We start from the raw sequence: 72,089 nt of genomic DNA, 5'->3' as shown, positions 1-72,089 counted from the left end.
ACTACACTATACACTACACTATACACTAACACTACTACACTACACTATACACTACACTATACACTACACTATACACTACACTATACACTACACTATACACTACACTATACACTACACTATACACTGACACTATACACTAGCACTATACACTACACTATACACTACACTACACTATACACTACACTATACACTACACTACACTTCACTATACACTACACTATACACTACACTATACACTGCACTATACACTACACTATACACTACACTATACACTACACTATACACTACACTATACACTACACTATACACTACACTATACACTGCACTATACACTACACTATACACTACACTATACACTACACTATACACTACACTATACACTGCACTATACACTACACTATACACTACACTATACACTACACTATACACTACACTACACACTACACTATACACTACACTATACACTACACTATACACTACACTATACACTACACTATACACTGCACTATACACTACACTATACACTACACTATACACTACACTATACACTACACTATACACTACACTATACACTACACTATACACTACACTATACACTGACACTATACACTACACTATACACTACACTATACACTACACTATACACTACACTATACACTACACTATACACTACACTATACACTACACTATACACTACACTACCTACACTAACACTACACTATACACTACACTATACACTACACTATACACTACACTATACACTACACTATACACTACACTATACACTACACTATACACTACACTATACACTACACTATACACTACACTATACACTGCACTATACACTACACTATACACTACACTATACACTACACTATACACTACACTATACCTACTACACTATACACTACACTATACACTACACTATACACTACACTATACACTACACTACACTACACTATACACTACACTATACACTACACTATACACTACACTATACACTACACTATACACTACACTATACACTACACTATACACTACACTATACACTACACTATACACTACTACACTATACACTACACTATACACTACACTATACACTACACTATACACTACACTATACACTACACTATACACTACACTATACACTACACTATACACTACACTATACACTACACTATACACTACACTATACACTACACTATACACTACACTATACACTGCACTATACACTACACTATACACTACACTATACACTACACTATACACTACACTATACACTACACTATACACTACACTATACACTACACTATACACTACACTATACACTACACTATACACTACACTATACACTACACTATACACTACACTATACACTGCACTATACACTACACTATACACTACACTATACACTACACTATACACTACACTATACACTACACTATACACTACACTATACACTGCACTATACACTGCACTATACACTACACTATACACTACACTATACACTACACTATACACTACACTATACACTACACTATACACTACACTATACACTACACTATACACTACACTATACACTACACTATACACTCACTATACACTACACTATACACTACACTATACACTACACTATACACTACACTATACACTACACTATACACTACACTATACACTACACTATACACTACACTATACACTACACTATACACTACACTATACACTACACTATACACTGCACTATACACTACACTATACACTACACTATACACTACACTATACACTACACTATACACTGCACTATACACTACACTATACACTACACTATACACTACACTATACACTACACTATACACTACACTATACACTACACTATACACTGCACTATACACTACACTATACACTACACTATACACTACACTATACACTACACTATACACTACACTATACACTGCACTATACACTACACTATACACTACACTATACACTACACTATACACTACACTATACACTACACTATACACTCACTATACACTCACTATACACTACACTATACACTACACTATACACTACACTATACACTACACTATACACTACACTATACACTACACTATACACTACACTATACACTACACTATACACTGCACTATACACTACACTATACACTACACTATACACTACACTATACACTACACTATACACTACACTATACACTGCACTATACACTGCACTATACACTACACTACACACTACACTATACACTACTATACACTACACTATACACTACACTATACACTACACTATACACTGCACTATACACTACACTATACACTACACTATACACTACACTATACACTACACTATACACTACACTATACACTACACTATACACTACACTATACACTACACTATACACTGCACTATACACTACACTATACACTACACTATACACTACACTATACACTACACTATACACTGCACTATACACTACACTATACACTACACTATACACTACACTATACACTACACTATACACTACACTATACACTACACTATACACTGCACTATACACTACACTATACACTACACTATACACTACACTATACACTACACTATACACTACACTATACACTGCACTATACACTACACTATACACTACACTATACACTGCACTATACACTACACTATACACTACACTATACACTGCACTATACACTACACTATACACTACACTATACACTACACTATACACTACACTATACACTACACTACTACACTGCACTATACACTACACTATACACTACACTATACACTGCACTATACACTACACTATACACTGCACTATACACTGCACTATACACTACACTATACACTACACTATACACTACACTATACACACTACACTATACACTACACTATACACTACACTACACACTACACTACACTATACACTGCACTATACACTACACTATACACTACACTATACACTGCACTATACACTACACTATACACTACACTATACACTACACTACACACTACACTATACACTACACTATACACTACACTACACACTACACTATACACTGCACTATACACTACACTATACACTGCACTATACACTACACTATACACTACACTATACACTGCACTATACACTACACTATACACTACACTACACACTACACTATACACTACACTATACACTACACTATACACTACACTATACACTGCACTATACACTACACTACTACACTACACTATACACTACACTATACACTGCACTATACACTACACTATACACTACACTATACACTACACTATACACTACACTACTACACTACACTACACACTACACTATACACTACACTATACACTACACTATACACTGCACTATACACTGCACTATACACTACACTATACACTACACTACACACTACACTATACACTACACTATACACTACACTATACACTACACTATACACTGCACTATACACTACACTACGCACTACACTATACACTACACTATACACTACACTATACACTGCACTATACACTACACTATACACTACACTATACACTACACTATACACTACACTACACACTACACTATACACTGCACTATACACTACACTATACACTACACTATACACTACACTATACACTGCACTATACACTACACTACACACTACACTATACACTACACTACTATACACTACACTATACACTACACTATACACTACACTATACACTACACTATACACTACACTATACACTACACTATACACTGCACTATACACTGCACTATACACTACACTATACACTACACTACACACTACACTATACACTGCACTATACACTACACTATACACTACACTATACACTACACTATATACTGCACTATACACTGCACTATACACTACACTACACACTACACTATACACTGCACTATACACTACACTATACACTGCACTATACACTGCACTATACACTGCACTATACACTACACTATACACTGCACTATACACTACACTATACACTACACTATACACTGCACTATACACTACACTATACACTGCACTATACACTGCACTATACACTACACTATACACTGCACTATACACTACACTATACACTGCACTATACACTACACTACACACTACACTATACACTGCACTATACACTACACTATACACTACACTATACACTGCACTATACACTGCACTATACACTACACTATACACTGCACTATACACTACACTATACACTGCACTATACACTACACTACACACTACACTATACACTGCACTATACACTACACTATACACTGCACTATACACTGCACTATACACTACACTATACACTACACTATACACTACACTATACACTGCACTATACACTGCACTATACACTACACTATACACTGCACTATACACTACACTATACACTACACTATACACTACACTATACACTGCACTATACACTACACTATACACTGCACTATACACTACACTATACACTACACTATACACTACACTATACACTGCACTATACACTACACTATACACTACACTATACACTGCACTATACACTACACTATACACTGCACTATACACTACACTATACACTACACTATACACTACACTATACACTACACTATACACTGCACTATACACTACACTACGCACTACACTATACACTGCACTATACACTACACTACGCACTACACTATACACTGCACTATACACTACACTATACACTACACTACGCACTACACTATACACTACACTATACACTACACTACGCACTACACTATACACTACACTATACACTACACTACGCACTACACTATACACTGCACTATACACTACACTATACACTACACTACGCACTACACTATACACTACACTATACACTACACTACGCACTACACTATACACTGCACTATACACTACACTATACACTACACTACGCACTACACTATACACTGCACTATACACTACACTACGCACTACACTATACACTGCACTATACACTGCACTATACACTACACTACGCACTACACTATACACTACACTATACACTGCACTATACACTGCACTATACACTACACTACGCACTACACTATACACTACACTATACACTGCACTATACACTACACTATACACTACACTACACACTGCACTATACACTACACTACACACTACACTACACTACACTACACTATACACTGCACTATACACTGCACTATACACTGCACTATACACTACACTATACACTACACTATACACTACACTACACACTACACTACACACTACACTATACACTACACTACACACTGCACTATACACTACACTACGCACTACACTATACACTACACTATACACTACACTATACACTACACTACACACTGCACTATACACTACACTATACACTGCACTATACACTGCACTATACACTACACTACACACTACACTACACACTACACTACACACTACACTATACACTGCACTATACACTGCACTATACACTGCACTATACACTACACTATACACTACACTATACACTGCACTATACACTGCACTATACACTGCACTATACACTACACTATACACTACACTATACACTACACTATACACTACACTACTATACACTACACTATACACTACACTATACACTGCACTATACACTACACTATACACTACACTACTATACACTGCACTATACACTGCACTATACACTACACTATACACTACACTACTATACACTACACTATACACTACACTACTATACACTACACTATACACTACACTATACACTACACTATACACTGCACTATACACTACACTATACACTACACTACTATACACTACACTATACACTACACTATACACTACTATACACTGCACTATACATTGCACTATACACTACACTATACACTACACTACTATACACTACACTATACACTACACTATACACTACACTATACACTACACTATACACTACACTATACACTGCACTATACACTACACTATACACTACACTACACACTACACTATACACTACACTACACACTACACTATACACTACACTATACACTACACTATACACTACACTATACACTACACTATACACTACACTACTATACACTACACTATACACTACACTATACACTACACTATACACTACACTATACACTACACTATACACTGCACTATACACTACACTATACACTACACTACTATACACTGCACTATACACTGCACTATACACTACACTATACACTACACTACTATACACTACACTATACACTACACTATACACTACACTATACACTACACTATACACTACACTATACACTGCACTATACACTACACTATACACTACACTATACACTACACTACTATACACTACACTATACACTGCACTATACACTACACTATACACTACACTATACACTACACTATACACTACTATACACTACACTATACACTGCACTATACACTGCACTATACACTGCACTATACACTACACTATACACTACACTACTATACACTACACTATACACTACACTATACACTGCACTATACACTGCACTATACACTACACTATACACTACACTATACACTACACTATACACTACTATACACTACACTATACACTGCACTATACACTGCACTATACACTACACTATACACTACACTACTATACACTACACTATACACTACACTATACACTGCACTATACACTACACTATACACTACACTATACACTACACTATACACTACACTATACACTACACTACACACTACACTATACACTACACTATACACTGCACTATACACTGCACTATACACTACACTATACACTACACTATACACTACACTACTATACACTACACTATACACTACACTATACACTACACTATACACTACACTACTATACACTACACTATACACTACACTATACACTACACTATACACTACACTATACACTACACTATACACTGCACTATACACTACACTATACACTACACTATACACTACACTACTATACACTACACTATACACTACACTATACACTACACTATACACTACACTATACACTACACTGCTATACACTACACTATACACTACACTATACACTACACACTACACTATACACTACACTATACACTACACTATACACTACACTATACACTACACACTACACTACACACTGCACTACTATACACTACACTATACACTACACTACTATACACTACACTATACACTGCACTATACACTACACTATACACTACACTACTATACACTACACTACTATACACTACACTATACACTACACTATACACTACACTGCTATACACTACACTATACACTGCACTATACACTACACTATACACTACACTACTATACACTGCACTATACACTACACTATACACTACACTGCTATACACTACACTATACACTGCACTATACACTACACTATACACTACACTACTATACACTACACTATACACTACACTATACACTACACACTACACTACACACTACACTACACACTGCACTACTATACACTACACTACACACTACACTATACACTGCACTATACACTACACTATACACTACACTACTATACACTACACTATACACTACACTATACACTGCACTATACACTACACTATACACTACACTACTATACACTACACTATACACTACACTACTATACACTACACTATACACTACACTATACACTACACTATACACTGCACTATACACTGCACTATACACTGCACTATACACTACATTATACACTACACTATACACTACACTATACACTACACTATACACTGCACTATACACTACACTATACACTACACTATACACTGCACTATACACTACACTATACACTACACTATACACTACACTATACACTGCACTATACACTACACTATACACTACACTATACACTACACTACTATACACTACACTATACACTACACTATACACTGCACTATACACTGCACTATACACTACACTATACACTACACTACTATACACTACACTATACACTACACTATACACTACACTATACACTACACTATACACTGCACTATACACTGCACTATACACTGCACTATACACTGCACTATACACTACACTACTATACACTACACTATACACTGCACTATACACTACACTATACACTACACTACACACTACACTAACACACTGCACTACTATACACTACACTATACACTGCACTATACACTACACTATACACTACACTATACACTACACTACACACTGCACTACTATACACTACACTATACACTGCACTATACACTACACTATACACTACACTATACACTACACTACACACTGCACTACTATACACTACACTATACACTGCACTATACACTACACTATACACTACACTACACACTACACTACACACTGCACTACTATACACTACACTATACACTGCACTATACACTACACTACACACTACACTACACACTACACTACACACTGCACTACTATACACTACACTATACACTACAATATACACTACACTATACACTGCACTACTATACACTACACTATACACTACACACTACACTATACACTACACTATACACTACACTATACACTACACTACACACTACACTACACACTACACTACACACTGCACTACTATACACTACACTATACACTACACTATACACTGCACTATACACTGCACTATACACTACACTATACACTACACTATACACTACACTATACACTACACTATACACTGCACAATACACTACACTATACACTACACTACACACTACACTACACACTGCACTACTATACACTACACTATACACTGCACTATACACTACACTATACACTACACTACACACTACACTACACACTACACTACACACTGCACTACTATACACTACACTATACACTACACTATACACTGCACTACTATACACTACTATACACTACTATACACTACACTATACACTACACTATACACTGCACTACTATACACTACTATACACTACACTATACACTACACTATACACTGCACTATACACTACACGACTATACACTACACTATACACTACACGACTATACACTACACTACTATACACTACACTACTATACACTACACTATACACTACACTATACACTGCACTATACACTACACTACTATACACTACACTATACACTACACTACTATACACTGCACTATACACTACACTATACACTGCACTATACACTACACTACACACTACACTACTATACACTACACTATACACTACACTATACACTACACTATACACTACACTATACACTACACTATACACTACACTATACACTGCACTACTATACACTACACTATACACTACACTATACACTGCACTATACACTACACTACTATACACTACACTATACACTACACTACTATACACTGCACTATACACTACACTATACACTGCACTATACACTACACTATACACTACACTATACACTACACGACTATACACTACACTACTATACACTACACTATACACTACACTATACACTGCACTATACACTACACTATACACTACACTATACACTACACTATACACTACACTATACACTACACTATACACTACACTATACACTACACTATACACTGCACTATACACTACACTATACACTACACTATACACTACACTATACACTGCACTATAAACTACACTACTATACACTACACTATACACTGCACGACTATACACTACACTATACACTGCACTATACACTACACTATACACTGCACGACTATACACTACACTATACACTACACTATACACTGCACTATACACTACACTATACACTGCACGACTATACACTACACTATACACTGCACTATACACTACACTATACACTACACTATACACTACACTATACACTACACTATACACTACACTATACACTGCACTATACACTGCACTATACACTACACTATACACTACACTATACACTACACTATACACTACACTATACACTACACTATACACTACACTACTATACACTACACTATACACTACACTATACACTACACTACTATACACTACACTATACACTGCACTATACACTGCACTATACACTACACTATACACTACACTATACACTACACTATACACTGCACTACTATACACTACACTATACACTACACTATACACTACACTATACACTACACTATACACTACACTATACACTGCACTATACACTACACTATACACTACACTATACACTACACTACTATACACTACACTATACACTGCACTATACACTACACTATACACTACACTATACACTACACTATACACTACACTATACACTACACTATACACTACACTATACACTACATTACTATACACTACACTATACACTACACTATACACTACACTATACACTACACTATACACTACACTATACACTACACTACTATACACTACACTATACACTGCACTATACACTACACTATACACTACACTATACACTACACTACTATACACTACACTATACACTACACTACACACTACACTATACACTGCACTATACACTACACACTACACTATACACTACACTATACACTACACTACACACTACACTACACACTACACTATACACTACACTATACACTACACTATACACTACACTATACACTACACTATACACTACACTACACACTACACTATACACTGCACTATACACTACACTACTATACACTACACTACTGTAAAGGAGAGCCGACACAAGGTTGCAGGGGGCTCGTCTTTGAATCCTCTTCTCCCATCCACACCTGTCCCCAGCCGTCTCAATCTCGTTCCCGCCAAAGCTTCCGTTCTTCCCGCCCGTTCTCCCCTTTTATATCCTCGCTTACCCCTCCCCCTTCTCCTGTCACCATCCCACTAACCCTCCTATTGGTGGGAATCCTTCCTCTGACACCCCTACACTACTATACACGACACTTCTATACACAACACTATACACGACACTACTATACACTACACTATACACGACACTACTATACACTACACTATACACGACACTTCTATACACAACACTATACACGACACTACTATACACTACACTGCACTACTATACACTACACTACTATACACTGCACTACTATACACTACACTACACTATACACCACACTACTATACACTACACTATACACTAAACTTCTATACACTACACTATACACCACACTACTATACACTACACTTCTATACACTACACTATACACTACGCTACTATACACTACAATAAACTACACTACTATACACAACACTATACACTGCCCTACCGTACACTACACTACTATACACTGTACTACTATACACCACACTACTATACACTACACTATACACTACACTACTATAGACTACTATACACTACACTACGATACACTACTTTACACTACACTACACACCACTATACACTACTACTATACACTAACATAGAATACACTATACACTAATGATGGTGATTATGATCGTGGTAATAATGATGGTGGTGATGATGATGATGGTTGTGTTGATGATGGTGGTGATAAATGACGGTGATGATGATGTCCACGATGTGTGTTTGTGATCTTACTTCACCATAGACATTTTTCACGATCGCTTCTTCGTCACCTCCTCCTCTCTCCAAGCCATCGTGTGTCTCAAGACCACCTTATATATTGTCCTCCCTCCACCCCCCCCCCCTCTCTCTAACAATACGTTTTACTTCATTTTTCCGAAGACGAATTGACATTATTTTCTGCTGACGATACCGCTTCTGCTAACTGCGGTGGTTGATGCAAAGTGTTCGCGCCTTGGCTACTTGGGTGGTGGATGGTGGGTGGGTTGCGGTGGGGGTGGGTGGTGGGTGGTGGTGGGTGGGTGGTGGTGGGTGGGTGGTGGTGGGTGGGTGGTGGTACTCACGCCAAAGGAACGAGGAAGCTTAGTTGAAGACGAGGACCCCTCCCCTCCCTCCCTTCCCTCCCTCCCTTCTCTAAATCACGAGTCGAGGTGTGACCCAACTCAGAGGTGAGAAGTCGATGTGGACGGTAGCGGCGAACGACCTTCCATCATTTTCATTCTCCCATAGGCTCACCCACCCCGTCACTCTCCTTCCTACCACTTCCTCCCCCAAGGCCCCCCTTTGATCTCCCCACAGTCTCTAAACAGACCCCCCCCACTCCCCACTATTCACACACACACACAAACACACAACCTTCAACCATGGCTGCTACCTATGGAACCCGATCAACCCCTGCACCTTTGCTGGTCGTGGCGAAGGCGGTAGTGATGCTGACGCTGGTGACGGTGAGACGATGGGGTTCGTGGATTAGGGGGTTTCGGGATCTGTGGTTCAGGTTTTGGGGGTGTGTGTGGGTATGTTTGTTGAATTTCCTTCGCACCGTACGTAGCGGTGGTGGTAGCGGTCAGTGCTGCGCTGCGCTACGAACCCGGCTATGACCCGTGTTCGATTCCCGCTCGCAGACAACACCCGGTGACGATTATCTGAACTGGTCCTGGGTCTCCCCTAGGTCAACTCGGCCTCAAATGAGTACCCGGGCGGTGTTTAAACATCGCCACTGGTGAGACAAAGGCGGCCGAGCGTTGTGTTGGTCACCCACCCCCTCGTGTGCCACAGTGCCGGCCTCGATAGGTGCTCGCTGACAGCACTTGCCCCAACAGTCTGTTAAGGCTACACGGGGGATCTTTGTCTCTGTTGAACATCTTTCGCGCCGTACGTAGCCAGCGGGCGCTCATCGAAGACGTGGGGACACGGGTCTGGAGGTCGGGATTTTGACAGTTGTGATTTAGGATTACAGATTCGGGGATCGGGGGGGGGGGGGGGTTAATTGATTAAATATTTCAGGTTCGGAGATGAGGCTCCAGGGATGGGGTTAGCGGTTCGACGATATGAGTTCTGGGTTATGGGTTGGGGATAAGCAATAAGGATTCAGGGTTATGGGTTCCATATTAGGGATTGAGCGATAATGGCTGAAAGATTGATGGGTTCAGAGATAGTGGTTCAGAGTTAGGGGATGAGTGGTTGAGAGTTCACGGATAGCGGCTCATGTATAGGCGTTCAATGTTTTAGGCATTCAAACATAACAGGCTAAAGGGACAAATGTTATGGAAAGGCGTTCTGGGCGCCACGGTGGTTATTGTTTTAGGCATTCAAACATAACAGGCTAAAGGGACAAATGTTATGGAAAGGCGTTCTGGGCGCCACGGTGGTTATGAGATTGTTAGGGCTGCTGCCCCCCGACTCCTCTCCCCCTTCCTCCTCTTCTTCCTCCCTCCTCCTTGCTTCCGCTCATAGCTTTGGCCTCGCTACCTCCGCGTCTCCCCTGTGAGACATGACTCTTGGCTGGCTCTCGGCCACCTCGGGTCATTCACACACACTCCCCGCGGGCAATCCCCCCAAATGTTCGGAGAAGACTCCTGGCACACGCGCGTGCCCGTGCACGCCGCTGCCCACACTCGGGCACGCGCAGCCACCCGCGCCTATTGGCCCTCCACGTGAACGCGCTAAAAAATAGCGCGGCAGCTGCCTGCGCGTCGCTCACCTTGTCCGCTACGACTCGCGCTAAAAACACGTTCCTTCGCAGTGGGCAGGTAGGAACTTGGTTGTACAGCGCATTCGTGCACGGCAGACAGACAAATAATCCCTGGTGGGCAGTGTGGAACCTGTTGTTGCTACCTGTGTAAAAGATAACTTGACTTGAGGTAGCCAGGTAGCCAGCCAGGTAGCCAGCCCCCTTAACTATAGGCCCCTCCCCCTTGCTTAGGCTCCTCCCCTTACCCTTCCTCCCTTAGACCCTCCCCTGACCCTCCTCCCTTAGGCACCTCCCCTCTCCGTACCCGGCAGTAGGTCTCCACCAATCAAAGAGCTGTTTATGTCATATATATATTTATGCACGACAGACAGACAGACAAAAAATCCCTGGTGGGCAGTGTGGAACATATTGTTCCTACCTGTATCAGCAAAATAAAGATGCGCGGCCGCGGCGCAGTACGAGCCCCACTAGCCGTACCACCAACCACAATGCCCACCACCACCACCACAATAACCGCTACCACACCTACCACTGAGACAACTGCAACGACCGCTGTATGGTTTTAAAGCTTTCGTGACTGCAGGGATTCATCTTCTTGGTTCTTTCGGTAAAGTCACGTAGAAGGGAAGTAATAAAATAAAAAAACACAATAAAATAATTCTCACGACGTTTCGGCCACAACGCAAGCAGCCGTCCTCAGGTGAAGAACAGGTCTGTCGGGGAGACAGAGACTCTGTCTTCTATTGTTTTATTTTTATTATTTTATTATTTCCATTCTACGTGACTTTACCGAAAGAACCAAGAAGATGAACCGCTGTATGAATATGCCCGTGTGTACTCGCGTACCTCGCGGCGCAGCTCTACACACGCGGCAACCACCGCCAGCAGCACCACGTGCTTGAATTGCGGTATATTGTTTTATTGGCCGTCGCAGCCGTTCGGAATCAATTAGTTAATCGGCGCTCTTTATTGGCAGGACTTTAAACCGTTGCGTCAGCACTTCGTGGTTACTGATGACCTCACCGCTGCGGCTCGGAACTCATTAATCAAGCTACGGCTGCGGAATACACACTTCCCAATTTATCTCTATTTAGAATTACTCTCTTCAGGGATTCTCACGCTGTTCACTATCTCTCTCACGTACTCATGGTTCGATTCGTACGGAGCTCCTGCGGCCCAGTCCTCGAGTGGCTGGAGAGTCGACCGATCGCTGGCTTGTGAAGGACACAAACTCACTCTGCGCTCTCTCTATTCCCCTTTTATTATCCTCTCCATCAAAGGGCCCGATCAGTTAATCCCGCGGCCTTCCCGGCCAATCTGGGGGCTTGCTGGTGAGGTCACATTATTTGAATCGGCGCTTTCACCGACGTCCGTGTCCCGGTTACCATATCAAAAGGAGCTTCTATTCAATCAGTTTGGTTTTGCTCCTCCCGCCGAGCACTATAACGTGGGCTTATCTCTTTCCATATCAAAAGAGGGTTCGCCGCTAAGCTCCTGCGTTGTTGGTGACCCCCGAACACGTTCGCGTTCGTCTCATATATTATGTCCCCGCCCCTTTGCTTGCCGTGCTGTGTGTGTCCTAACCGCGGTGGCTGAGTGGCCCCGCCGTGACCATGTAATTTCAAGTCAAATCATGGCGCCGTGGTACTATACACTACACTATACACTACACCACTATACACTACACTATACACTACTCTGCTATACACTGCACTACTATACACTACACTACTATACACTACACTATACACTACACTACTATACACTACACTATACACTACACTACTATATACTACACCACTATACACTACACTACTATACACTATACACTACTCTACTATACACTACACCACTATACACTACACTACTATACACTACGCCACTATACACTACACCACTATACACTACACCACTATACACTACACTACTATACACTACACCACTATACACTACACCACTATACACTACACCACTATACACTACACCACTATACACTACACTACTATACACTACACCACTATACACTACACTACTATACACTACACCACTATACACTACACCACTATACACTACACTACTATACACTACACTACTATACACTACACCACTATACACTACGCCACTATACACTACACCACTATACACTACACTACTATACACTACACCACTATACACTACACTACTATACACTACACCACTATACACGACACCACTATACACTACACCACTATACACTACACCATTATACACTACACTATTATACAATACACTACTAAACACTACACCACTAAACTGCATTGAGAACTAATTTCTTTAGAAGTGCTTTTTGCGTTTCGTTTTTTGTCCGTCCCCCGCACCTCCAGTCAGCGCAGTCGGCTGCGTACGGAGCGATATAAATTCAACACACAGCGCACAGACGATCAACCTCACGACAATTGAGAGCCCGGTGTAGATCATAGCTTAGTTATACAAACGGCCGCACGCACACAAACAGAAAAAAAATCCCATCGCATTCAACTTTGGTTCCGACGTAGTGTTCCTATGGGACCTTCCATAAATGACGTCACGCGATTTTCGACGATTTTTTACCCCCCCCCCTCCTCGTCACACGGCGTCACAAAGAGTCAGACCCGCCCCCCCCCTCAAATATGACGTCACAAAGCTCTTCCCCCCCACCCTAAAAAAGAACATGGCTCAAATCGCTTTAAACTATTGTCATTGTAGTGCGCATTTAATGTGGCGCTGCACTCTGATGTTGTAGGAGAAAACATTTATTAAAAGTCTATTTAATTCAGTAGAACGTGTTGTCTATATTTATTTAAAGTTGCGCATTTTGATGTGACGTCACATTTCTAAAACCACCCCCCCTCTCGTCACACATCGTCACCAATGTCTGACCGCCCCCCCCCCCAGGTGCGTGACGTCATTTATGGACGGCCGCTTGAGTAAAAAAGCAGACTTGTTTGAAGCACGGAAATCCCCACTTTTACCACAAATTCTGTGATGTCAAGGCTCGCGCTACACAAATATTTGGCGTTGGCAGGGCCATATTTGCATGATAAATAGTATCACACCTATCAACAAGGAAATGCATGTCATTGATATATACATGTCATTGATATATAATTTGATATACAGGGTGCTTACAAATGTTTTAGCACTTATTTGGGACTATCGTTTTTAATGGAAAAAGAACGGATAACACGACACTATAACACGATAATAAATGTAATGTTAATAGCTTGAAAAAGTCAAAGAGTCTCCGTTGTTGTTCGACATCATTGTCAACGCGTGGCCTGGAATCTTGTCCAGGTGGTCTGCAGAGCCCGGACGCACATTTCTCGTGGTGGTGGTGTTGTTGCAAATTCTCAGAAGTGTACACATTTTTCTCTGAAGCACCCTGCATATATCAATGGCATGTGCTTTTGTGTTTAGTTTGTTGTCCTTCCCCGCACCTCCGATTAGCAGGGTTGGCCACGTACGGTGCGAAAGATCAACATTCATACGCACGCAATTTTATTTGCATAATATATATACAAATTATGAAACCCCATCTGCAGTGAAATTGCAATAGAAAAATGTATTACAATATGTATTTAAAATATGTCAAACAAGAGCCGTCTAACAAGTTTGGCGTTGGACAAGCCCTCTCTGACCACTGCGAACAAGGCACTGGTATATGACGAAAATAAACCCATTCTACCGGTGTGTCAAGTACAGGGAAATTGTTAGTGAAGGGCTTACAAGTAGCCGTGGTGGCTAGGAGATGTTGACTACCTCGTCTGGTGTGCAGGAGGTCGCAGGGTCGATCCCGACCCTCACGACGCCTGCTGCTGCTGCTGTATATTTGAAGTCTGCGTCTCTCTCTCTCTCTCATCATCATCACAGTGGCTAGGAAATGTTCACTACCTTACCTGGTATACGGGAGGTTGTGGGTTCGATTCTGACCATGACACCTGCTGTATATTTATAATTTTCTCTCTCCCCGTGGTGGTGTGGATATTTGTTCCGGTTTTTCACCTCCACATTTAGAATCAACATCACCACGCGTTCAGAGTATTCTGAGCACCGTGCCGTTTCGCCAGTAATTACAATCAGCTTCATCAAGCAGACAGACAGATTTGTGGAGAAACCCTCCTCTCTCGTTCCTTAAATAGGGGGGGGGGGGGAGGGGGTTAGATGTGATGACGTCACGTGTGACTCCTCGTGACGTTTGTCGGGGTTTTATTTAATGCCGACTCTGCCACGTGCCCTACTCTCAACCCACGTGATAACCCGATTCGCTTGGGCGAATCATTTATGAGAGCCAGGTTGCTCGTCTGAACAAGAACCACATAGAAGGGAAATAATAAAATAATAAAAATAAAACATAATAAAATGCAATTCTCACGACGTTTAGTCGTGAGAATTGTATAATAATAAATAGTATAAAAGTGTAATGTTTAATATAATGTATAAGGTAATATCGTGATTGTATAGTGAATATACAGCAGTGTGGTATACAGTAGGGTGGGTAGAATAATACATAGTGTAATATTACAATGTATAGTCTAAGGTGGTGTATAGTAATGCAGTATATAATTTAATGTTGGGTTTGTCTATGGCAGTGTATAGTACGGGGCAGATCCGTGTGATGTAAGGAAAAAGTTTAGCTGGAGGCATATTATATTTTTTGCGACATAGAATTGTAATGTATGACTTACTGTTAGTAGCTCAGCTTATTGGAGAGTATATTTAGTATATTCATGATATTGATGTAAAATTTCGATGTAAAGCTTTCGTGACTGCAGGGATTCATCTTCTTGGTTCTTTCGGTAAAGTCACGTAGAAGGGAAGTAATAAAATAATAAAAATAAAACACAATAAAACAATTCTCACGACGTTTCGGCCGACACGTCGTGAGAATTGTTTTATTATGTTTTATTTTTATTATTTTATTACTTCCCTTCTACGTGACTTTACCGAAAGAACCAAGAAGATGTTGATGTAGTTTATATTTTAGTTTTTCACGTGGTGGTTTGGGCTGCTGCAGCTCCTTACTATTATTACTGCTAACCCTACTTCCTCCATTTTGTTGCTGCTAATCCTACATAATGCAGGGGCATAATATGACTTTGAGACCCCCCCCCCACCTCCTACGCATTCCACAAGTAGTGACTAATCCCATATCTGCATTTTCCATAAATATGCTAAATTCCTGTTGATTTGCAAATTCATTTGTCAAGGCGCCCTTCCCCCTCTAACCCAGCTTAAATATACGCTGCCAAGCTTGGTGGTGTTCTTTCAGACGCTGTCTTTCCGACAGACCTGTTCTTCACCTGAGGACGGCTGCTTGCGTTGTGGCCGAAACGTCGTGAGAATTGTATTTTATTATGTTATATTTTTATATTATTTCCTTTCTACGTGACTTTACCGAAAGAACCAAGAAGATTAATCCCTGCAGTCACGAAATCTTTAAATCGAAAAAGAACCACATAGCTCAGTGATGTGCCTTACCTGGTAAAATAAAAGATAATAGTTCATAGTTTATACCATGGCCGACATCCTCTGCTACTACACTCACCACACTGCACCGCTAATCAGATTGCGCTTTGAGAGTGCGCTATTTCCTTTCAGTTACTCAGCATCTTACATTCGGTGTTATATCGTTTAATCCCCATTGTGCTACCTCACGCGATTCGTCTCGTGTCATAAGACAAAGCATCCAATCAACGGGGTCTCTCTCACGCACACGCATCCCTTTGTGTTCCAAGGGCAACCCATCCCATTTAAGTGGACATTAGGGAGCTGCCTCTTGAGACCAATTCAAGTGAACTCTGCTTCACGCAGTAAGGGTGGCTGCACTTTCCCCACTTGGTAAAGATAATGTTATTGCTAGGCTATGAGTACACAAAAAAAAGGATAAGTGGTATGTATGTATGTTGAACTTGATTCGCGCCGTACGTAGCCAACCATGCCGGGGGTAGGACAACAAACTAAACACAAAAGGCATTTGCGTGACGGCCGAAGGCATGAATGATGGGATGTTATTGATGCTCTATGCGTTGGACTGTCTTGTGTCATACTTGCGGTAAAGCATTGGTTCTTATAAACCCGTGTATTCCCTGCAGGTTCCAAGAGTTGCAGATTGCTGCGGACAAATAAGTGAGTCATACATTATTTTAGCAAGCCTCGTTTTGTGGCCCAGTGACTGCGTTGCAATACCACCAAACTCACCATTGCAAGGATTAAATAGTTAATCTTTTGATCAATCAATCCCTTGATCGGGGATTGCATTTTCTCGCCTGGTGAGTCATTATGCTATACCTGGTGCCGGTAAACCTCGATTCATAAAAAGGGATGCGGTTCTTCAAGAAGACACGCGGAAAAGGACATTTTTGAAATCGGAAAATGCCTTTTCCCCGTTCTGGAAATTCGACAGGAGTTGTGTTAATAAGAATGCAATTTATTACGCGCGCAAATTTGCCGACGTAACGGCCGCAACTCAGAGGCGCGGAGCAAAGTTCAGAGTCGCTCGAAAGCGCGTGGTTATAGAGGTGAGTTTAAAAGTGTCTCTTGAGGGAGGCGATTGAGGTGATGCTGAGAATGTGCAGAGGGATGATATCGTTCCAGACTGTTGGGGCTGCCACCGAGAAGCGGCGCATAGACATGACCATCCTGGATCCTGGTATCAAACCTTTTTCAAGGAACCAAGTCTCTGCATTAACCACACACAGTACCTTTGGTGAACATGCAAGCAATTATTTTTTCATACTTTGATGCCGGCAAAAAAGGTCCCATTTTGGCTTCTTCCACCATTAACATATGCAAACAAAACGAGGGATGTGTCTCGGAGATTCATTCCAACTCGACTGCGAGCCCAGAAATAACAAACACCACACCCATATCGTTTTTGACAAATACACAAATTATAATGAAGAACATGAACGGTTGTTAATCCTTTCAGGGAGCTCGCAAAAAAGAAGATCCACCGCACGTTGGAATGCCATGGAAAGGCTGTCCAGGAGCGCTTTTGCTCATTCGAAAAAAGTATAACCCGTAAAAACAAAGTTTTTCACTATAAATCCTTTATATGCGTGGCAGCGAACTTAATATAAAGGATTTAAAAATATATTCGCCTGTGGAGGACGCGGGGATCGATCCCGCGACCTTTGGCATGGGAAGCAAGGGCGCTACCAACTGCGCTACTCCACCACGGCCTGTGGAGGGGTTACGCTCTGGGCTCTTACACTCTGACGTTCAACCAAAGCCATGAATGCGTTCTATTTGAATATATGTAAAATACATTTTTTTGCCTAAAACGTGTAACATTTTGGGAATTTTTTTTCACGAACAATAATTGTCTGGCACAACGAGTCTGTGTGGAAAATGTCAGCTCGATTGGATCATGGGAAGTGGGTTAAAAAACGACCGAAAGATTTGCACGGTCCTAAGCAAGCAAGCAAACACGCAAGCACGCGAACTTAATATAAAGGATTTAAAAAGGGCGATTTTTAAAATGGCAATTGTGGCCTCATTGGCGGTAGCAGAAAAAGACATGGGGGTGGGGGGGGGGAGGTCACCGGGACAATGTAATCGGTCTATTTACATTGAAACAAACGCTCTTCAGAAAAAAAGAGGCTGTGTATATTTGTGTGTATATATATTTATGTATGGACCCTTTTGTGCACGTTGTTTTAGCATCATTCGAAAATGTGAATGTCACGTGGAATGACACGGCGATCAACATCACGTGGGCGAAGCCTGCTGCCGCCATTAACCAAACGGTCATGCTGAACGACACCAAGGAGGCTGCAAACAGCTGGAACGCCCCAAAACCGGTGGCTGGCTCGACGTTCACGTTCGCGGGGCTGGTGCCTGGCAGGAGCTATTTAATTTCCCTGTTTGTCGACTGCAATTCTACCAACAGCTCCATCAATGGAACGTACCGAACGCGTAAGTGACGACACCTCGTGCGCTGTTTGAGGATTTTGATGCCTGGAAATAGCTGTAGCCATTTGGTGTTTGGACATGTTAACATGTTAACATCTTTCTGTTCTATTACCGGAAAGGGTGAAGGCTTTTCTTATTTTGTCATCATTTTGACACTGACAATGAGGGCCCATAGACGTGAAGTTATCAAATATCCGACGGATTAGCACAGTTGGCTTGGTGCGGTACGAACAGAAAGTCAACATACATACGAGGACATTTGTGTAGAGATGGAATTCCAGGTGTTCCGTTTGGGGACATTGACAAAATCAGAATCTAAATCTAGACTGGAGGAATCCGATGAGCTATGAAGTGCTTGTTCACAGATGTCCAGTAACGGGAAATGGGGGAGTACGGGTGGACCTGCGTTGTACGATGCCATCGATGTAACGATATTTCGATTGACGATCCGTCTCCCATAGGGTCTCCCACCCCCCCCCCCCCCCCACATTCTTCCTCTTTGCGAGAGAGTTTCGATTAACGATGTGTTCACGATGTGACGGGGAACCAGCCAGACACGGCAGCAGACCTTGGCCAATGAGCGACGTCCCTTTAATGAGCTTTTTGAGAGCAAGTGGCTGCTCGCTTTTCAATGTTTGAATGCTTTTAGTTTTTTTACTAAAAAGTTATATAATATCAATAATAATGGCCACTTTAAAATGAATTTGAAGATTGAAATATTGAAAAGCACCACAGAGGTGTTAAAACAAGTGTTTTTAACATCTTCCTTGAACATTCATTAAAATTGCCTTTTTAAATATTATAAACTACTAGCGGAAGTACCCGGCTTTGCCCGGGTGAAAAATATATTTCTTAAAAACCTGACATATATATACACAGATACTAAGGTATTGTCAAAGCCCGGTGGGCTGTTTGTACATTTCTCCACCAACAAATATATAAGAGGCTTTCACAAGTCCAAAAAGTTGTAGAAAGTGTGGGGTAAATAGTTGATGTCAAAAGGTTTCCGAAAATTGTGGTCTCCCCCCCCTCAAAAAATATATTTACCCCTCGTAGGTATATATACTAACAACACCTTACATACAACAGAGGAAGTGGTATCTATTGACTCTGTAGTAGTATCTACTGACTGTACAGTAGTATCAACTGAGCCAGTAGTAGCTACTGACTGTGTAGTAGTATTTAGTGACTGTAATAACTACTGACCATAGTAGTATTTACTGGGCCTACAGTAGTATCTACCGACTATATACTCGTAACGACTAACTGTATAGTATCTGCTGACTCTATAGTTGTATCCACTGACTATAGTAGTAACTACAAAATCTATAGCAGTATCTACTCACTCTATAATAGTATCTACTGACTCTAGTAGCTACTCACCGTGGTAGTATGTACTGACTGTATAGTAGTATATACTGACTGTAGCAGTATTGACTGACTGTAGCGGTATATACTGACTGTTTTAGTATTTACTATAGCGGTATCTACCAACTCGATAGCAGTATCTACTATCGCTACAGCAGTGTATACCGACTGAGGTCGTACCTGCTATCACTACAGCAGTGCATACTGCTGTGTTGGTACCTGTTATGATGACAGCAGTGCATATTGTGGTGGAACCTGCTATGATTACAGCAGTGCATACTGCTGTGGTGGTATCTGCTATGATGAGAGGAGTACATATTGTGGTGGTGGTACCTGGTATGATAACAGCAGTGCATATTGACTGTACTCATCATTCACCCTCACCATTCACCACTCACAACTCACCCTTACCACTCATCCTCACCACTCACCACTCCCACTCACTATTCACCATTCACCCTCACAACTCACCACTCACCAACCTCCCTCACCAATCTCCCTCACCACTCACCCTCACCACTCACCCTCACCACTCACCGATCACCACTCACCCTCACCACTCACTCTCACCACTAACCCTCACCACTAACCCTCACCACTCTCACTCACCACTCTCCCTCATCACTCACCGTCACAACCACCACTCACCCTCACCACTCAACTTCACCCTCACTACTCACCATTCATCCTCACCAATTACCACTGACCAATCACCACTCACCACTCTCCACTAACCCTCACCACTCAACCTCACCACTCACCCTCAAAACTAACCACTCTCTCACCACTCACCCTCACAACTCAGCACTCACCCTAACCACTCACCCTCACCACTCACCCTCACCACTCACCCCTCACCGCTCACCACTCACCCATCACCACTCACAACCGCCACTCACCCTCACCACTCACCCTCACAACAACCACTCACCCTCACCACTCACCCTGACCACTCATCCTCACCAATCACACCCTCACCAATCACCACTCCCCCGAACTGCTCACCCTCACCACTCACGCTCACCCTCACCCCTCACTAATCACCACTCATAACCGCCACTCACCCTCACCACTCACCACTCACCCTCAACACTCACCCTCACCACTCACCGTCACCACTCACCCTCACTACTCACCACTCATCCTCACCAATCACACCCTCAACAATCACCACTCACCCTCACCACTCACCCTCACCACTCACTCTCACCACTCACCACTCACCCTCACAACAACCACTCACCCTCACCGCTCAGCACTCACCCTCACTACTCACCCTCACCACTCACCACTAATCCTCACCAATCACACCCTCACCAATCACCACTCACCCTCACCACTTGCCACTCACCCTCACCACTCACCCTCACCTCTCACCACTCACCCTCACCACTCACCCTCACCACTCACCCTGACCACTCACCACTCATCCTCACCAATCACACCCTCAACAATCACCACTAACCCTCACCACTCACGCTCAACACTCACCCTCATCACTCATGCTCACCACTAACCCTCACCACTCACCCTCACCACTCACTAATCACCTCTCACAACCGTCACTCACCCTCACCACTCACTCTTACCACTCACCCTCATCACTCACCCTCACCACTCACCCTCACAACAACCACTCACCCTCACTACTCATCCTCACCAATCGCACCCTCACCAATCACCACTCACCCTCACTGCTCACCCTCACCGCTCACCACTCAACCTCACCCTAACCACTCACGCTCACCCTCACCACTCACCTCTCACTAATCACCACTCACAACTGCCACTCACCCTCCCCACTCACCCTCACCACTCACCCTCACCAATCACCACTCACCCTCGCCACTCACCCTCACCATTCACCCTCACCACTCACCCTCACCATTCACCCTCACCACTTTTCCTCACCACTCTCCCTCACCACTCACCCTCACCACTCACCAGTCACGCTCACCACTCACCCTTACTACTCACCACTCACCTTCAACACTCACCCTCACCGCTCACCACTCACCCTCAACACTCACCCTCACCGCTCACCACTCACCCTGACCACTAATCACTCATCCTCACCAATCACATCCTCACCAATCACCACTCACCCTCACCGCTCACCCTCACCACTCACCCTCACCACTTACGCTCACCCTCACCACTCACCCCTCACTAATCACCACTCACAACCGCCACTCACCCTCACCACTAACCCTCACCACTCACCCTCACCACTCACTAATCACCTCTCACAACCGTCACTCACCCTCACCACTCACTCTTACCACTCACCCTCACCACGCACCATCACAACAACCACTCACCCTCACAACAACCACTCACCCTCACTACTCACCCTCACCACTCATCCTCACCAATCACACCCTCACCAATCACCACTCACCCTCAGCACTTGCCACTCACCCTCACCACTCACCACTCACCCTCACCATTCACCCTCACCACTCTCCCTCACCACTCACCCTCACCACTCACCACTCATCCTCACCAATCACACCCTCACCAATCACCACTCACCCTCACTACTCACCCTCACTGCTCACCCTCACCACTCACCCTCACAACAACCACTCACCCTCACTACCAAAAACGACACATGTGTTAGTCCCTGGGTAGTAAGTGTTATTTTCTATACGCTACATCTCAAAAGTTACAAATGGGAGAAAATTCCCCTCAAACTTATTTTTTTTTGACACGGACAGTGATATTTACAAATGGAGCTATTTTGCTAGGAGAAAACGTGTGCATTTGTGTAATTCTTTCCTTTATATAAAGTTCTGGTCACAAAAGCAACATGTATGGGGAATAATAGCCATCTTATATACTTAGGAGGCTTAAGCAATATGTATTTTTCCCCCGGGCAACGCTGGGTATATCGAGTTTATACCACAAAGTCGTCGCCTGACAGAGTTGCGTGTCGAGGCCTAGTACCGTGCAGAGCCTCCGGCCTCGCCTAGATTGCCCACTCGGCTGAGGCTGGGTACTGGGGCCGTTAACCCCCCCCACCCCGCGCTACAATAATACTGTCTAATCGCTATAATTTTATTATCTACCGACCCTATAATAGTCATTGCACACATTGGGGTGGGGGGGAGTGAAGAGGACGTGAAACTTTGATGAATTTACCTCAGAGTCGCGTGTTAATGCGTGCGCATATTTTTAACGGGAATTAAAAATGGCGTCCACCCCGCAGCGAAGTTGTTGCTACCCGTTGCCAGGGGCAACCGCCGTGGTCCGCGCCGGCCGGCAATCTTAAATAAATAAAAGAAGAATTAAATAAATAAATAAAGAGTAATCGCACTAAATCGATAATCGGTCCGATTTAAAGTTTAGAGACGAAAAATCGGAAATGCCTAAGTTTACCACGGGCCGGGGGCGTGCCCACCTGCAAAATTTAATCTCGGCGAACCCCACGGTCCGAGAGCTAAATCCCCCGAAAGGGAGCGTACGCAGAGGGACGGACAGACAGACAGACAGACAGACAAAAAATGAATTATATAGGTTAGATGTTTCGTCATAACACATCTACATGCTTTAGAAAAATAAAATGCCCAACCCTGTGCTTATGGATCACGTTAATCTGTTCCTAATATCGGTATATTTTATGCATATTCTAGGTATGTGTTGAACTTCTTAGCTACATATATAGCCCACCATGTTAATCAGAGGTCCGGAAACTAAATAAAAAAATCATTCCACTCTACAGTAAATTGATTTACCGGTGACTAACGCAACAGATAATAGGATTACTTCATAGTAATTAACATATTTAACATTCAATACAAATTGATAAATGATTACAGTATACCGTGAGTCGCCATTATTGTAAAGCAGAGGTGGAAGACTGAAGTTTACTGGAATTGGAAGGCTGAAGAGATTTTCTGACGTAATTGAAGGATTTAGTTTGTTTGTAAAATAAATGTTCATGAAAACAGGAGAGCACTCGAATACCGAGAGGATGTCCGAGTCCAATGGAAGTCCATATCACAGTAACCGTTGTATCTGACGTGGTGTTACTTTAATGACTTTAATTTATGGCAAATACAGCCCTTGAAATGTGCACGTGTCTAAATATTGTTTTCCTGTTGCAGTGGCTCCAACAGTCAATGTCACCATCAGCATCAACAACTCTACAGCCATGACGGTCTCATGGGCACCTATTATTATTGTAGACGTTGACTACTACACGGTTTACTTGAATGAAACCAATAACCCAGCAGCAGTGAAGAGCTACAATTTGACCTCCGCCATTACAACACAAGTGTTTACAGATCTGGTTCCTGGTAGAAGTTACCAGGCATCTGTAACAGCGCACAGTGGCTGGAACTCTCAAACATCAGCCATCGTCACTGCCAGGACCCGTAAGTATATGCAGCATTAATCTTCGTGTAATCCCATTGATGTTTGATATTTGTTCAAAACATGCTAAAAAATAGACAACATTTAAAACACTTATTAAATGTGTCCCCAATTATTGACAACATTAAATAATGTAATTAATACGTCTTTAAGGATCGACAACATTAAATAATGTAATTAACACGTCTTTAATGATAAACAACATATGAAGACATATTCAAGATTTAAAAATGTTATGTTTGTAGCGTACTTTTAAAGTATCGAATCAATTGTACATTTGCTAATAGGGACACATTAAATCAACAGGTGTTGTATATGTTAAATTATCAAACATGTTTCGTCATAAAACATCTACAAGCTTTAGAAAAAGAAAATGTCCAACCCTGTGCTTATGGATTACGTTAATCTGTTCCTAATATCGGTATATTTTATGCATATGTAATAAAAGACTCGGACGCTTCTCTCTGACTCCGTGTCCTTTATTTGGGTTCTTAGCTTTTCCCTCACGGCACTCCCTTAGAGACCCTCTGCTTGCAGCCCCAGGCTGCTGTCACTATTGTAGCCTCCTTCCTCTCCTTGCAGACCCGCTGCTCTCTGTGTGCAGACCCCCGCTGCCAACTCCGTGTGCAGACCCCCAATCCCAACTCCGTGTGCAGACCCCCGCTGCCACCTGCAGCCTCCTCGCTGCTCCTGCTGCTCCGGGGTCGGTCACCGTTGGCCGACGGTGCCGAACCTCGTTCCCCGTGTATGTGGCGATCTCGCCACTCACTCACTCTCCGCCCTACGTGGCCTCACTCGTTCCCAGTCTCCAATCACTCCCTTCCCTCTTCCGGTTTCTCTCCCTATAGCCCTGACCCCTCTCCCCCACGTGACGTAACTCCTCCCCTCATGACGTCACATCCGGAAGGTCGTTTACGCCCGCATTACACCACCCTCCCCGTAGAGAAAATCCAGCCGACCTCGGCTGAACAACAACTTAACAAGTAATGCGAGTGTAAAAGACCAATACGTTAAAGGACACGAAGCATACAACAACAATATAGAACAAGAACACAACACAAAAGTTAACGAAATGTGAGGGATTTCGAGCGAGTGCGGCCCACCCGCCGAGCGGGAACGTGGCAGGGTTTAGAGAGCGACAGGATCAAGTTCGTCCGTCGCCATTGGAGGCCTGCCACCGTCCCGGTCCCATTCAGAGGTGTCCCGTAATCGCGTCCGTGGCAGGGTAGGAAGGGCTGCAGGTCCCGGAGATTCCGCAGCCCTGGTCGGCACCCCGCGAGCGGAGCGTCCTCCCTCCTGCGGCGTCACGGCCGGCTTGTCTGTAAGGGGTACGACAGGCGCTCTTGCAAGGTCAGCAGGCACAGGCAAGGGCGAGTCGGCAGCAACAGACCCCGGCAAGGCAACCTCAGGAGATGACGCATCAGGTCGAGGGGCAACGTATGGCTTCAACCGAGATGTGTGTACGAACCAACGCCGCGATCCAATCCGAACACGCGCCGACTGTGGGTTGGGAACCTCGATGAGGCGAACCGGCCCTTGCCATGGTTTATGTAATTTAGGAGAGGTACCTGGCCGCACCTGTGGGCAATGGAGCCAGGCCAGGTCCCCCATTTTCCAGGGGCACTCCCCCTTTGAACGTCGAGCACACCGCTCGTTCCGGGCCTGGGCTTTGGCCCTCGCCTCAGTGACACGGCGAACGTTGTCCTGAATATAATCAGGAAGAGGTTTAGCAGGTCCCCTCGCTCCGGTTCCCAACTGCTCATTAATTGGCGGCACGTTTTCATGTCCGTACATAAGAAAAAACGGCGAATATCCAGTAGCCGCGTGCGGCGTCATTCGATACGCCGAAAGCACCCCAGGGATATGCAAATCCCAATCTGATTGTTATTCACTGACCGTGTGACACAGCATGGCGGACAGGGTCCGATTTAACCGTTCCACCATACCATCCGTTTGTGGGTGGTAGGGGGATGTCCGTATCTTCTTAGTTCCGAGAGCCGCACACACTTCCCCCAGCAATTTCGAAGAGAAATTCCGGCCCTGATCCGTGAGAAGCCTCTCCGGCGCCCCCTTGTCCATAACGTACCCAAATAGAAAGGCGTCTGTAATGGACGCCGCCGACTGGTCGGGCAAGGGCCACGCCATCGGCCAGCGGGAGAGGTACTCCACGCCTACTAGCAAATACTTATTTCCCCTAGCGGATGTCGGAAAGGGTCCCAAAATATCTAGCGCCACCAATTCATTAACTCGAGATACCTGAATAGATTGTATCGGCGGCACATATGGATGTTTAGGTGGCTTCCGGTGGGCACAATCGGGACACGCGCGAACGTGACCGACGACATCTGTCGTCATGCCGTGCCAATAGTAATCTCGCTGCAGCGTCAATAGGGTCTTCTGCACCCCCAGATGTAAAAGTGTGTCACAATGCAGAGTCCTAATCAATTCGTACCGCAATGATGCCAGTACAACAAGACGCCAGCGTTCCTGTATCCCTTCCCTCCACATCAGCAATCCATCACGGAGAGCGGTTTCCGGCACACCCCCCGCACCGAGTCTCCCACTTGCCTTCCCCGGTCGCTTACGTAACGTCACCAAGGAATCGTCCATCATTTGTTCCCGAATCCACACAGACCTTGGGAGACGCAAAATCCCATCAGCCGGTCCCCCATCAACCGCTCCCGGCTCAAGCGGAGCTTCAGGCACTTCAACTGCCAGCGCGACAGGCTGAGGGGGGTGCTGAATCGGTCCACACCTATGCGTCCCCGACGCACACGCGCAAGGGGATCGCTGCGGCAACCTGGAAAGCGCGTCCGCATTAGCGTGATGCACACCCTTCCGATGGTGAATTTGGAAGGAAAATTCTTGCAGCGTGTCCAACCACCTTGCCAATTGGCCGGATGGTTGGTCCATCTTAAGAGCATACTGCAAGGCCGCATGGTCCGTGCGGACAATAAACGACCGACCGTACAGATACGGTCGAAATTGGCGTAGAAAAAAAACAATAGCCAAAAGTTCCCTGCGAGTGACGCAGTAGCGGGTTTCAGTGGGAGACAAAACCCGACTACCATACGCCACCACGCGTTCAACCCCACCTTTTGACTGAGACAACACCGCCCCAATGCCAGTGTCACTCGCATCGGTATCCAGAATGAAGGGATGTTCAAAATCCGGATAATCCAACGTCAGTGCCGTAGCCAATAGATCGCGCAGGCTTCGAAACGCCGCCTCCTCCGGCGGTCCCCAAGCAAATTTGTGTCCTTTTCCCGTAAGGAGATGCAAAGGCCTCGAGATCGTAGCAAAATTTGGAACAAACCTCCGATAATAAGAGGCGAACCCCAAAAACCGACGCACATCACCCACCGTGGCCGGGGTTGGCCAGTCACGGACACACGCTGTTTTTTCCAGATCCGTGGCTGCCCGTCCGCACTAACAATGTGCCCCAAGTACCGTACGGAGTGTTGCAGTAGGTGACATTTTTTTGGCTTGAATTTCAAATTAGCAGAACGCATCCTGGTGAATACAGCCTCCAACCGCAGTAAATGCTCGTCAAATGTGCGGCTGAAGACGATGATATCGTCTAAATATATCAGACATGTCTCCCACTGCAACCCCATTAATACCAACTCCATCAACCTCTGAAAAGTGGCAGGGGCCGCATTCAACCCCATCGGAAGACAGTTAAATTGGAATAACCCCTGCGGCGTACGGAAAGCAGTCTTTTCTCGCGAGGGCTCGTCAAGGGGAAGCTGCCAGAAGCCCGAAGAGAGATCTAGCGTTGAAAAGAACTTCGCCCCCGACAAGGCGTCGAGAGAATCGTCCATACGCGGCAGGGGGTACGCATCTGCTACCGACACTTTATTCAACTTACGAAAATCTACACAAAATCGCAATTTGCCATCCTTCTTTTTAACCAACACAACAGGCGCGCCCCATGGGCTGTTAGACGGAGATATTATGTCCGCAGCCAACATGTCGTCCACTGCCCCTCGAACATGCTCGCGCTCAGCCGGACTCATCCGACGCGAGTTTAACCGAATAGGGGCAGCGTCCCCTGTGTCGATATGATGATAAAGCAGCGAGGTGCGTCCCAAGTCCAAATCGTTGGAGCTAAACACATCAGAATAACTCGATATTAATTTACGAATCGCACAACGTTGTTCGCCGGAAAGGGCCGAATTCTCCCCACACAATTCAGCGATCCAGCGATCATCTACCGCTCCATCGTGTGAAACACCCCCAACCAGCCCCCCGCTGGACAGATCACCATGAGCCATAAACGCCGTAGTGGCATGTGCCACAACGGTACCAGCCGGCACACACACGCTTTCGGTACTCGCGTTAAGCACCTGCAAAAACGGCCGCTGATCTGGCCGAACAATAGTTTGCGCCCCCACCAGCGCCGATCCGCCCGTAATAGCGGCGGACGGCGACAACAAAACCCCAAAAGCTCCCTGCCGACCAGGCACCGGCTTCCGATATCGTAAGGGAATGAGCATATGTGAGCCAGGTGGAATATCAACAGATACTTCCGACAACGCCTGCACCTGGGCGACAGGAGCAGGTCGCCCCCAGGCGGACGGTAAAAATGCCATTTTACGGCCCCCCGGTAATTCAATGCAGTTTTCATTAATTCGAATTAGAATGGGCATTTTGGCCAGAAAATTAGTACCCAACAGACAAGGAACCGCAAGGGACCTCGAAATTAACACAATTCCCGAGGCCGACACTCCCCCGATAGATATGTTAGCGTCCACCTGGCCCACGATGCCCATGCTACCCCCGTTCGCAGCGACGCAGGAAGCGTAAGCCAGCCTCACGGCCCCTGGTGGGATGTTCAAAAGGTGGAATATTACATCCGAAATGATGGTCGCGGACGCACCGGAATCCACCAAAATACGTACGTCCACCCCTTGGATCGACCCAGGTACAGTGGACGAACCGGTAGCGGCCGCGACAACCCGCCGAGCCAACTTGCGCCACTGCGTTACCGAGCGACAAGGCGCCGAAAATGGCCTCCCGTTATTAACAACATCCGCATCGCGTGACAACGGCGATGAGTGAGGTGTCAAGCCTTGCCGGGTGTCTGGTGCGCACCGACTTGCCTGTGCTGGAGAATCTTTCTTGGGAGCGTCCGCTGTCGAGGCCTCCTGCTGGGGTGGACCAGGAACGCGGGCCCAGCAGTCCCTGGCATAATGGCCCCTACGCCCACAGCGGAAGCACTCAATGTCGTTGCGGCGCGCGGCGGGCACCCCGTCCCGACGCGGCCGTATCGGCGGCGCAGCCCGCGGCCCCGGCCCACCCCGGGCCGGCCACGGAGCGGAGGCAGCTGTCAGCTCCTGCTGGCTGCTCCCATCCGGCACGTACACTGCCTTTTTAGGGTCCCACCCTACGGCACCCCCCTCGACGATAGGCCCACCCGTCCACGCCGTAACTTGTTTCCAGCGGCGAAGGTTAAACTGGGCGTCCAGACATTTCGCCGCGGCTCGGGATGTGAGCTTCTCATGACCACACACCGGCATAGGAATGCCGAGATCCCGGGACAACTCCAGCATTTTCCCCAAGATGAGAGGTTCCAGCAGGTCAGGCTCCGTCTCCGGGTAAGCGGCCATAGCTAGCTCCAACACCGCGCCCCTATACGCCACCGGTGACTCCTCGGGTGCGCGTTGTCGTTGCACAAACCGGCGATGAGCATCAACCGGCGGCTCGTAAGCGTCCGCCATTTCGCCGAATACACCTCGCAGAGTCTTCTTCTTCTCGGCTTTTATGGAGCGAAAAAATCTAACGGACTCGTCATCAAGAAGAGTCGGAAGAACTTCTAGTGCCTCGGCGTCAGTCCACCTCGCTGAGCGTACCGCTGCCAGGAATCTGCAGGCGAACGCACTCCAATCGCCCCCGATGGAGAATTCCTTGACAGTTGCTAGGTGACGACTGCGACTCCTTGGCGTGCTCCCTCCAGCCGCTGACTCCTCCGGTGGCAAATTCAACATGGCGTCGCAACGTGGTGTCGACAAGATGGCGGCCGGCCGTCGCGGAGGGCCCAAAATGGCGGCTTTCCGCTTTCCGTCGTGCGCCACGCCCAAGATGGCGTCTTCGTGCCACGTGGCCGATGGCGGCGACAGCGAAGACAACCCGGATTCCTGCGGACCACCAACATCTCCTTCCGACGCCGCCCTCGGCGTGACGAGCTCACACAACTCTGTAATGACGTTCTTGAGAGTTTCAAGTTGCTCCGCCATCTGGCTCCATCTTGAATCCGCGTCCTTAGGAGCAGACGGGTCCGCTGACACGGCGACCTCTTGGACCCCCGGACCCGCACTCATCCCAGCACGGATCTCTTCCTCACCGAGAGTCCGGCCGACTTCAGGAGGAAGGTCATCGTGGTCGGAAGATGAAGCCGATGCCGGAGACGGAATAATCTTTTTTCTCAGTTGTTTTGCCATGCCGTTACACTTCTGACTCCAGTGTAATAAAAGACTCGGACGCTTCTCTCTGACTCCGTGTCCTTTATTTGGGTTCTTAGCTTTTCCCTCACGGCACTCCCTTAGACACCCTCTGCTTGCAGCCCCAGGCTGCTGTCACTATTGTAGCCTCCTTCCTCTCCTTGCAGACCCGCTGCTCTCTGTGTGCAGACCCCCGCTGCCAACTCCGTGTGCAGACCCCCAATCCCAACTCCGTGTGCAGACCCCCGCTGCCACCTGCAGCCTCCTCGCTGCTCCTGCTGCTCCGGGGTCGGTCACCGTTGGCCGACGGTGCCGAACCTCGTTCCCCGTGTATGTGGCGATCTCGCCACTCACTCACTCTCCGCCCTACGTGGCCTCACTCGTTCCCAGTCTCCAATCACTCCCTTCCCTCTTCCGGTTTCTCTCCCTATAGCCCTGACCCCTCTCCCCCACGTGACGTAACTCCTCCCCTCATGACGTCACATCCGGAAGGTCGTTTACGCCCGCATTACACAAATTCTAGGTGTGTGAACTTCTTAGCTACATATATAGCCCACCATGTTAATCAGAGGTTCGGAAACTAAATAAAAAAATCATTCCACTCTACAGTATATTGATTTACCGGTGACTAACGCAACGGATAATAGGATTACTTCATAGTAATTAACATATTTAACATTCAATACAAATTAACAAATAATGACAGCATACCGTGAGTCATCATTATTGTAAAGCAGAGGTGGAAGACCGAAGTTTACTGGCATTGGAAGGCTGAAGAGATTTTCTGACGTAATTGAAGGATTTAGTTTGTTTGTAAAATAAATGTTCATGAAAACAGTAGAGCACTCGAATACCGAGAGGATGTCCGAGTCCAATGGAAGTCCATATCACAGTAACCGTTGTATCTGACATGGTGTTACTTTAATGACTTTAGTTTATGGCAAATACAGCCCTTGAAATGTGCACGTGTCTAAATATTGTTTTGCCGTTGCAGTGCCTCCAACAGTCAATGTCACCATCAGCATCAACAACTCTACAGCCATGACGGTCTCATGGGCACCTATTATTGCTGTAGACGCTGACTACTACACGGTTTACTTGAATGAAACCAATAACCCAGCAGCAGTGAATAGCTACAATTTGATCTCCGCCATTACAACACAAGTGTTTACAGATCTGGTTCCTGGTAGAAGTTACCAGGCATCTGTAACAGCGCACAGTGGCTGGAACTCTCAACAATCAGCCATCGTCACTGCCAGGACCCGTAAGTATATGTAGCATTAATCTTCGTGTAATCGCATTGATGTTTGATATTTGTTCAAAACATGCTAAAAAATAGACAACATTTAAAACACTTATTAAATGTGTCCCCAATTATTGACAACATTAAATAATGTAATTAATACGTCTTTAAGGATCGACAACATTAAATAATGTAATTAACACGTCTTTAATGATAAACAACATATGAAGACATATTCAAGATTTAAAAATGTTATGTTTGTAGCGTACTTTTAAAGTATCGAATCAATTGTACATTTGCTATAATAGGGACATATTAAATCAACAGGTGTTGTATATGTTAAATTATCAAACATGTTCTGTCATAAAACATCTACAAGCTTTAGAAAAAGAAAATGTCCAACCCTGTGCTTAGGGATTACGTTAATCTGTTCCTAATATCGGTATATTTTATGCATATTCTAGGTATGTGTTGAACTTCTTAGCTACATATATAGCCCACCATGTTAATCAGAGGTCCGGGAAACTAAATAAAAAAAATCATTCCACTCTACAGTATATTGATTTACCGGTGACTAACGCAACGGATAATAGGATTACTTCATAGTAATTAACATATTTAACATTCAATACAAATTGATAAATGATTACAGTATACCGTGAGTCGCCATTATTGTAAAGCAGAGGTGGAAGACCGAAGTTTACTGGCATTGGAAGGCTGAAGAGATTTTCTGACGTAATTGAAGGATTTAGTTTGTTTGTAAAATAAATGTTCATGAAAACAGGAGAGCACTCGAATACCGAGAGGATGTCCGAGTCCAATGGAAATCCATATCACAGTAACCGTTGTATCTGACGTGGTGTTACTTTAATGACTTCAGTTTATGGCAAATACAGACCCTGAAATGTGCACGTGTCTAAATATTGTTTTGCCGTTGCAGTGGTTCCAACAGTCAATGTCACCATCAGCATCAACAACTCTACAGCCATGACGGTCTCATGGGCACCTATTATTATTGTAGACGTTGACAACTACACGGTTTACTTGAATGAAACCAATAACTCAACAGCAGTGAAGAGCTACAATTTGACCTCCTCCATTACAACACAAGTGTTTACAGATCTGGTTCCTGGTAGAAGTTACCAGGCATCTGTAACAGCGCACAGTGGCTGGAACTCTCAACCATCAGCCATCGTCACTGCCAGGACCCGTAAGTATATGTGTAGTGGTGATACGCGCTGGGTGTGTACGTCATGTGCCAGCGCGTATGTACGTGTGTGTGTGGTGACGCGCGCTGACGGGGAGGAGCAGGCGTCAGTGCGCGGGTGGGGGTAGTGCTGCTGATTGGCTGTGTGCCGGTGACGCGCTGAGAGGGAGTGATCGGGTGGCAGCGCGGTGTGATTGGTCGGGGAGTGGAAACACGCGCTGGGCGGAACCGGATCGTAGGGATAGCGCGTGGGGATTGGGTAACTGGGGAGCGGTGCCGACGTTGAGGTCCGCATCCGCTCCGTCTCCCGGGAAGAAGAGGGGGGTGAGGAAGAGGACTTGCCCACGCTGCAGGGTCCGTCGACGGCGCCGGCCGAGCGACCGGGGACAGACGCCGGGCTTCGTGAGGTGCACTCCCGACTGGCGGAGCTGCTGCTCGCCGCCGCGTCCATCTTGGCGGAGATCAGCTCGTCGGGAGGAGCGGGGACGGTGGGGGACATTTTACAAGGTCGCCCCGCAGATTCCCGCCAAAACGAATGGGGGATTCCCGCCATTGCGCCTGGGCCTACTTTTGGCGGGAACGGCGAGCGCCACGTGGTGGTGGGTTCCCAAGCGCGCGCATCGACGTCATCAGCGCGCGAGGGGGTCCGCCATCTTACGTCTGCTGCTGGAGCCGCCATCTTAGACACCGACGGACAGGCGGAGAGGAACCACGAGGCGGATGACTTCATTTTTCAGCAGCGTCTGCCCACGTTGTCAGCCTTCAAGGCGGAAGGCGGAGACTGGGGCAAATTTCAGCGAAGGTTTTTGGCGCATCAAGAGATGTCAGCGTGGTCCGATGCTACGGCGCTGCGGGCGTTGCCTGCCCTGCTGGACGACGATGCGCTCGCGGCCTTCAGGTCTGCACGGAAGTCGGACCGCTCCACGCTGAAGGATGCGCTGGGTTTGTTGGCCAGGGTCTACGGACCTCCCTCGGCGTGCCGCCATCATTTCTACGCAAGACGGAAAGCGGCCACGGAGACCGCGCTGGCCTATCGCACGGCGTTGCTGGCTCTTGCTGATGCTGCGTTCCCTCGGATGGACGAGGAGGGCCAAGACGCGATGGTTTTGGAGCAGCTGCTTAAGTTGGCGCAGGACCTGGGGGTCCCTATCAACACAGCTGACGAGATTGATATTTCTTCTTTGAGAGTCGCCACGAGTATTCAAGCGCACGAGGCCCTACAACGGAAACAAGGAGTTGGTTGCAACGCTGCTGTCGTCGCAGCTCCGGGTTCGGTGGTCACCGAACCCCAAGTCGTCAGCCCACGAGAGGAGGCGTTCGCCACGGGACGACCAGGGGACTGGAGGCCGGGGGCTCGGTCGCCTCTGCGATCGGGCCGAAAGTCGGAGCAACCAAGATCTACTCCGACCCTCGTCACGTGCTATAACTGCGGCCTCCGGGGCCACGTGGCGTCCGGGTGCCGCGCTCCGCGTCGGCGCGCCATGGGTGCTCGGCTGGACGACGACCAAGATCCCAAGTCATCTCTACAATCCCCGGCAAGTCGCGGCACCTCACACGCTCGGCCTGTTTATTCGGCACACATGGGACGCCGCGTTGCGGCGGAGGAGGGCCGGTTAAGGTTCGGGGATTCGGTTCGGCGAGGGGGGTTCGGCCGGGACCAGGGAGACATTGAATGGGCGGAATTGGGGCATAGAATTGTGGCTGCTTCGGCGGGTTCGTCCGTTGTTACGGGATCTATTGATGGGGTCGAGATTAGGGTGTTAGTGGACACGGGGGCATCGGCAACTATTATATCGGACCTCATTTATGATATTCTCCCAGTCCAATGTCGTCCGCTGCTTCCAGTGGATGTGCCATTTTACGCCGCTAATGGGGGATCGTTGGGCATTATCGGTCAGATTAGGGCGTCCATTTGCATTGGAAATATCAAATTGTCGGGACCCGTTTTCGTTTCGTCTTCTTTGGCGGTTCCGTGTCTTTTGGGCACTGATTTTTTGGCTAAAATGCCCATTAAAATTCTTATCGATCAACGATGCATTGAACTGCCATCGGGTCGCCGGATTGCATTTTTGACGGGCCCTACTGACATTCGGACGGCGTGCGCTACGATACAAGCGGTGGCGACACAGACCGTGCATGTGCCCCCGGGTTCACAGATGTTGATTCCCCTCCGGTTGCGGAAACCATGGGTGAGGGAGGCTTCGGAACAAAGTATGCTTTTGGGTCCTTCTAACAAGGCTGTCGGGGGTCTTGATTTATCGGTGGCTCACACTTTGGTGCGGGCTGACAGGGATCCGTTTGTGATGGTTTTGAACGCGGGGTCGCGGCCAGCTGTCATTCCACAGGGCACCGTGCTGGCTCACGCGGCGCGGGTCCCTGTGGATGATGGGTTGGTTGCGCAGGTGGGCTCGAGCCCCGCGCGGAACGTTGAGCCAAGGGAAGACCTTGAGTGGGTCCATTCGCTATGCGCCGCCTCGGACGATTTGTCGGCGGCGCAGTTGGGTGCGCTGCGCGAGTTGCTCATAGAATTCTCTGATGTGTTCAGTAAACATGAGTATGACATTGGGTGCACGGATTTGTTGCACCACCACATTGAAACGGGCGATGCAGCGCCGGTCAAGCTAAATCCCTTCCGACTGAGTCCCGTGGAGAAGGAACATGTTCAGTCGGCTGTTAACGAAATGCTAGAAGCCGATATTATTTCGCCCTCCTCTAGCCCGTGGGGAGCGCCTATTGTGCTGGTTAAGAAGCAGGACGGGTCCCTGCGATTCTGCGTTGATTTCCGTCGCCTGAATAAGATCTCTGTGGCTGACGCGTATCCGCTCCCCAGGATGGATGAGTCCCTCGATGCATTGTCTGGTGCGCGATATTTTTCGACTCTTGATTTGTTATCGGGGTTTTGGCAGTTGCCGCTCGACGAAGAGTCGAAACCTAAGACAGCATTTCGGACTCCAGGGGGGCTGTTCCAGTTTAACCGGTTACCCATGGGACTTCACTCCTCTCCAGCGACGTTTCAGCGACTTATGGAGTTGGTTTTGTCGGGCTTGCAGTGGGATACATGCTTGATTTATATGGACGATGTCATTGTTTTCAGTAAAACGTTTGAAGAACACCTCCAGCGATTGAGAGGGGTGTTCTTGCGAATGCGATTGGCTAAGCTGAAATTTAAACCGGCCAAATGTCACCTCCTTCGGAAGTCGGTTAGATACTTGGGTCACATTGTCGATTCTTCGGGGATCTCCACCGATCCCGCGAAGACGGATTGTGTCGGTTCGTGGCCGACACCTACGTCCGTTTCCGACGTGCGTAGTTTCATCGGGTTTGCTTCTTATTATCGGCGGTTCGTTGAGCACTTCGCCACTATTGCAAAACCCTTGCACGCTCTAACGGCGAAGGGAGTGAAGTTCAAATGGGGACCGGAGGAGGAGGCCGCGTTTCGCTCCCTCCGGGACGCCTTGGTGGGTGCCCCACCCTTGTGTTATCCCGATTTTGCCAGTCCCTTTTTGCTGGACACGGATGCTAGCAACACGGGCATTGGGGGGGTGCTATCCCAAGTCGTTGGGGGGGTCGAAAGAGTTGTCGCCTACGGTAGTAGGGTGTTGTCTCCGGCGGAGCAACGCTACTGTGTCACCCGTCGCGAGCTGCTTGCCATTGTTTTTTTTGTGCAGCAGTTTAGGCCATATCTCTATGGTCGTCACTTTACAGTCCGAACGGACCACGCGGCGCTACAGTATTCATTGAGGGTCGCCCAGCCCTCGGGCCAGTTGTCGCGTTGGTTGGAAGTCCTCCAGGACTATCAGTTTACGACTACGTACCGTAAGGGGTTGCGACACACGAATGCCGATTGCTTGTCGCGGTTGTTGCCTTGTGATGAATGCGCGTGTTTGTCGGGATCGGCGCGCTGTAAACCGACGCTTGCGGGGAAGATGGGGGCACTGGCTGCGACAGCGGGCGCACCGATCGGGGATGATTCCACTGCCTCTCAGGGTCGGGACTCGCTGCTCTCGCTGTCGCTCAGCGAATGGGGCCGCCTCCAGATGGCGGACAGCTCGCTGCTAGCATTGCGCCGCAAGGTTGGGGGTCCCGAGGGGGACCAGGAGCGTACCGGCTCCTATGTACTTGAGCAGGGCGTGTTATTGAGAGGGGACAGTTTGTCCCGGCGGAACGCACTAGTGGTGCCTTCCGCTGTGAGGGGGAGGGTTGTCTTGGCGGCACACGAACGCCTCTTGCACTTGGGAGTTAACAAGACGCTTGCCCTGCTTCAGCGTGACTATTACTGGTCGGGAATGGGAAGTGATGTGGTACATATTCTGAAGGGGTGCGTTGAGTGCGCCAGGCGTAAACCACCGGCCGTGGCAGCTAATCCACCGCTGCAATCTATTCAGGTCTCGCGTACCAACGAGCTCGTTGCACTCGATATTTTGGGGCCCTTCCCAGTCACGCCGAGAGGGAATAAATATTTGTTAGTGGGGGTCGAATACTTTACCCGATGGCCTATGGCGTGGCCTCTCGCTAACCAGTCGGCAGCGGCTGTGACGGATGCCTTCGTCCAGGGCTATGTCCTGGACAAGGGGGCTCCCGAACGCCTGCTGACCGACCAAGGTAAAAATTTTTCGAGTAAATTGTTGCAAGAGGTGTGCGATCTGTTGGGTACCAAGAAGGTGCGTACCTCCCCGTACCACCCGCAGACAGACGGGATGGTGGAGAGACTCCACAAAACTTTGACTTCCATGCTGTGCCAGCAGGTGTGCGAGGCACATGTAGATTGGGACCTGCAGGTCCCGGGAGTCCTTGCCGCGTATAGAATGGCCCCCCATGCAGCTACGGGGTTTTCCCCATTCTATTTGATGTACGGTCGGGAAGCTGACCCGCCAATGGAAACGCAACTTGGCCTGTCCGCTCCACGAACTAATTCTAAATTGGCAGAACATATTAAGTTTAATATTCACAAGCTGACAGAGGCGAGGGAGGCCGCACGGCTTAATTCCCGGGCTCGCCAAATTGCTAATGAACGGTTGCGGGCACGGAAGGTGTCCGGGCACGATTGGAAACCAGGTGACAGGGCCTGGCTGCATTGCCCTCAGGCACCCTTGGCTACATCGCCTAAATTGTTGAGACCGTGGAGGGGACCCGTGGAGGTCGTGCGCGTTGCACGACCCCAGTGCGTTCAGATAAAGTGGGGAAAGCGCCGTTGGTACGTTCACCCCTCCCGACTGAAACCGTTCTCGCCTCCATATGGCCTCCCCTTGTGTCGTCATGGCCGAGCGTGTGACGTGACCGGCGACCCACAGGGGGAAATGTCTCTGCCTGATCCACGCGTATTTTCGCCTGATCTGCTCCCAGGTGTCTCGGATCTGACAGCTGCCGACCACCGGCGGCCGGATCTCCGCGGCGGGGCCGGCCCTTTCAGGCCCGTTCCGCGCCGTCTGGAGCAGCCGGAACCGTCGGACGGTCGTCAGTGTCCCGCCCCATACGACGGACCAGCCAGACGGACTCGCGCCAAGTCGTGCTACTTTGCGCGACCCGCCTCGTGAGGAGTCGGGGCTGTTGGTGCGCCTCGTCACTGCGTGTAGTCGCAGGGACGTGGGGCGCGTTCGTTTTTTGGAATTTGCTCGTATCGTGTTATTGTTGACTTTTCGTGTTCATTGTCAATCTGTACATAGTTATTCTTGTTGTTGTTGTTGTTGTTATGTTACGGGGCACACTCGGGGGGTTACGGGTTTTTTTTTGTTGGTTGTCGTTTTATCGTCGCGGTTGGTTGTTGTTAGCAGCCGGGCCGGCTGCGAGCTATGTGGGAGGGGGTGATGTAGTGGTGATACGCGCTGGGTGTGTACGTCATGTGCCAGCGCGTATGTACGTGTGTGTGTGGTGACGCGCGCTGACGGGGAGGAGCAGGCGTCAGTGCGCGGGTGGGGGTAGTGCTGCTGATTGGCTGTGTGCCGGTGACGCGCTGAGAGGGAGTGATCGGGTGGCAGCGCGGTGTGATTGGTCGGGGAGTGGAAACACGCGCTGGGCGGAACCGGATCGTAGGGATAGCGCGTGGGGATTGGGTAACTGGGGAGCGGTGCCGACGTTGAGGTCCGCATCCGCTCCGTCTCCCGGGAAGAAGAGGTATATAAGGTGATGCACAGAGGAGCAGGGGGCAGAAGTGGAACCATCTAAGAATGAAGACGAAGGTGCAGAGATAGAGCCCGGAGAGGAGAGTAATGGAGAGTAGAGGAGAGTAAGGTATAAGTGTGTAGCCAGCGAGAGAGAACGGTCTACACGAGCTGAGTAATGTATAGTGTGTAGCCAGCGAGAGAGAACGGTCTACACGAGCTGAGTAATGTATAGTGTGTAGCCAGCGAGAGAGAACGGTCTACACGAGCTGAGTAATGTATAGTGTGTAGCCAGCGAGAGAGAACGGTCTACACGAGCTGAGTAATGTATAGTGTGTAGCCAGCGAGAGAGAACGGTCTACACGAGCTGAGTAATGTATAGTGTGTAGCCAGCGAGAGAGAACGGTCTACACGAGCCGAGTATGCATACGGTGTAGCCAGCGAGAGAGGAAGGTCTACACGAGCCGAGTATGCATACGGTGTAGCCAGAGAGAGAGATGCAAAGTCTACACGAGGCGAGTGGAGAGTGTAGCAGAGGCGCAGAGTCTACACGAGGCGAGAGAGGAGTGTAGCCGAGGCGCGGAGTCTACACGAGGCACAGAGAGCCGGCAGCACAGAATCCAGAGTCAAGAGAAGCGCATTGTGAAGAAGAGAGGCCACGCGTTGTATTGTTACAAGTCAAGATTTAATAAAAGAAGTGTGTTCCCGTCAAGGAGTTTCCTGCCGTCATTTTCCAATACTTCATATGTAGCATTAATCTTCGTGTAATCGCATTGATGTTTGATATTTGTTCAAAACATGCTAAAAAATGGACGACATTTGAAACACTTATTAAATGTGTCCCCAATTATTGACAACTTTAAATAATGTAATTAATACGTCTTTAAGGACCGACAACATTACATAATGTAATTAACACGTCTTTAATGATCAACAACATATGAAGACATTTTCAAGATTTAAAAATGTTATGTTTGTAGTGTACTTTTAAAGTATCGAATCAATTGTACATTTGCTAATAGGGACACATTAAATCAACAGGTGTTGTATATGTTAAATTATCAAACATGTTTCGTCATAAAACATCTACAAGCTTTAGAAAAAGAAAATGTCCGACCCTGTGCTTAGGGATTACGTTAATCTGTTCCTAATATCGGTATATTTTATGCATATTTTAGGTATGTGTTGAACTTCTTAGCTACATATATAGCCCACCATGTTAATCAGAGGTCCGGGAAACTAAATAAAAAAAATCATTCCATTCTACAGTATATTGATTTACCGGTGACTAACGCAACGGATAATAGGATTACTTCATAGTAATTAACATATTTAACATTCAATACAAATTGATAAATGATTACAGTATACCGTGAGTCGCCATTATTGTAAAGCAGAGGTGGAAGACCGAAGTTTACTGGCATTGGAAGGCTGAAGAGATTTTCTGACGTAATTGAAGGATTTAGTTTGTTTGTAAAATAAATGTTCATGAAAACAGGAGAGCACTCGATTACCGAGAGGATGTCCGAGTCCAATGGAAGTCCATATCACAGTAACCGTTGTATCTGACGTGGTGTTACTTTAATGACTTTAGTTTATGGCAAATACAGCCCTTGAATTGTGCACGTGTCTAAATATTGTTTTGCCGTTGCAGTGCCTCCAACAGTCAATGTCACCATCAGCATCAACAACTCTACAGCCATGACGGTCTCATGGGCACCTATTATTGCTGTAGACGCTGACTACTACACGGTTTACTTGAATGAAACCAATAACCCAGCAGCAGTGAAGAGCTACAATTTGACCTCCGCCATTACAACACAAGTGTTTACAGATCTGGTTCCTGGTAGAAGTTACCAGGCATCTGTAACAGCGCATAGTGGCTGGAACTCTCAACCATCAGCCATCGTCACTGCCAGGACCCGTAAGTATATGTAGCATTAATCTTCGTGTAATCGCATTTATGTTTGATATTTGTTCAAAACATGCTAAAAAATGGACGACATTTGAAACACTTATTAAATGTGTCCCCAATTATTGACAACTTTAAATAATGTAATTAATACGTCTTTAAGGACCGACAACATTAAATAATGTAATTAACACGTCTTTAATGATCAACAACATATGAAGACATTTTCAAGATTTAAAAATGTTATGTTTGTAGTGTACTTTTAAAGTATCGAATCAATTGTACATTTGCTAATAGGGACACATTAAATCAACAGGTGTTGTATATGTTAAATTATCAAACATGTTTCGTCATAAAACATCTACAAGCTTTAGAAAAAGAAAATGTCCAACCCTGTGCTTATGGATTACGTTAATCTGTTCCTAATATCGGTATATTTTATGCATATTCTAGGTATGTGTTGAACTTCTTAGCTACATATATAGCCCACCATGTTAATCAGAGGTCCGGGAAACTAAATAAAAAAAATCATTCCACTCTAAAGTATATTGATTTACCGGTGACTAACGCAACGGATAATATGATTACTTCATAGTAATTAACATATTTAACATTCAATACAAATTGACAAATGATTACAGTATACCGTGAGTCGCCATTATTGTAAAGCAGAGGTGGAAGACCGAAGTTTACTGGCATTGGAAGGCTGAAGAGATTTTCTGACGTAATTGAATGATTTAGTTTGTTTGTAAAATAAATGTTCATGAAAACAGGAGAGCACTCGAATACCGAGAGGATGTCCGAGTCCAATGGAAGTCCATATCACAGTAACCGTTGTATCTGACGTGGTGTTACTTTAATGACTTCAGTTTATGGCAAATACAGCCCTTGAAATGTGCACGTGTCTAAATATTGTTTTGCCGTTGCAGTGGTTCCAACAGTCAATGTCACCATCAGCATCAACAACGCTACAGCCATGACGGTCTCATGGGCACCTAATATTGCTGTAGACGTTGACAACTACACGGTTTACTTGAATGAAACCAATAACCCAGCAGCAGTGAAGAGCTACAATTTGACCTCCGCCATTACAACACAAGTGTTTACAGATCTGGTTCCTGGTAGAAGTTACCAGGCATCTGTAACAGCGCACAGTGGCTGGAACTCTCAAACATCAGCCATCGTCACTGCCAGGACCCGTAAGTATATGTAGCATTAATCTTCGTGTAATCGCATTGATGTTTGATATTTGTTCAAAACATGCTAAAAAATGGACGACATTTGAAACACTTATTAAATGTGTCCCCAATTATTGACAACTTTAAATAATGTAATTAATACGTCTTTAAGGACCGACAACATTAAATAATGTAATTAACACGTCTTTAATGATCAACAACATATGAAGACATTTTCAAGATTTAAAAATGTTATGTTTGTAGTGTACTTTTAAAGTATCGAATCAATTGTACATTTGCTAATAGGGACACATTAAATCAACAGGTGTTGTATATGTTAAATTATCAAACATGTTTCGTCATAAAACATCTACAAGCTTTAGAAAAAGAAAATGTCCAACCCTGTGCTTATGGATTACGTTAATCTGTTCCTAATATCGGTATATTTTATGCATATTCTAGGTATGTGTTGAACTTCTTAGCTACATATATAGCCCACCATGTTAATCAGAGGTCCGGGAAACTAAATAAAAAAAATCATTCCACTCTACAGTATATTGATTTACCGGTGACTAACGCAACGGATAATATGATTACTTCATAGTAATTAACATATTTAACATTCAATACAAATTGATAAATGATTACAGAATACCGTGAGTCGCCATTATTGTAAAGCAGAGGTGGAAGACCGAAGTTTACTGGCATTGGAAGGCTGAAGAGATTTTCTGACGTAATTGAAGGATTTAGTTTGTTTGTAAAATAAATGTTCATGAAAACAGGAGAGCACTCGAATACCGAGAGGATGTCCGAGTCCAATGGAAGTCCATATCACAGTAACCGTTGTATCTGACGTGGTGTTACTTTAATGACTTTAGTTTATGGCAAATACAGCCCTTGAAATGTGCACGTGTCTAAATATTGTTTTGCCGTTGCAGTGGCTCCAACAGTCAATGTCACCATCAGCATCAACAACTCTACAGCCATGACGGTCTCATGGGCACCTATTATTATTGTAGACGTTGACAACTACACGGTTTACTTGAATGAAACCAATAACCCAGCAGCAGTGAAGAGCTACAATTTGACCTCCGCCATTACAACACAAGTGTTTACAGATCTGGTTCCTGGTAGAAGTTACCAGGCATCTGTAACAGCGCACAGTGGCTGGAACTCTCAAACATCAGCCATCGTCACTGCCAGGACCCGTAAGTATATGTAGCATTAATCTTCGTGTCATCGCATTGATGTTTGATATTTGTTCAAAACATGCTAAAAAATGGACGACATTTGAAACACTTATTAAATGTGTCCCCAATTATTGACAACTTTAAATAATGTAATTAATACGTCTTTAAGGACCGACAACATTAAATAATGTAATTAACACGTCTTTAATGATCAACAACATATGAAGACATTTTCAAGATTAAAAAATGTTATGTTTGTAGCGTACTTTTAAAGTATCGAATCAATTGTACATTTGCTAATAGGGACACATTAAATCAACAGGTGTTGTATATGTTAAATTATCAAACATGTTTCGTCATAAAACATCTACAAGCTTTAGAAAAAGAAAATGTCCAACTCTGTGCTTAGGGATTACGTTAATCTGTTCCGAATATCGGTATATTTTATGCATATTCTAGGTATGTGTTGAACTTCTTAGCTACATATATAGCCCACCATGTTAATCAGAGGTCCGGGAAACTAAATAAAAAAAATCATTCCACTCTACAGTATATTGATTTACCGGTGACTAACGCAACGGATAATATGATTACTTCATAGTAATTAACATATTTAACATTCAATACAAATTGATAAATGATTACAGTATACCGTGAGTCGCCATTATTGTAAAGCAGAGGTGGAAGACCGAAGTTTACTGGCATTGGAAGGCTGAAGAGATTTTCTGACGTAATTGAAGGATTTAGTTTGTTTGTAAAATAAATGTTCATGAAAACAGGAGAGCACTCGAATACCGAGAGGATGTCCGAGTCCAATGGAAGTCCATATCACAGTAACCGTTGTATCTGACGTGGTGTTACTTTAATGACTTCAGTTTATGGCAAATACAGCCCTTGAAATGTGCACGTGTTTAAATATTGTTTTGCCGTTGCAGTGCCTCCAACAGTCAATGTCACCATCAGCATCAACAACTCTACAGCCATGACGGTCTCATGGGCACCTATTATTGCTGTAGACGCTGACTACTACACGGTTTACTTGAATGAAACCAATAACCCAGCAGCAGTGAAGAGCTACAATTTGACCTCCGCCATTACAACACAAGTGTTTACAGATCTGGTTCCTGGTAGAAGTTACCAGGCATCTGTAACAGCGCACAGTGGCTGGAACTCTCAACCATCAGCCATCGTCACTGCCAGGACCCGTAAGTATATGTAGCATTAATCTTCGTGTAATCGCATTGATGTTTGATATTTGTTCAAAACATGCTAAAAAATGGACGACATTTGAAACACTTATTAAATGTGTCCCCAATTATTGACAACTTTAAATAATGTAATTAATACGTCTTTAAGGACCGACAACATTAAATAATGTAATTAACACGTCTTTAATGATCAACAACATATGAAGACATTTTCAAGATTTAAAAATGTTATGTTTGTAGTGTACTTTTAAAGTATCGAATCAATTGTACATTTGCTAATAGGGACACATTAAATCAACAGGTGTTGTATATGTTAAATTATCAAACATGTTTCGTCATAAAACATCTACAAGCTTTAGAAAAAGAAAATGTCCAACCCTGTGCTTATGGATTACGTTAATCTGTTCCTAATATCGGTATATTTTATGCATATTCTAGGTATGTGTTGAACTTCTTAGCTACATATATAGCCCACCATGTTAATCAGAGGTCCGGGAAACTAAATAAAAAAAATCATTCCACTCTACAGTATATTGATTTACCGGTGACTAACGCAACGGATAATATGATTACTTCATAGTAATTAACATATTTAACATTCAATACAAATTGATAAATGATTACAGTATACCGTGAGTCGCCATTATTGTAAAGCAGAGGTGGAAGACCGAAGTTTACTGGCATTGGAAGGCTGAAGAGATTTTCTGACGTAATTGAAGGATTTAGTTTGTTTGTAAAATAAATGTTCATGAAAACAGGAGAGCACTGGAATACCGAGAGGATGTCCGAGTCCAATGGAAGTCCATATCACAGTAACCGTTGTATCTGACGTGGTGTTACTTTAATGACTTCAGTTTATGGCAAATACAGCCCTTGAAATGTGCACGTGTCTAAATATTGTTTTGCCGTTGCAGTGGCTCCAACAGTCAATGTCACCATCAGCATCAACAACGCTACAGCCATGACGGTCTCATGGGCACCTAATATTGCTGTAGACGTTGACAACTACACGGTTTACTTGAATGAAACCAATAACCCAGCAGCAGTGAAGAGCTACAATTTGACCTCAGCCATTACAACACAAGTGTTTACAGATGTGGTTCCTGGTAGAAGTTACCAGGCATCTGTAACAGCGCACAGTGGCTGGAACTCTCAAACATCAGCCATCGTCACTGCCAGGACCCGTAAGTATATGTAGCATTAATCTTCGTGTAATCGCATTGATGTTTGATATTTGTTCAAAACATGCTAAAAAATTGGACGCTATTTGAAACACTTATTAAATGTGTCCCCAATTATTGACAACATTAAATAATGTAATTAATACGTCTTTAAGGACCGACAACATTAAATAATGTAATTAACACGTCTTTAATGATCAACAACATATGAAGACATTTTCAAGATTAAAAAATGTTATGTTTGTAGTGTACTTTTAAAGTATCGAATCAATTGTACATTTGCTAATAGGGACACATTAAATCAACAGGTGTTGTATATGTTAAATTATCAAACATGTTTCGTCATAAAACATCTACAAGCTTTAGAAAAAGAAAATGTCCAACCCTGTGCTTATGGATTACGTTAATCTGTTCCTAATATCGGTATATTTTATGCATATTCTAGGTATGTGTTGAACTTCTTAGCTACATATATAGCCCACCATGTTAATCAGAGGTCCGGGAAACTAAATAAAAAAATCATTCCACTCTACAGTATATTGATTTACCGGTGACTAACGCAACGGATAATATGATTACTTCATAGTAATTAACATATTTAACATTCAATACAAATTGATAAATGATTACAGTATACCGTGAGTCGCCATTATTGTAAAGCAGAGGTGGAAGACCGAAGTTTACTGGCATTGGAAGGCTGAAGAGATTTTCTGACGTAATTGAAGGATTTAGTTTGTTTGTAAAATAAATGTTCATGAAAACAGGAGAGCACTCGAATACCGAGAGGATGTCCGAGTCCAATGGAAGTCCATATCACAGTAACCGTTGTATCTGACGTGGTGTTACTTTAATGACTTCAGTTTATGGCAAATACAGCCCTTGAAATGTGCACGTGTTTAAATATTGTTTTGCCGTTGCAGTGCCTCCAACAGTCAATGTCACCATCAGCATCAACAACTCTACAGCCATGACGGTCTCATGGGCACCTATTATTGCTGTAGACGCTGACTACTACACGGTTTACTTGAATGAAACCAATAACCCAGCAGCAGTGAAGAGCTACAATTTGATCTCCGCCATTACAACACAAGTGTTTACAGATCTGGTTCCTGGTAGAAGTTACCAGGCATCTGTAACAGCGCACAGTGGCTGGAACTCTCAAACATCAGCCATCGTCACTGCCAGGACCCGTAAGTATATGTAGCATTAATCTTCGTGTAATCGCATTGATGTTTGATATTTGTTCAAAACATGCTAAAAAATGGACGACATTTGAAACACTTATTAAATGTGTCCCCAATTATTGGCAACATTAAATAATGTAATTAATACGTCTTTAAGGACCGACAACATTAAATAATGTAATTAACACGTCTTTAATGATCAACAACATATGAAGACATTTTCAAGATTTAAAAATGTTATGTTTGTAGCGTACTTTTAAAGTATCGAATTAATTGTACATTTGCTATAATAGGGACATATTAAATGAACAGGTGTTGTATATGTTAAGTTATCAAACATGTTCTGTCATAAAACATCTACAAGCTTTAGAAAAAGAAAATGTCCAACCCTGTGCTCATGGATTACATTAATCTGTTCCTAATATCGCTATATTTTATGCATATTCTAGGTATGTGTTGAACTTCTTAGCTACATATATAGCCCACCATGTTAATCAGAGGTCCGGAAACTAAATAAAAAAATCATTCCACTCTACAGTATATTGATTTACCGGTGACTAACGAAACGGATAATAGGATTACTTCATAGTAATTAACATATTTAACATTCAATACAAATTAACAAATAATGACAGTATACCGTGAGTCATCATTATTGTAAAGCAGAGGTGGAAGACCGAAGTTTACTGGAATTGGAAGGCTGAAGAGATTTTCTGACGTAACTGAAGGATTTAGTTTGTTAGTAAAATAAATCTTCATGAAAACAGGAGTGCACTCGAATACCGAGAGGATGTCCGAGTCCAATGGAAGTCCATATCACAGTAACCGTTGTATGTGACGTGGTGTTACTTTAATGATCTTTAGTTTATGGCAAATACAGCCCTTGAAACGTGTACGTGTCTAAATATTGTTTTGCCGTTGCAGTGGCTCCAACAGTCAATGTCACCATCAGCATCAACAACTCTACAGCAATGACGGTCTCATGGGCACCTATTATTATTGTAGACGTTGACAACTACACGGTTTACTTGAATGAAACCAATAACACAGCAGCAGTGAAGAGCTACAATTTGACCTCCGCCATTACAACACAAGTGTTTACAGATCTGGTTCCCGGTAGAAGTTACCAGGCATCTGTAACAGCGCACATTGGCTGGAACTCTCAACCATCAGCCATCGTCACTGCCAGGACCCGTAAGTATATGTAGCATTAATCTTCGTGTAATCGCATTGATGTTTGATATTTGTTCAAAACATGCTAAAAAATGGACGACATTTGAAACACTTATTAAATGTGTCCCCAATTATTGACAACATTAAATAATGTAATTAATACGTCTTTAAGGACCGACAACATTAAATAATGTAATTAACACGTCTTAATGATCAACAACATATGAAGACATTTTCAAGATTAAAAAATGTTATGTTTGTAGCGTACTTTTAAAGTATCGAATCAATTGTACATTTGCTAATAGGGACACATTAAATCAACAGGTGTTGTATATGTTAAATTATCAAACATTTTTCGTCATAAAACATCTACAAGCTTTAGAAAAAGAAAATGTCCAACTCTGTGCTTAGGGATTACGTTAATCTGTTCCGAATATCGGTATATTTTATGCATATTCTAGGTATGTGTTGAACTTCTTAGCTACATATATAGCCCACCATGTTAATCAGAGGTCCGGGAAACTAAATAAAAAAAATCATTCCACTCTACAGTATATTGATTTACCGGTGACTAACGCAACGGATAATAGGATTACTTCATAGTAATTAACATATTTAACATTCAATACAAATTGATAAATGATTACAGTATACCGTGAGTCGCCATTATTGTAAAGCAGAGGTGGAAGACCGAAGTTTACTGGCATTGGAAGGCTGAAGATATTTTCTGACGTAATTGAAGGATTTAGTTTGTTTGTAAAATAAATGTTCATGAAAACAGGAGAGCACTCGAATACCGAGAGGATGTCCGAGTCCAATGGAAGTCCATATCACAGTAACCGTTGTATCTGACGTGGTGTTACTTTAATGACTTCAGTTTATGGCAAATACAGCCCTTGAAATGTGCACGTGTCTAAATATTGTTTTGCCTTTGCAGTGGCTCCAACAGTCAATGTCACCATCAGCATCAAAAACTCTACAGCCATGACGGTCTCATGGGCACCTAATATTGCTGTAGACGTTGACAACTACACGGTTTACTTGAATGAAACCAATAACCCAGCAGCAGTGAAGAGCTACAATTTGACCTCCGCCATTACAACACAAGTGTTTACAGATCTGGTTCCTGGTAGAAGTTACCAGGCATCTGTAACAGCGCACAGTGGCTGGAACTCTCAACCATCAGCCATCGTCACTGCCAGGACCCGTAAGTATATGTAGCATTAATCTTCGTGTAATCGCATTGATGTTTGATATTTGTTCAAAACATGCTAAAAAATTGACGACATTTGAAACACTTATTAAATGTGTCCCCAATTATTGGCAACATTAAATAATGTAATTAATACGTCTTTAAGGACCGACAACATTAAATAATGTAATTAACACGTCTTTAATGATCAACAACATATGAAGACATTTTCAAGATTTAAAAATGTTATGTTTGTAGTGTACTTTTAAAGTATCGAATCAATTGTACATTTGCTAATAGGGACACATTAAATCAACAGGTGTTGTATATGTTAAATTATGAAACATGTTTCGTCATAAAACATCTACAAGCTTTAGAAAAAGAAAATGTCCAACCCTGTGCTTAGGGATTACGTTAATCTGTTCCTAATATCGGTATATTTTATGCATATTTTAGGTATGTGTTGAACTTATTAGCTACATATATAGCCCACCATGTTAATCAGAGGTCCGGGAAACTAAATAAACAAAAATCATTCCACTCTACAGTATATTGATTTACCGGTGACTAACGCAACGGATAATAGGATTTCTTCATAGTAATTAACATATTTAACATTCAATACAAATTGATAAATGATTACAGTATACCGTGAGTCGCCATTATTGTCAAGCAGAGGTGGAAGACCGAAGTTTACTGGAATTGGAAGGCTGAAGAGATTTTCTGACGTAATTGAAGGATTTAGTTTGTTTGTAAAATACATATTCTTAGGTTTTTTCGGTAAAGTCACGTAGGTAAAACATCAAAATTAATGAAAATAAAATAAAACAAAAATCACGACGTTTCGGAGGCAACACAAGTCTCCGTCATCAGGTGGGACCGTCACAGCCGAATTAGCTGCATCAAGTGAGGCAATGATTCAAGATGTAATCCCTTATAAGCAAGTTGAAGGGGGGAGGAGAGGGGGGGGCTCATCAGAATGTGGTAGCCAATGAATGGAAACGTATCGGGAGGGAGGGGGGCGGGGCTCAAAGACAGCACGGAGTGCTCAACACATGACGGCACGGAGTGCTCAACACATGAAGGGGGGAGGAGAGGGGGGGGGCTCATCAGAATGTGATAGCCAATGAATGGGAAACGTATCGGGAGGGAGGGGTGCGGGGCTTAAAGACAGCACGGAGTGCTCAACACATGACGGCACGGAGTGCTCAACACATGAAGCGGGGAGGAGAGGGGGGGGCTCATCAGAATGTGATAGCCAATGAATGGGAAACGTATCGGGAGGGAGGGGGGCGGGGCTCAAAGACAGCACGGAGTGCTCAACACATGACGGCACGGAGTGCTCAACACATGAAGCGGGGAGGAGAGGGGGGGGGGCTCATCAGAATGTGATAGCCAATGAATGGGAAACGTATCGGGAGGGAGGGGGGCGGGGCTCAAAGACAGCACGGAGTGCTCAACACATGACGGCACGGAGTGCTCAACACATGATACAACTGATAGACAAAAGAACGAAAATGTCCATGTTTATACCAATGCTGGCTGAACAGTGAAGAGAGTATTGTTAAAAAATAACTGGGGATGTTAACACTCGGTAAAGTAAAGTAAAATAGTGCCTGTCAGATAGGATGGTCCAAAAAAGTGTAATTAAGTCTTTTTCGCGTGGTTGATAACATCTTTCCAATGATTACTAGGTTTGTACCCATCATCACGGTTGAAATAATGTCTGTGTTTGTATATTTGTATGGCTTCGTGTACAAACCTTTGATGGTAGCCGGGAGGTTTGCAGAGAACCTTGGTCTCGGAAAAGACAATTTCATGAGAGCCCACCGAGTTGTAGCAATGATCGGCAACGGCAGAAGAATCAGTTCTGCCGTGTTTCAGATCTGACTTGTGCTCGCGGACACGATCAGAAACATGACGTTTCGTTTCTCCAATGTAGCAATCACCACAAATGCAACTCAATTTGTAGACTCCAGGATACTGTAAGTCAGGAACGACATCCTTCACAGATGGAATCAGATCACGAATTTTATGCACTGTATTGAATCGGACTTGGATCTTATGTTTGTTTAGAATTTTGGAGATCTTTTTGGTCACGCCTGCTATGTATGGTAACGTGATGGTTTTGGCCGGAGTTTCCTGTGGCTGTTTCTGTGTGGTGGGAGAGACAGCTTGGCGGAGAGTACGGTCAGAGTATCCGTTCATCCTGAGGGCCCGATGTACATGTCTTAATTCACCGGTGAGGTGGTGTTTGTCAGAAATGCCATGGGCTCTGTGGTATAGCGTTTTGATGAGAGAATTCTTTTGAGATGGGTGGTGGCGGGAATCCGGTTTCAAGTAGAAATCTGTGTGGGTGGCTTTCCTGTAGACAGAATGTCCCAAGGATCCGTCAGGCCTCCTCTCAAACAGAATATCCAAGAATGGTAGTTTACCGTCTTTCTCCACTTCCATGGTGATGTTTTACCTACGTGACTTTACCGAAAAAACCTAAGAATATGAATCCTTGCAGTCACGAAAGCTTCAAATCTGTAAAATACATGTTCATGAAAACAGGAGGGCACAGGGATACCGAGAGGATGTCCGAGTCCAATGGAAGTCCATATCACAGTAACCGTTGTATCTGACGTGGTGTTACTTTAATGACTTTAGTTTATGGCAAATACAGCCCTTGAAATGTGCACGTGTCTAAACATTGATTTTGCCGTTGCAGTGCCTCCAACAGTCAATGTCACCATCAGCATCAACAACTCCACAGCTATGATGATCTCATGGGCACCTATTATTGCTGTAGACGTTGACAACTACACGGTTTACTTGAATGAAACCAATAACTCAACAGCAGTGAAGAGCTACAATTTGACCTCCGCCATTACAACACAAGTGTTTACAGATCTGGTTCCTGGTAGAAGTTACCAGGCATCTGTAACAGCGCACAGTGGCTGGAACTCTCAACCATCAGCCATCGTCACTGCCAGGACCTGTACGTATATGGAGCATTAATCTTCGTGTAATCGCATTGATGTTTGATATTTGTATAAAACATGCTCAAAAATAGACAACATTTTAAACACTTCGTAAATTTGTCCCCAATTATTGACAACATTAAATAATGTAATTAATACGTCTTTAAGGATCGACAACATTAAATAATGTAATTAACACGTCTTTAATGATAAACAACATATGAAGACATTTTCAAGATTTAAAAATGTTATGTTTGTAGTGTACTTTTAAAGCATCGAATCAATTGTACATTTGCTAATAGGGACACATTAAATCAACAGGTGTTGTATATGTTAAATTATCAAACATGTTTCGTCATAAAACATCTACAAGCTTTAGAAAAAGAAAATGTCCAACCCTGTGCTTATGGATTACGTTAATCTGTTCCTAATTGTGTTGAACTTCTTAGCTACATATATTGCCCACCATTTTAATCAAAGGTCCGGGAAACTAAATAAAAAAAACATTCTACTCTACAGTATATTGATTTACCGGTGACTAACGCAACGGATAATAGGATTACTTCATAGTAATTAACATATTTAACATTCAATACAAATTAACAAATAATGACAGTATACCGTGAGTCATCATTATTGTAAAGCAGAGGTGGAAGACCGAAGTTTACTGGCATTGGAAGGCTGAAGAGATTTTCTGACGTAATTGAAGGATTTAGTTTGTTTGTAAAATAAATGTTCATGAAAACAGGAGAGCACTCGAATACCGAGAGGATGTCCGAGTCCAATTGAAGTCCATATCACAGTAACCGTTGTATCTGACGTGGTGTTACTTTAATGACTTTAGTTTATGGCAAATACAGCCCCTGAAACGTGTACGTGTCTAAATATTGTTTTGCCGTTGCAGTGCCTCCAACAGTCAATGCCACCATCATCATCAACAGCGCTACAGCCATGACGGTCTCATGGGCACCTATTATTATTGTAGACGTTGACTACTACACGGTCTACTTGAATGAAACCAATAACCCAGCAGCAGTGAAGAGCTACAATTTGACCTCCACCATTACAACACAAGTGTTTACAGATCTGGTTCCTGGTAGAAGTTACCAGGCATCTGTAACAGCGCACAGTGGCAGGAACTCTCAAACATCAGCCATCGTCACTGCCAAGACCTGTACGTATACGCAGCGTTCATCATCACGTAATCTCTGTCATCTTTGATATTTGTGGTAATACATGCTTAAAAATCGACAACATTTAACACATTTATTTAATATTTCCTTAATTATCGACAACATTAAATAATTTGCCAGAATTTTAAATATTACATTTGTTGCACACTTTTGCATTTACACAGCATAAGCATGCATGTGTGATTGATTACTTAATAGTAATTATCTACATGTTTAGATGTAGTGCAATTTAATAAATGATTACAGTTTAACATGAGTCAACATCATTATAAAGCAGAGGTGGAAAGCTGAAGATTACTGTTTCAGGTAGGGCGAAGGAGATTTTCTGACGTAATTGAAGGATTAATTTAGTTTATTTGTAAAATAAATGTTCATAAAAAAGAAGAACTCACGAATACCGAGTCGATGGTGTTTTGCACTCCTATAGTTTTTTGTATTGTTTCCCGTTTGTACCTAGCTGACCCCCGTGCTCCAGTTTAAATACAATATTCTGATTCTGGATGTCCAAGGAGTCAAATGGAATTCCTTATCACATACATCATAACGGTTGCATCTGATGTGTCAGACGTTCCTTTTGTAGCTGTAGTCCATTGGATATGTAGCCCTTGAAATGAGTCTGCGTCAATGATTGTATTTGCCGTTGCAGTACCTCCAAAAGTCATAGTCAGCATCACCATCAACGGCAACATCATCTCTCCAGTCCTGACGGTCTCATGGGTAGCGCCGACTTCAGATGTTGACAACTACACGGTCTACTTAAATGGAACCAAAACAAATTACAATAATGTATTTATTCATTACCTCACTGTGCCATCAACCTCTACAAGTTTTACTGGTCTGGTTCAAGGCATGAATTATTATGCATCCGTAATTGCTCACAGCGGGAACAACTCCCAAGAGTCAGACATAGTCTCAGTCAGAACCTGTAAGTACCATACCTACATACCTTTTACACCCATTATACTAAGATTCCATTACATTTCTGCCATGCTGCACTCGTTATTGATGCATTTTATCGGTCAGCTGAGTTTGCCAAATGTATTCTTGTTGTCAGCCTTTGACTTTCCGTATCTTGCCAAGGTCTTCCCCCATTCACGTCTATTCCCGTGTTAGTCATTGTTCTTGTCTCTTGCAGTAGAACCCCTCTTAATGACAGTAATTAATTCCACGAAACCGGTCGTTAAGTTATTTTTGGTCGTTAAGTGAGTAGATGTTTCCACTTGAAAGCGCAGCAGACACCGAACGTAAACAATGCCCCAACGCTTAGGAATAGACGTCATTGATTGGCCGAGGCCTAGTCAGACCACTTTGTAGCTCGCCTATTGGCCGAAATTGGCGGTCTTGTGCTCGTCTCTAAGCCGGTCGTTAACCGGGTGAATGGTCGGTTAGCGAACACATTGGGCTCTATGGAGGTCCATCGTTAAGTGATTAGTCGATAACAGGGCTGGTCATTAAGAGGGGTTCTACTGTACAGCAAAAAGTTATGTTATCCAGCATGCAGGGGAATGGAGGGTGCTGGTGAAATCAAATATGCTGGTTATCTGAGAGTTATACTTACGGTTCACCAAATTTACCAAGTACATAAAACTCGAAAGAAATAAAGTAAGCCTCTATTTTAACGATGAGATGAGAAATAACATACTCTTTTAACAGAGGTAGTCACCAGTCAGTTGTGGAGCATTTTAAGTTGATTGGAGGGAAGCATTGGGGGCCATTAATAGTACAGTATACAGTAGTACAGTACTCTATGTACTGTACAGGCTGCCGCAAGCGCCACCACTCGGTAGCGTTCTGAAGCTCCCGTAAACAACAGCTCCACCATAATCGCACGGCAAGATGCCAGATGCGTGATGGACGATTTGCAATGGCGTCTATATGATGGATGCCAGTGAATAGATTATTCCTCATTCTCCGTTGTCAATCTCTCCTACTCCTAACCGTTCCACCCTTCTCCGTGTGTACAATACTCGTTTCCGCTCCTTCTCCTTTCTTGCCCCGTTGCACCGGAACACACTTCCCCTCCACACGAAGCACCCTCCCTGTCTAGTTTCAGCACCTCCCTCAAGGCCCCCACCGCCTCTCCCTGGCCCATCCTTTCCTCCATCCCTAGGTACCCCTGTAATTCCCGTACCCACTAATCTCGCTCCTCATACCCATCCTATTCACCACATGACCTTTAGCTACCCTAATTGTACCACTTACAACCCTTGTAAAACGCCTTTGATAAAGGTGCTATATAAATATAAGATAAGGTAAAGTGCCAGGTAAGTAGTCGTGGTTTCTGACTTTGTTTTATTTCACATCACCATCTCACCAGCTGTAGTCATCCGACTCTTTTGACTTCTTTCATTCCACTTTCTCCACACACATTGCAAATGTGTCCAGGGAACAAGATCAACACCAGATTGTAGCGAATGAAAATAAAACACCCCCAACGTCCACCGCATGAGAAAAATGCCTGACTAGCAGTGTGTTGACCTGGAGGTGTGGAGATATAATCCGTCTTCGTTGTGGCCGTCTTGGTCTGTGGTCTTCATTGGAGGCGAGCGTGCCAAATAACTTTCGAACCACTGGTCTAGAGGTTTGGTATTTCGGGAAATTAAGCATCAAGCCATATTTGTGTTTTCTTCACAAAACCAGTGCGATCCCCGTGTGCCTCGAAACAGATTACCAACAGATTTTTATTTGGAATGTCCTTTTTTATGTACACATCAGAGTTTCGTGACAGTCAAACCAATATTTTTAATCCCATTTGGTTGACTGCAACTGTGGGGGCTATTGGCCCCCGATTCCTCTCTGTGAGACATAACTCTCGGCTGGCCCCTTGGCCACCTTGGTCATTCAAACACCCTCCGCGTGCCTTCCCTCAAACATTGGTAATAACTACCCGCACGCTACTGCTCAACCCCGTGCACACTCTACAAATAGCATGGCAGCTGGGGGTCGGAGGTCGGAGGGCAGTGGCGTTGCTCGCACACGCGCGGCCGCCGTGAGCGGGTGATAGCGCTCGTTTAAAGGGCCGTGGGACAGGTGTTTACGGTGGGTGTGAGCCCCCACGCAGTGCGAGTATACACGGCCACAGAACGGAGCGCGCACCCGTGGAAACACCGACCACCCACGTTACAAGCGTACACACACAGCACCACGCGCTTTCAGCACCCCCCCCCCCCCCCCCCCCGTGGGCACACACTAAACCAAAGCCGTATTAATTATCTCACATGTACCCTTGCGAGTCTACCGTCGCTCCCCGTGGGCACACGCTAAACAGTTAACGCAGCGCAAACGTAAGGATAACCTAATAGAGGGTCAGATCCGCGCGTTAACCCGTCGTTCACGCCTATGCACACACACGCGGCGCGGAGGGTAGAGGCCAGAGGACGAGACGCGCCCTCGCGGAGTCCTGCGGGCGCAGCGTTTCTTCCACCACACACACTACAATTCACTTTCATCACACTCGTAGAATCCACACGAGACTGTGGTGAGTTATTAACTATTTATTACCGGCTGACTGTGAGCCACTGTTGAGTCAGTAGGAATCGGCAAGGCAGGCTTACACTATTTCCCGATGGTCTGTACCCCGGTCGGTTGTGACTTAAACCTCTTTGGCTATTACGCTCAATACCGGCTCCCTCTCTCTCCCTTACTCACGGTTCGCCGCTCCTGTGCGCCTGTCCTCGCAGCACTTCGACTCGTCTCACGGACGTTCGATTAGCTGCCCTGAAGAGACGACTGCCCCGGTGGCTGACTCGAGAAGCAAGAGACCTTTTACCTTTCTGCGTCCCCCTTTTATTGTTAACCCACATCAAATAAAGCTGTCGCTAATCCGAGGGCCTTCTCAGCCAATCGGTTTGCTTGTCTTGCGCCGCAGTACTCGCGCTCTCATCGCCGTCCACATCCCGGTTTCCATATCAAAGGGCCCGCCGCTGGCTGCTGCACCGGCGGCCGTGCACAAGCACACGCGCCCTGCCAATCAGACGCCCACCCTGGCTTCCCGCCGTTCGTGGCTGCGCCCCCCTACCTGCCTGCCGACCCGTGTGTGGGGGTGCGTTTTAACCACGGTGGCTGGGTAGCCCCGCCGTGACCATGTAATCTCAACCCAAGTCACAGCGCCGTGGTGCGAGTTAGCATCGGGGGAGATCGCCCAATTCCCTGGCCGCAGGAAACCGTGAAGATTATCCCTATGAGAGGGCTTCTGGGTGAAAACCTGTCGGCCAGGTGACCTCCCCTCGGAGCTCTATGGGGGGGGGAAATGTGTGAGGGTGTGTTTATCTGGGGGGTCGTGAGGGGGAAGCAGTGTCGGGCCCGTCACTTGGTTGTGGCGAGGTCGTAGATGGGGCGCCTGCAGAGCGGCTTCGCGGCGGCGGCATCACACAACTTTGGTGGGAGGTCATCAGCTTGGCAACGTTAACCCTTCTCCCGTTCCCGAGACGTCTGCAAAGTTGCAGGTTGCGGGATGTCCCGTTCACCGCCGAATCTTGGAATGCACAAGGTGGCTGTGCGTTAATTTTATTGAGAGAGGCGTAGTAGCAGCGCCGTTGTTTTTAGAGGTTTTGTTACTCGCCACAAAGAACCCTAGCAACATGACTGCCGCAACTCTACGATAGCTGGCACCACACTGTGCTGCACGCCCTCCCGTGTGGCCCTGTGTGGAGCCTACATTTATTTTACTTTTGGTTTCTTCATCTGGTTCCATTCCGATTACGTGTGTGGAATCGAAAAGAAAAAAAAACTGATGACGTACACACTGATGGCATACAGATGTTCGTCATCAGTTTTTACATTACTGATGACGTACACATGTACATACCCTTTCCCCTTCCGATGATGTAAAAACTGATGACGTACAGGCGTACGTCATGTGTACTGTTTTTACGTCATCGGAAGTGGAAAGGGTTAAGAATTAAGTTTAATCACGTGTGGCTGAACCGCCAGATTAAATCCCAAGATCTTGGCGATGCATGCTCCGTGTCTGACTCCCGAGCAAGTTGGTCACTTCTCTATCAGTGTTCTCTACGGAGGAGTCATAGTCTTAGCACGTGTCTGTTTTCATGAGTACTTTTATTTTGGTGGCCGGGTGACTCAAAATAAAGGACCTGTTGGTGAAATAAGATGTTAAATTGCTCATGTAACATAATGCAAGAGCCTGAAGCATATATCCCAAAGATATAAAATACATGGACACAGATTCTAGATTTGAAGCTTTCGTGACTGCAAGGATTCATACTCTTTGTTTTTTTTCGGTAAAGTCACGTAGGTAAAAAAAAATGAAAACAACTAAAATAAATCACGATGTTTCGGGTTCAACACAAGCGTCCATCATCAGGTGGGAAAAAAACAAAGAATATACATGGGCCCAGGGTTAAATCCTGGAGTTAATCTAATAAAGTACAAGATTCTGCATGTTTAATATTCGCTGAACTTCAGAGCAGTTAATATATATGGGAATATATTTCATGACGACCGTGAACATAGCAGTTCCATTTTTGTTTATTGTACAATGATGATCATCATGCTTACATATCTCTATCCTTTTACAGATCCAGCTCCTGTCCGTGCATTTCAATGCTTCCAGAATTCCTCGGAGAATATTTACTGCAATTGGTCTCTCCCCATCGGTGTAATTACTGATCTTTTTTTGCGGGTGTTTGAGGGCTTAAGTCCGTTGCAAAACATCAGCATTTCAAATGAGAACCTCTACTTTATAATCAGATATCCTTCGGGCGATCAATTTAGTGGCTTACAATCGAGCACAAGAACCAATACAACGTTCACCACAATTGAACAACTGAAGCCGAACACTCTTTACATGGTCAGCATCACGGCCATTGCCGGATCTCTGCAAAGTCAAACCATTGAAAGCACCGCAAAGACTGAGGTGACCGGTGAGTGAACGCGTCCATCTGTCGCAAATGCACATGCGGTAATCTGTGTGAGTAGAGGAATCTAGTGCAGCGAAGTATCTTTGTAACATTCGTCAGAATACTTTTTGCAACAGCTTATTTCGTACACCTCCCCTCTAGCGTCTAGATGCATCCAGCAGCATCCCAACGCCTTGCGCGATGACGATGACGACGCTATGCCGGGGCAGCCGTTACGACCGTGGTGCCGTCCGCTCAATCGCATTGCATCTAATTTGCATCCGCGTTATAGACAAACGTGCTCCACCCCCCCTCCCCCTAAACAGGCTCATCGGGATGTAGCTCCTACATCGGAGAGTCAACCAAAGTGTCCTCGTAAATGGGGCTCTCCAGAGCTACGTCGAGTCTGTGACGTTCCTGCAAAAGCGGTGGGCACGGGCGAAGTGCTCACGGGGTTGCGGCGCGACCCTTTGACCTCACCCGCTTATCCGGTGGATGTGCGGGGAGCGGTAGTGGGAGCGGTCATCGTGCTGCGATGCGAACCCGGCGACCGGAGCTTCGATTCCACGCTCACGACCACCAGCAACTGAGTGGCGATTACCTGAATCGCTTCTGGGCCTCCCCTAGGTCGACCCGGCCTCAAACGATTACCTGGGGGGTGGTGTTTTAAACTTTGCCACACGACGGAGACAAATGCGGGCGGGCTTGGTGCTGCCCACCCACCCCCTCGTGTGACACAGTGCCGGCCTTCATCAGTGCTGCTACTCGATAACGTCACTTGCTCCAACAGTCTGTTAAAGCTACACGGGGGATCGTTGTCTTTGTGCGTATGCGTCCAACCACCATGGCCGCGAGCAGCTCCGCCAGCCATTTCGGAGCCGGTGACGATCAACTCGATGCCGAATGTGGCGACCCCGAGCAGCCTGACCTTGACCTTCAACTGCAGCTGGTTCGCCACCACCAACGGCGACCTCAAGTACTACACGGTCATCGTCAAGGAATCCGCGGGTACGTGGGCAGGAAAGACGATAACTAAAGAAGCTATTTTTTATTTTGGCAGGAAACGCCCACTGAGCTGTGTAGCTCTCTTTCAGAAGCGGCCTGGCCACAAATGATAGTTCAACGACGTGGCCGATGTCGTCGTCAGCATCATCATCAACATCACGTGGAAATGTATAGCGGCCAAAAGACTCTAAACGCATCACATTGATTCTAAAAATGGAGGGAAAAACCCGAGGAGCCGGAGACAAATCTGTTCACGTCTGAATCTTGGAACTTGCAAGCGACTTGTGGTTCATCTCACTTAGAAAGGTCTAGTAGCAAGTGCCGTTGTTTTTCAAGGCATCGTTACTCACCGCAGAGAAGTGTAGCAACACGACCGCCGCCTCTCTACGATAGCCGGTGCTAAAACTATGCCACGCGCCCTACCCTGGGGGGGAGTCTTGGTACCAAACAAGTCATGTTTTACTTCCGTTTTGACGATGTACGTGTACGTGCTTCATCGGAATGGGATAGGAAGAATGTAAATGGAGGACGTTCTGTATTGCTGTTTGTATATTTTATGGGGCAACGACGGGAAATTTGACAAATCTCAGACCTCAATACAACTGCGGGTGTTAAGGTGTTCAAACACCAAACAGAGATCCCTTTTGCATGGCGTCACGTCTGCATTAACCAACCACATGCAGTACTTGTGGCAAAACGTGCAAACAAACATGGCTCTGATAATGTGTGATGCATTGCCTTGGAAACTGATCGGCCTACATCAGAGACAGCAGCAGCAAGCCGTCTTCCCAGCCTTGTCGATCGACCAGAGAACATCACCAAAAGGTGAACAGTAATAACAAGGCAATGCAAGCGTCGGAGCACTTATAGCTCAGGTTGAGCCGGTTGCTTTATTGCCAGAAAAGGGTAAAAACTTTTTTTTATTTCGGATACTGGTAAGAAAAAATGAAAAGAAGGGTCCCGTAAGATAAATTCCCACCTCGCCACACCGGATGGCTGACGCGTCCCTTCGCTTGCAGAGACGACCAACGAAAAGCCCGAGAATAAATGGCCGCTGAGCAAGTATTCGGACTACACGAGCGGCACAACGGCGGTGTACCAGGTGGACGACCGCGTCTACCCCGCCGAGTGCAAAAGCCCGAGCGCCATCGTGCTGGTCAAAGTCGGCACCGGCGCCACTAAGGGCGGCTTCGTCGACGGTGCCCTGAAGCCGAACACGAAGTACAGGTGCGTTGTCGTAGAAAGTTCATCTTGACGTTATCACGACAAATATCTATTTTTTTTACACATCCCTTTGTCGTTGGTGCTCCTTGAGGCCACGCGTGGTGACGGGGCTACTGCACCGTCTGACACCGTTGGTGCCCGTCCGGTTGCTTGCCAAGCTGCATTGGCTTCCGGTTGCCGAGCGAATATATACGGAGACGTTGTTGTAAGGCCACCGCGCTCGTTGCACTAGGCCGTGAAGGAGGCTGTTTCTGGTGTAGGCCAATCGCTTTCAATGCGAAAACAGTAGAACTATTGTTAACGAGCACCTCCTATTAACGACTGATCGCTTAACAATGGGTCTCCATAGAGCCCAATGTGTAGTTTATAGTAGTGTAGTGTATAGCAGTGTAGTGTATAGCAGTGTATAGTGTAGTGTATAGTAGTGTAGTGTATAGTAGTGTAGTGTATAGTAGTGTAGTGTATAGTAGTGTAGTGTATAGTAGTGTAGTGTATAGTAGTGTAGTGTATAGCAGTGTAGTGTATAGTAGTGTAGTGTATAGCAGTGTAAAGTAGTGTAGTGTATAGCAGTGTTTTGTATAGTGTAGTTTAGTGCCTCCATAGAACCCAATGTGTTCTCATACTTGCCATTTCCCTGCTAACGATGGGCTGTTGTAGGTGCAGTAAATATGAATTAATGCATTGATGAAGCTAGTTGTAATCACTGGTGAAACGTCGTACTCTGATTGTAAATGTTGTGGCTTGGCTCTCCAACACGCCGGTGTGATTACCCTTAAAAGTTGGCTGTGTCGGGTGGTGGCGGATTTTAATGACACATTTATATATTTACGAGATCTAACCAAAAAAAACATTTCATGGATGATATTGGTCGCACAATCCTACTTTAATATTGTTGATTAATATCCATTGTTTAAATATTATAATTAACTTTTGGTCGCTTAATGACAAAATCACTTAACGACCAGGCTTTGTGGAAACCAATTGGCGTCATTAAGAAGAGGGGATTGTACTGTAATGTCATAGCATGTTCGTTTGCATGTTTCACCAAAAGTATGATGCGTGGCGACTGCGGACTTGATGATGCCTCTGCAATAGGTGTGTGTGTGGGGGTCTATATGGGTGTTAAAACATCTTAACACCTGATAATTGGTTCTTTACCCTTCTATCTGGCAACAAAACTGACACCTTTTTACAAGGAGTCATGTTTGCATAGACCGCAATACCTGCAGGTAAAAAGGTGTCAGTTTTGTTGCCAGATAGAAGGGTAAAGAACCAATTATCATATTTTTACTGGCAAATGAGGTTCCCATAGTGTAGATCTTAACACCTTTTTATAACCAGGAAATGGGTTGAAGCCCATACCTGTCAACTCCTTATCAGTGCCCTACCTTATTACAGACCAAATCAGACCTTATTGGTCACCCCGTACCCCTTATAAATCTCAACGTTCATTCTACACAGTCCCATCACAAGGGAGAAACACAAACAAACAGACACATTAAAAAAAAAGTGTTTGCCCGTATTGAAACGGCTCTACGGAGTGTGGATCTGAAAACGAAATTTTCCCTGTACGAGAATACGGGGTAAACCGTGTGGGTTTGACATGTTGTGATGAAGCCCCTTCTTATATTTTCTAACTCACTGTAACGAAATCAGAATATAAACGCGACAGCGCAGCTACGTGGGCCGATCAGACGCCCCTGACGTACGGCGTGGAATTTCTCAATGGAAACCCTCCTTGGCGCTGTGCTGTCCTGCCTTTCCGCGCGACCCCCCCCCCCCTCCCAAACCCCTTCATCCCTCCTGGCGGCACAGGTTCAGTTTCCGTGCGTACACGTACATCCCGGGCACACGCTCCGTCCGCGCTGGGAACCAAGCCCTCTTCATGGACACTTTCTTATCTCAGCCGATCTCCACCTTGGTCGGTGAGTACTATCAACTTTCTTTCTTTTTTACCAGATAAGGCCCACTGAGGGCTATGTAACACTTTTTCAGAAGCGACCTGGCTATCGCTAAATGATAGCTCGATTAAGTGGCTTATCGTCATCAATATCATCGTGTGGACATTTGTAGCAGCAGCCAAACACTCTGAAAGCGTGACGTCGATTTTAAATGTGGAGGGCAGAATCCACGTAACCTCGGAGAGACCACACAAAATCTAAAGTTGTGTATGTTGAACTTCTTTCACTCCGTACGTAGCCAACCGTGCTAATTGGGGGTGCGGGGTAAGGACAGCAAACTGAACACAACACGTAATTCTAAAAAATAGAGTTTGTCAATCTAAATGATGATATAAAAGTGCACAGCATCAGTGGCTTCCTAATATCGGAAGGAAGAGTGTTCCAGACGGCCGGAGGCATCAGGGTCGGGCTCAAACCCACGACTTCCTGCATACCAGGCGAGGTAGTTAACATCTCGGGAGATGTGACGCTGTGACCCACCCCATGGAGCATGGCCTCTGTCCAGCTTCCGATTGCGGAACTCATTACACACAAAGTGCTCGCCACAAATGGACGACAATCGCTCGCCGATCTCGTCACGGAGCGTAAACCACCATCACGCGAATTCTGGTCGTCATCTTTGCAGCAGCAGTAGCAGCAGCAGCGACTTCTGGCTTAGCCGTCGAACAAAGATGGCGGTCGCCGCATTGCGCAGCACTGTCCGATTTGCTTTTGTGGCCGTCTGGAATGCTCTTCCTTCCGATATGAGGAAGCCACCGGAGCCGTGCACTTTAAAATCATCATCTAGATTGACAAACTAATTTCTTTTGAACTACTTGTTGTCACCTTTAGTTTAATGTCCTTCTGCCTGCACCTCGGATTAGCGCGGTTGGCCACTTACGGTGCAAAGAAGTGAAACGTATACACGTACACCTTGTGCAGCGCTACGGACCCCAGAGACCCGAGTCCGAGTCCCACTCGTGACCAACAACAGTGGCAAACATTTGAACCGGTCCTGGGCCCTCACCTAAGTCGACTGCTACAAATGAGTGCCCTGGTTGCGGTGCTCAGTAAACATCGCCACTGGCTGCAGTTGACGATGCTGCATGGGTGACGACGGTGACGACGACGATGAAGATCATGACACGCACGGACTAATCCAGCGCAGCCGCGGTGCTAGAACTGCTAACCTCTGCAGAGAGAGCAGAAGAACGCGACTGCTCAGCTGTTGTCCCCCCACTCTGGGTGATCCCTTCTGTGCCCCCCCCCTGCCCCCCACTCCCATAGCCTCCCCAGACTCTGGAGCGTTGGCAGGCGCAGTGATTGGCGCGGTGCTGGGCGGAGTGGCGCTAGTCGCTGCGGGCTTCTTCCTCTACAAGAAGCTGAAATAGCTGTACATTTGGGGCATGAGGGGGGATGGGGGGACGCAACACACACGCACACACAAAGACAAATATCTACTGTGTAGCCTCAACAGGCTGTGGGGGAAAGTGCCGTTAGTAGTAGCGGGTAGCAGCAGCACCCAAGAATGCCGGCAAGGCACACGTGGGGGGTGGGTGACCAGCACCACGCCCGGCCGCCTTTGTCTCCGCAATGGCGATGTTTACACACCACACCAGCTACTCATTTGCGGCTAAGTCGACCTAGGGGAGGAGGCCCAGGACCGGTTCAGATAATCGTCACCGGTGTTGGCCGTGAGCTGGAATCGAACTCGGTTGCTAGGTTCTTAGCACAGCGTAGCGCTAACTGCTACACTACCGCTCCCCACCACACACTCGTACACACACATTTTATACATATATATGTAAAAAAGTTATTTAGAGACGTACATTTTTGTAGAAGTAGAGATTTATTTCTAACTTAACGTATTTACAGTTCTGAGTGTAACAAACTGACACACTCTTAATTACTACGCCTGTTTTAGCCCCGATGATTTCCACCAAGTTAATTGTCGAACAGTCTACCCCCATGGTTTCGACCAAGTTGATCTCAAACAGTCAACCCCAATGGTTTCCACCAAGTTGATCTCGAACAGGCAACCCTGATGGTTTCCACCAAGTTGTTCTCAAACAGTCAACCCCGATGGTATCCACCTGTTGTATATATGCCTACTTTTTTACGTAATAGTTATCTTTTTCCGTATATCTGTATTTAGCGAGTTCTAAGAAAAACCGCAGTAATTGAGGCCTGTGAACTCCTCCCTTGAGACAACAAAAGCCAAAGGAGCACCCCCTGCTGTTTCAGCAGTGTCCCTTACACAAAGGAGATTCGGCATCTGGAGGTTAATGACTCACAAGCCTTGGTACTGGTAGGAACCTCCTGGTTACACCAGCCCACAGGGGATTATTGTGTCCGTCCGTCCGTCGTGCAGGGAGGGGCTTGGTGGGGAGGGAGGGGCTGGGTGGGGAGGGGAGAGTGGGGAGGCGCTGGGTGGGGAGGGTGGGGCTGGGTGGGTGGTGGAATGAGTGGGGCTGGGTGGGGAGGGGCTGGTCACCCCGTGGTGCCCTTGTAAAACTCAACATTTAACCTACTCACGCCGGCTTGTGCCCGCCCTCACAGTCGGCCATATTTGCGTAATACACCACGCCGCCGTTGACCCTGCAGGCCATTGACCGAGCAACCCAACGTTCCTACCAGATCCCTCCGCAGGAATGTGTTTTAGAAAAGGTGTAAAGTTTGGTTTGACCACCACCGCATAGGAACATTTTCAAACAATCATGGTATTAAACGTTAACTTGATGATATAATTTACTGTTATATGATGATGCAGCTCAAGTAAAAAGGTTTAATATAACTATTTAGCATATTTTCATTAACAATTACTATTATGCCATACGGTCTGGGATATGAAGGTACAACTTGATGATAATGCAAGGGATATAACCAAGCCACACTCGTCCGCCTTTGTATTCCCAGTGGCTGTCATTGCATGCTTCAGCAGGAATTCATTTTAAGGATGAGTCGACCTAAAGTGTGAGGAAGGCCGTTTCACAATTAACAAGGCTACAGACACACACCACACCTAGGGGCAAAAAAGAACATCTGTGCTCACACAATCTTGGGATTACCTCCGGAGGGAGGGGAGTTTTATAGGGTTAATGGCATCTGGTGCCAAGATGTCTGCGGAGCCAGGACCAATGATGAACTCAGGCCGACCCGATGGATGCACCACGTGTGCAAAGGTTGAAGAAGCTTCGGTCCTGAACGTGCCTTAGGGAATTAATTAAATTAAATAATCTAGAAATTCCGAGTTGATTGGGAGTGGGACTCGAACTCTGCGAAGCAGGCTCAATAGGGGAAGGGATGAACCTATAGATGAACACCCAGAGAGCTTGGCTACAGACACACTCGTGCTCGACTTGACACGACAGCTTCTTGCTTTTCTCTCTCACTTTATTTCGCTAATACCGATCAACATTCCGCCAGCTAACACCGATCAACATTCCTCCAGCGCGCTCTCCGCTCGCTCGCCGCGTTCCACCGGCCTCGCTCGCTCCCCGTCTCTCCTCCGTCGACTATCCTCTCCACTCTCTCCGTCACAGTTCAGCCGCTCTTTATTGGCTCTTCCGTCACACTCAGCCGCTCTTTATCGGCTCTCCCGTCACACTCCAGCCGCTCTTTATCGGCTTCGCCATCACTCTCCAGCCGCTTCTGCTGGCTTTTCCCCTGCTACCTTCTACCTCTCCACTGGTAACCCTATACCTCTCCACTGGTAACCCTATACCTCTCCACTGCTGCCCTATACCTCTCCACTGCTGCCCTATACCTCTCCACTGGTAACCCTATACCTCTCCACTGGTAACCCTATACCTCTCCACTGCTGCCCTATACCTCTCCACTGGTAACCCTATACCTCTCCACTGGTAACCCTATACCTCTCCACTGGTAACCCTATACCTCTCCACTGGTAACCCTATACCTCTCCACTGCTGCCCTATACCTCTCCACTGCTGCCCTATACCTCTCCACTGGTAACCCTATACCTCTCCACTGGTAACCCTATACCTCTCCACTGGTAACCCTATACCTCTCCACTGGTAACCCTATACCTCTCCACTGGTAACCCTATACCTCTCCACTGGTAACCCTATACCTCTCCACTGGTAACCCTATACCTCTCCACTGCTGCCCTATACCTCTCCACTGCTGCCCTATACCTCTCCACTGGTAACCCTATACCTCTCCACTGGTAACCCTATACCTCTCCACTGGTAACCCTATACCTCTCCACTGGTAACCCTATACCTCTCCACTGGTAACCCTATACCTCTCCACTGATAACCCTATACCTCTCCACTGGTAACCCTATACCTCTCCACTGGTAACCCTATACCTCTCCACTGGTAACCCTATACCTCTCCACTGGTAACCCTATACCTCTCCACTGGTAACCCTATACCTCTCCACTGGTAACCCTATACCTCTCCACTGGTAACCCTATACTTATTCACTGCTTCTGGCTTACGCTGCTTCAGCTCCAACATCCTTCTTCTCCTCCCAGGCGCGAACTCCCGTCTCCTTCAAAACTCCCTCTCTTTATCCCGAAGCCAATTAATTTCCAATTAATCGGTGGTATCCCCCGCGACGCCCCTCGCCCCCAACCCCCACTGGCACCTGCCATGTTTTCCCAGACAATGCGGCGCCACTTAGCGACAACAACAACTTCCAGCCAATCAGCGCCCTGCGTCCTTAATTGCCCCCTGCCCGTCTCTGGCCTTCTCCTCACGCCTAACGACAATAACAACCTCGACCTCGTTTGCTCCCACTGTACTCTACGTGCGCGTACACCCACTCCCGCGTGTGGCGCGTATTTCAGGCACTACACACACACCACCTTGGGCCAATTAAGTGGGTCTGTGCCGACTCGAATCCTGGGATGACCTCCTGAGGGAGGGAGTTTTATAGGGGTTATAACATCAGGTGCCAAGATGCCTGTCGAGCTAGAACAAAGGGGTAACTAGGCTGACCAGATACAGGTAGTCTTCTACTTACGATGGAGATGCGTTACGACGACCCCATCGTAAGTCGAAAATATCGTAAGTCGAAGATTGCTTAGCCTACCCAGGAGTCTTAAAGAATGGTGATAATTTAGCAAAACACAGCAATTTACAGTACCGTATTGTATAAACTATATACTGTATGTATTTATTACGATTTAAAGCTTTCGTGACTGCAGGGATTCATCTTCTTGGTTCTTTCGGTAAAGAACCAAGAAGATGTATTTATTAATTACAATACTGTATTGCACAGTAAAATGTAAAGTAAAAAAAACAAGGTAAATTCTCAGCCTACCTATATGAACTGCAATTTAATAGACTTTTTTTCAGGAAACAATCCTATCCGCTATAAATGCTTTTAACATGCATTGAACGTATCCTATCGTGGTAACCTTAAAATGAAATC

At 45.4% G+C, this 72,089-nt stretch overlaps 1 protein-coding gene across 1 annotated transcript; it reads left to right on the top strand.

Annotated features, from left to right (window-relative positions):
• The first annotated feature begins 12,283 nt into the window (after window positions 1–12,283).
• Window positions 12,284–68,077, top strand: LOC144947975 (receptor-type tyrosine-protein phosphatase beta-like). The gene is made up of 18 exons (XM_078877404.1): window positions 12,284–12,367; window positions 19,725–19,758; window positions 21,295–21,549; window positions 27,024–27,293; window positions 34,729–34,998; window positions 35,918–36,187; window positions 43,937–44,206; window positions 45,124–45,393; window positions 46,311–46,580; window positions 47,498–47,767; window positions 49,872–50,141; window positions 52,246–52,515; window positions 55,214–55,483; window positions 62,197–62,541; window positions 63,376–63,525; window positions 64,542–64,749; window positions 66,562–66,671; window positions 67,974–68,077. Exons 1-18 carry the CDS (start codon window positions 12,284–12,286, stop codon window positions 68,075–68,077), a joined length of 3,990 nt encoding a protein of 1,329 aa, XP_078733530.1.
• The last annotated feature ends 4,012 nt before the right edge of the window (window positions 68,078–72,089 follow it).

Source organism: Lampetra fluviatilis, chromosome 48 (assembly GCF_964198595.1).
Source record: "Lampetra fluviatilis chromosome 48, kcLamFluv1.1, whole genome shotgun sequence".
NCBI lineage: Eukaryota > Metazoa > Chordata > Hyperoartia > Petromyzontiformes > Petromyzontidae > Lampetra > Lampetra fluviatilis.
This window is presented reverse-complemented; position numbering and strand designations above follow the sequence as displayed.

Coding starts and splice junctions, on each gene's coding strand:
- LOC144947975 (XM_078877404.1), top strand. CDS start 12,284: ATGGCTGCTACCTATGGAACCCGATCAACCCCTGCACCTTTGCTGGTC. Junction 55,484..62,196: donor CATCGTCACTGCCAGGACCT/GTACGTATATGG, acceptor ATCCTTTTACAG/ATCCAGCTCCTGTCCGTGCA. Junction 64,750..66,561: donor AAGCCGAACACGAAGTACAG/GTGCGTTGTCGT, acceptor CTGGCGGCACAG/GTTCAGTTTCCGTGCGTACA.